Below are 72,089 nucleotides of genomic sequence, written 5' to 3'. Positions count from 1 at the left end.
TTCGGTGGGTTTTTGGCGATCAGGAACAGCGGAAAGCTGCTGAATTTGGTGGCAGTTTGGGCTGCTACGATGCAGCAGTAGCATGAGGTGGATGGGTGGCGTTTGAAGGTGGTAGTGATCGATTTTAGGGTGGTGGTAGTGTTATAAAAATGTCGAACCAAAACAAAGAGAGGAAGAGGGTTTCAAGTGTTATTTTTTTCTTTGTGCACGTTATCAATGAGAAACATGGGGCCAAGAGGTCTTTTTATAGATAAATTCTAGAGTCCTAATCCCACTAGGATTACTTGGTGATCAAGAACTTGGATTAGGATTAGGATGCAAGTAATTAGGATTAGACTAGGATTTGGTTAACTTAATGATCAAGCTTATTTTCCTATTTCTTTTCTAATCAACCATACTAGCCGATTTTTATACATTACATATTTCTATTCCCTTTTTTTTACACGACACTTATATATTTATTATGTATTTTATATATATATTTTTATTATTATTATTATTATTATTATTATTATTATTATTAATATTATTTAAGGTTACATTTATTTTAATTACATTTTATTTATTTATTAACCCTTAAGTTTTATTAATTTTAGTAGTTCCAATTAATTTATTAGTTTTTAATAGATATAAAATGACACTTTTAATTTTAGTACACTTAGTTTATATTATTTATTAAGTATTAGGGTTCTATATAATATTAAGGTTTTAATAGTAATTATGATCATTTAATGAAAGTATATATATTTTTAGTTCATTTGTCGAAATGGATAACAACCCCAATGATGATGCACAGAATAGGACATTGAAACTCTAAGGACAACTTGGTAAATTCAGAGGGGAAAAGTAAGGGTTGTTATAGTACCTCCCCGTTAATTTAAACTTCGTCTCGAAGTTTCGGTTGAGAAAAGATGGGTATGTTTCTGCTTCATTTGGTCTTCACGTTCCCAGGTATACTTGGGGCCTCTACGCAAATTCCAACGGACTTTAACAATAGGAATATTTCCCTGTACTAAGCGTTTGAATCTTATGACCCATAACTTATACAGGTTCTTCTATGAAGTGCATTTTATTATCAATGCGGAGGTAATTTAAAGGGATAACATGAGTGTCATCTGACTAGGTTTCCTTAAAAAGGGATTGTGATATTTTAGTCGTACCAGAATTTCAGTAAGTTGGACACCTGAAATGTGCAACGAACATTACTAAGTTTATTTGAAACCTTGAGCGTTTATGTCGCCATTGGGGCAGACAATCAGATAGAAGTACTTGGAGATCACAGCCATGTAGTTTGATGCATGACTTATGTTTGTTAGAGATGGTACCAACTTCAAATTTCGGAAGGTAACCATAGACATGATACCTTTGGTTTTCAAGAAATGTCTAATGTGAATAGACGAAACAAGATTCCACCTGAGAGGTCACTACAGGCTTATATGCAAAGCAAGCCATAATTACTAAAATGCCCTCAGAATGGTATGAAAGATTAACGAAAGATTATAATACATGCGAACTTATTCTTGGAAAGAGTATTTTGAAAACACATCTACAGAATGTATCTATAGCTATATGTTGAAATAGAGGTCGAAACTTGGCTAGGATAACATCTAGTTGTAACTAGTGAGGAAGAAATGTTTAGTGTAAACACATAAACACCATTATCGTTTAAGGTAACTCCTTTAGAGAGGAAAGCGAGGATCATAAATTATATTTCTGATAGAAAACTGCACGAAAGGTGTGATCTCTTAATGAGAAAGATGTTCTCGCGCATATGGCGAGTTGATCTATCATTCACTTATGAGTTTAAGTGCGAATGAAAAGAAATGTGAATCATTGGCTACAAAGAATAATTTACACCGGGTGAGGAAATATCTGAAAAATGCTTTCTTGTGCCAAAAAGATATTAAATCATAGAATTGACGTTTTACGAGGTTGCTGTGGTTTAGCCATGAGATATCAAAAGTAAAATCTTCTCAATGGTCAACGTTACAAGGGAAAAGTTACAGAGAACATAGAGTTTCGAATTATGAACTCAATGGTAAGTTTCGAAGGGCAAGAGGAATTGTGATTACTACATGGTGTAGAATAATACGAAAATTTTTATATAAACAAGCAATGAAAATTTTTATAGAAGTTCGAGTCATTTAAGGTGACAATTTAAAAAGGAAACGAAGTTCTTAGTAAATCTAGAGTTATGTACAACATGTACTATTTTAAGTAAAATATCTTTTGAATAAAAGAATTGATTTGAGAAAAGTGAGAGTAAAATTTTATGTGTACTAGTCAAAATAAATAAAGGTGAATTTTATTTACTTTATTATATAAACATATACGATTTATAAAATTTGCACGAATGGTAGTAAATAAATTTATTTTATAGAATTTCGAGAGGATCGCACAGTAAAATAGTGTATATAAAATTTTGGTAACAGAATTTTCATATTTCGGAGGTTACGAGTTAGAAACAGATCGATGAAAATCGGGTGAAGGTATTTTGAAAATTTCGAGTTATTTTTAAGCAAAAATGTAGCGTGGTAATGAAATCTATTGTATTTAAATACAGCTGTTAACTATTATTAGAACATATGTTCTCGGAATTCAAAATGTTTATGTGTGAAGCTGTTGCTGACAAGTGAGATATGAATGGTGAGTATGAGAATATGATAGTGACTGTGGTGTTTATCTTTGTTTGAATATTCAAATAAAAATCTTGCGAGTGGTTGTCGCTTATCTTCGACGGGTTTCCTAATGGGTTTATGAAGATATACACTAGGAGCGTAATTGCAGATAACAGGAGACATACTTCGAAGAAGTTTTGGGGGTGTCACTTTAGTTCACTTAAGAACATGCATCCTTCCCTCCAGCGGGGATGTGATAATTAAGCGTCAAAGATAAAGAGATAAGTTGTTTAAGAAAGAAAGAATGCAAAGCTTTACAGCTTTTATGGCATAGGAGAACTTGTTAATCTACTCATGGGTATGAGATAGTTTGATCATAACGATCTCTTCGTATATCTATAAATCAGATGATAATTACCCTTCATGTAATAACATTGAGATTTTTGAATGAATGGCTTAGAAATTTTTCTTTAATTCACTTTCTATTCCATATGTCATGATATTGGAATTTCTATATGAATTACCGTAATATAATCACGTCGGCCAAGCGTCATTATATTTCACTAATTCATACTTCCACTTCAATATCACCTCATATGGTCAGGACATGTGATCAAACTTAGATAGTTGACATTGGAATGTTGAGTCATGAGTGACATCCCTTCGCGTGAGTCAAAGAAAAATTTGAATCATAATGGCAAAGTTAGGTCATAAGGATATGTATGAATATGATAACAATCACATACTAACCGATCCTTTAGAGTCGGGATCAGGCAAGATGATAGGGTTTGGCTTGATATCCTTAGGAAAGGATACAGAATATCAATAGAGGTAAAAGCAGGTAGTAAGATGGCATAGCATTAAAAAGATTAAGGGAAAGCGCTTAAGACTAAGGCATGAAAGGTTCTCTATAACACCCTAGCTAACACATAAGGCACACATAGAATGAAATTCTGGTTCTCTATAACAAGTCTTGGCTCTCCTGAATTACATAATGAGATAGGTATGGTGGCGTTCCATTGTTGGAATACAAGTAAGTTATGGCCCTTATTCTAAGAGTCAGACGTGTAAGTATAGTTCCTATAGCAAAGTGTTTCTAAGGATTTGAATGGTATAGGAGTTCTAGGCATAACAAATATAAGTGAACTTAATGCACATAATCTAGAATGTAATGCAAATGAACAACTCGGTTATAGACTAGACTCACTAATGCATCCTAACTATTCATGTTAGTCACACTAATGTATCCTAGTTCCCTATAACCAGAGCTCTGATACCAACTTTAACACCCCGCCAAAATTGGCATTGACGCGGATGTTAACTCTGGTCCCAGTGCTCGGCTTGACTTCTAAGTAACAGCAGAGTTCTACAGCGGAAGCAAAGTATCTAAGTACCTGAGACAAAACATGCTTAAAAGTGTCAACCAAAATGGTTGAGTGAACAGCATAGGTTTAATAATCATAACAAGTTTTTAGACCACAAGATTTAATTTATAAAGTTCAATCAGTTCGGTAGTAGTGCTGAGGTGTATGATATCGAGACTAAACAAAGTTACCCCGTGATCACTGTATTCGTTCGTGTCGTTAAATCATTATTATGTAACCAAAGACCAGTGGTCAAATGGTTAGAGACGTCGCTCTCAATAGGCCTACTCACAATAACTAAGTTTGCATTTATACGTAGCAATTAATGATATCATGGCAGGGATTTAGCATGAATCAAAGCATGCAGCACAGTTTGAACTAATCAAAAGAAAGTTTTCATGTACTTGTGTCTAAGCGTAAAACAGTTTAAAAGCAAGCATGTGTCTCACCCAAAAGTTATAAAATAGTTAAGAAATAGTAAAAAGAGGGGCTATGAAGTTCACCTTAATAGCAGATAGATATTCCACGAAAGTTATATGATCGAAGGGTTGAACACGGAGATCTCAATCTAGAGATATTATGTTTGATTAGTTAATGTCTAATAGACATAAAGTTTGTTTATTAATATAGCAAACTATATTAACAGTGACCATTTTTCGAGAAAAGGTTATATTTATATTAGTGATAATATACTTAGTGTACTTAAGTGTTTCTATAATGATAAGTGTATAGGTTATACTAATAATACTATTATTCTTTAATTATTCAAGTATTAAGTAGTCTCATTAATACAAGTGTTATATATATCCATACCTACATGTTACATATACATATAATCTTTATTATTATATTATGTATATATTTATAGCCATACTATGTATGTATATCTTTTATGTATGTGTTACATATATATTAGTGTAAAGGTGATACATATATATACATATAACTACTTATCATCTTTGTAATTTCTTATAATATTTATCTAATACATATACACACTCATACATACATACACACGTACATATACATACATATATACATATACATATACACCTATGCATATATTCACATATACACACACACATATATCTACAATGTATACATGTACATATGTACGTATGCATGCATGTGTATCATTATCATTATTGTATACTAATCCTCACTCATGTACATCAAATCATAAACCATTAACATTATTTTATTAATCATCACTAACTCATTAATATCCATAATACTTTTGACTTCATGTTACATCATAACTATAACCTTTATCTATTTTTTTTATCTAGTTCCTTATTAATCATAAGCATAATCTTTAACTACATACTTAACAACTTAATCTCAATAATCAATAATCTTCCATGCGCAATATTTATGATCAACCATTATCCAACTTACTTAACTTTATTGATCACAAGAATTATCTATAATCTTTTAACCTTATCACAAGTTCATAACCCAATCACTTATTAATCATTAACCTTATTCATAATACTTTATAATCATACTTAACCATAATACTTTATCTATTATTATCTAGTTTCATAATCATACTTAATCTTAATAACTTATTCATAACCTTTTAACATTACCATTATCTTATTCCTTAATCAATATCATAATCGTAACTTATATCCATACTTAGTTATATTACTAGTTCATAACTTTTCTATTATTCTTACAACATAACCATGGTAATTAACACAATTAAAGAGTATAATTAACACTAGGATTTAGGGTTACCTTAATAGGATAGAGATCAAGAAAAAAGTGGTGATTATGAGGCGAAACTGAAACAGGAAAATCCAGCAGCAATTACGACTCAAACGAATGGGTTTTTGGGCTGTTTTAGGTCGTGCAGAAACAGCAGAAACAGACTGAAAAACGCAGCAACTTAAGTCGATATTTGGGGGCTGTTTAAGTGTCGAATCACAGCTGAAAAATAGGAGGATAAAGGGCTGTTGATGGCGTCAACTTACAGCAGAAAATAGGGCTGTAAAAGTTGGCGAATAAGCTGCACAAACACAGCAGGAGATGGCGACAGAAGGGCTGCAATAAGTCAGCAGAAAACGCAGCTGCAGTAGCTGTTTTGAGGGCCTGTTTCGGTGGGTTTTTGGCGATCAGGAACAGCGGAAAGCTGCTGAATTTGGTGGCAGTTTGGGCTGCTACGATGCAGCAGTAGCATGAGGTGATGATGGGTGGCGTTTGAAGGTGGTAGTGATCGGTTTTAGGGTGGTGGTAGTGTTATAAAACTGTCGAACCAAAACAAAGAGAGGAAGAGGGTTTTAAGTGTTATTTTTTTCTTTGTGCGCGTTATCAATGAGAAACATGGGGCCAAGAGGTCTTTTTATAGATAAATTCTAGAGTCCTAATCCCACTAGGATTACTTGGTGATCAAGAACTTGGATTAGGATTAGGATGCAAGTAATTAGGATTAGACTAGGATTTGGTTAACTTAATGATCAAGCTTATTTTCCTGTTTCTTTTCTAATCAACCATACTAGCCGATTTTTATACATTACATATTTCTATTCCCCTTTTTTTACACGGCACTTATATATTTATTATGTATTTTATATATATATATATTTTTTATTGTTATTATTATTATTAATATTATTTAAGGTTACATTTATTTTAATTACATTTTATTTATTTATTAACCCTTAAGTTTTATTAATTTTAGTAGTTCCAATTAATTTATTAGTTTTTAATAGTTATAAAATGTCACTTTTAATTTTAGTACACTTAGTTTATATTATTTATTAAGTATTAGGGTTCTATATAATATTAGGGTTTTAATAGTAATTATGATCATTTAATGAAAGTATATATATTTTTAGTTCGTTTGTCGAAATGGATAACAACCCTAATGATGATGCACAGAATAGGACATTGAAACTCTAAGGACAACTTGGTAAATTCAGAGGGGAAAAGTGAGGGTTGTTATATGTGGCGATTTTAATGAAGTACGTAATGAGTCCGAAAGGTTTAATTGTGCGTTTGTAAGTAGTAGAGCAAATAAGTTCAACGCGTTTATCAATGATTCTAACCTAATGGATATCTCAATGGGTGGAAGATTATTTACAAGGATAAGTGATGATGGCACGGAATATTGTAAGATAGATCATTTTCTTGTGACCGATAATTTCTACAACAAATGGTGTAACCTCTCGGCTACTGTCATGGATAGAACGAAATCGGATCATTGCCCAATCATGTTGAAAGATGAAGAAAAAGATTTCGGCCCCAAACCCTTTAAGATATTTGATGTTTGGCTCAAGGAAGATGGTATTGAAGATATTATTAGTGATGCTTGGAATGAAGTAAATTCTATTGGGATGAGACGTGATCGTGTATTTTTAAATAAACTAAAAAACGTTAAATCGGCTCTTAAGGTATGGAGTAAAGATGTTTATGGAAAGATTGATGTTGAAATAGAAGTTCAAAAAGCAATTACAATCAAACTCGAACTGAAAGGCGAAACGACGCCACTCGAGTACAATAATTTGGAGGAATGGAAACGAGCTAGAAATAAATGGTTTGAAAAAGAGAGAATCAAGGCGGAGATGATAAAACAAAAATCTCATGTTCATTGGGCTCTTGGAGGAGATGAAAATACCAAGTTTTTCCATTCGGTTATTAAAAGATAAATATAACAAATGCAATATTAGGGGCCTCATTGTAAATGGTGTCTGGACCGAAAGCCCAAGTGAGATTAAAAGTGTGGCCCATAACGATTTTCGTGTGCAATTTATTGAACCTGATTCTGACAGACCATCATTAGAGGTTCTGCGGTATCCTAGCATAACTGTAAACGATGCTGCTGCTTTAGAATATCGTTTCACAGAAGATGAAGTTTATGATGCTTTATGTGGTTGTGGTAGCACAAAGGCACCCGGTCCCGATGGTTTCAATTTCCACTTCTACAAAAAATTCGGGAACCTGATTAAGGAAGATCTGCTTGCGGCCTTATCTTGGTTTTGGGAACGAGGTGAGATTTCAAGGGGCTGCAACGCATCGTTTGTTACCCTTGTCCCTAAAAAATCCGACCCGTTAGGACTCACTGATTATCGCCCAATTAGTTTGATTGGGGGATATTATAAGATTATCGCAAAAATTCTTTCAAATCAACTATGGAAAGTTATCCCTTCATTAGTGGGCCCAGAATAAAGTGCATTTTTAAAAGGGCGTTATATACTTGACGGGGCACTCATCACTAATGAAACCATCGACTATTTGAAAGCATCACATAAAAAAGGTATAATTTTCAAGGTAGACTTTGAAAAAGAATTTTATAGTCTTAATTGAAAATTTTTGGTTGAAGTTATGAGATGTATGAGATTTGGTGAAAAATGGATAAAATGAATTCGGTTTGTCTAAGCTAGACTTCCATCTCTATTTTAGTAAACGGTTCTCCGACTAATGAATTCAACCTTGGAAGAGGGGTTAAACAAGGCGACCCTCTATCGCCTTTCTTGTTTATATTGGCGGCGGAAGTTTTGAATATCTTGACAAAAGCCGCTTTGGAAAAAAAATCTTTTCAAAGGAGCGGAGGTTGGTAAAGATAAGGTGTTAATTTCGTATCTTCAATATGCGGATGACACCATATTCTTCGGAGATTGGAGTAGATCGAATGCCCTAAATCTAATGAATCTTTTGAAATGTTACGAGTTAGCTTCGGGCTCGAACGTTAATTTTAAGAAAAGTTGTCTTTACGGGAATGGATTCGAGGAGTCGGAAATTAATCTTCTAGCACATTATATGGGTTGTCAAGTGGGTAAATTCCCGTTTACCTATCTCGGTTTACCTATTGGTTCAAAAATGTCAAGAGTCAAAGATTGGAATCCGGTAATCGAGAAGTTTAACAATAGGCTTCCGGGGTGGAAAATGCGAGCGTTATCTTTTGGGGGAAGACTAGTTCTAGTTAAATCGGTCCTAAATAGTCTACCATTGTACTGCTTTTCGCTATCTCGTGCTCCGTTGAGTGTGTTAAAAATACTTGAGAGTGTGAGAAGAAATTTCTTTTGGGGCGGTTCGGGTTCGGGTACAAAAATATCTTGGGTAGAATGGGAAAATACTATAAACTCCTACGGACCGGGGGGGGGGGTGTTAAACATTGGTTCATTAAGCTGTAAAAACCTTGCATTACTTGGAAAGTGGTGGTGGTGGTTTAAAACCGAAACCAACTCACTTTGGGTGAATGTAATCAAAAGCATCTATGGTTAGTGTGGCCGTTTGTTGGCAGGAAGTGATCATAATCACTCCCCATCAACAAGTATTTGGCGTAAAATTATTATTGCAGGTCATTCGTGTGAAGATTTACAAGTCCCTCTCAAGCACTCATTTGTTAAAACAATTGGTGATGGTGATTCGACACATTTTTGGACAGAGCATTGGATCGGTACAGACAAACTGTGTAACTTTTATCCTCGTTTAATTCGGTTGGAAACTTCACAGGACTCGAAGGTCAGCAACAGGATTTTAGCATCAGACACAGGAACTGTTATGTCTTGGAATTGGTGCCGTGAGCCTACGGGTAGAACATCCAGTGAACTTGTTTCATTGACTAATCTGCTCGCGGGTACAATCATTAACAACAGGTCACGAGATTCTTGGAAATGGGGTCTTGCTTCGAATTGAATATTCACTGTTAAAAAGCTCACTAATTTGCTCGAAGACCATATGCTGGAACAGTTTTTTTCACAACAACCCACAGCTCGAAATAATTTGGTTCCTAAGAAGATTGAGATTTTTATTTGGCGTGTATCGAAAGGTAGACTACCGGTACGACTCGAACTTGACAAAAGGGGTATTGACTTGCATTCCGTGTTATGTCCCTTGTGTAATGACGAGTCGGAATCGGTGGAACACTCTTTATTTTTATGCAATCAGGTTAAGGAATTATGGCGTCGTATTTTCAAATGGTGGGGTCTTGATCATTTTAATCCGGGTTCCTTAACGCACCTATTAAGTGATCAAAATTCCATCCAAATGTCCGTTCGTGGTAAAGTTTATTGGCAAGTATTGGTATGGTCCGGGCTTTATACTATATGGACCCTACGAAATAAACAAGTATTCAAGAATAAAGTGTGGCGTATACCGGTTGCATTAAGCGAAATACAAGCAAAATCGTATGGATGGATCTCCTCAAGATCCAAAGGTTTCGACATGGATTGGCTATCTTGGATCTCAAAACTGAGTTGTTTGTTAGATAGTTCTTGATCTAGTTTTAAAAGTATAAGTTTCGTGTATTCTAATGTAATTCGTGTTTGGTTGTAGGTTTGGTTGCTCACATTATCTCGTGTAGATGACACCATGATTGGGTCATCCTCTAGTTGTACTTTTCGTTTAATTAATATACATATTTGCCTTTCAAAAAAAAAAGAAAGAAATGAAATGTGAAAAACCTAAAGTGGCACGGGATGTACTTTGTCTTCACCCACACCAACGCTTTTTAGGATTCAAGAGCCTCTATACAGATGATGTTCACTCATATCGGAACATCGTAACCAAAACAAAAAAGAATTGTTAAAGGTTCGCTGGATTCACTCGTACAAATTGAAAGATGAACTTTGGGATGTCTTTAAAACATAATACAAATAAGGCATGGCGTAAACTTTGTATGGACGCAGATAATGTTGGTTACGCACTTACGCGCGTGTTGTGGTTTAGCTAAAGTCTCTGATCGTGCATTCATATTAGGATGGCGTAAACTAACATGATCGACTAAAGGGCCATTGAGCTAGCGGTATTGAGATGTCAACCTGATCTTAAGGTCATGAGTTCAAGTTATATTCCGGACATTATTATGTATATATCGAGATGTCAACCTGATCTTAATAAAAATTTATTTTTAAGTGTTCGTATATGAAACATGTGTGGTAACAACAAAGACAACCTAAGATGGATAATTTGTTTGAATTATTAGTTGATATGATATAATTCAATACCTTCAAGCTAGATGAAAAGGTAATTATTTTTGGAGGCCTGGAGCATTATTGATACACTGAAGCAGTGATCATTGCTTGAATAATCCATGGATAAAAAAAATTACTCGTATTGTTTAAATTAGGTATATATTATATTTTATTATCATTTTATTATCTCCTTTTTTTTTTTTTTTTTTTTTTTTTTTACAATTTATCAAGCTTATATAAATGAGCAAAACTTCAAACAAAACTTGATCTACAGATTGTGCATGGTCATATCAACAAATTAGTTGAAGGCATTCTTGACTTCTAAACATAAACTTCCTCACAAAATTACGTGAAAACTAAGTTTTGTTCAAATAAATCATATATTTTTTTCCTGCAAACTGAGCTAAAAATCAATTTACAACTTAGAGATGAAATCCTCTAGAATTAATGACTAAACTCAATAAATATTTTTGACAGGAAACGAAATCTAATTTAACTTGGATAAAAAGATCTAAAATATGTTACAAGTGGTATAGAAATTACCGCGTCTGTTTGAAGAGATTCAACTATCTCATTAACAATCAATTAAACTAAACTCACAACTAAACAAGTTATATTGAAATACATTGACTAAACATAGAATTCTAATCAATAGATTGATATTGATATACAAGTTATATTGAAATACATTGACTAAACCTAGAACCAGGGTCGGTCATGAGAATTTGGATGCACAGTGAGAACATCTCAAAAATATGCCCCTGCCCCCCTCAAAATATATTAATAGCACAACACAAATATTTAGGGGTTTGGTACCTAGTCAAGCTAGGCGGCTCATCCTCACGCCGATTTTTATTTAACAAATACAATTCAAATACACATATTCAGAACTACAAATCACCTAAATGATGTCTACGTGCATTTTTTGATGCAAAAACTTCAGTCAATTTATTATAATCTACATTTGATAGAAATTTTTCAATACTTATACTTGCTAATCCGTTTATCCGTTCTTGACTCATTGTAGTTCGTAAATAATTCTTCAACAATTTCAGTTTTGAAAAACTTCGTTCTGCAGATGCTACAGTGACCGGGGCGTTTAGCAAAATCTTGTATGCAAGTAAAACATTTGAAAAAATATCCATCTTCTTTGTAAACTCCATAATCTCAAGTGACGTCCACGGCAAATTGGGAGAAAACTGAATCAGATATATAAAATCATGGTGGAGTCATGGAGATTATTTATGGTATTGTATATAATAGATAAAAAGAAATTGATTATCTTGATTTGAGATTTTGGGAATCGTCGAATTGATGAGGAGACAGAGGAGTAGAGGATGTTTGGATGCCCCAATGATACGACGAATCAATTTTACTCCGTATTTAACTTTGCTCCGTACTTAATTTTACTCCAATGATAGTGGGCTCTTTTTTAGTTTTTGTAAAACAAATTATTATTTATATACGTTAAAATGTTGGGCTTAATGAACCTAGTATGTATGAAACTGGACCAATACTATGATGCCCTTTGGATTGTGTTGCCCAGGTGCGGTTGCACCTTCAGCCCCGCCCAAAGTCCGGCCCTGCCTAGAACTCTAATCAATAGATTGATATAGTATAAAATTAATCCTTTAATAAGTACTAGTTTATAGTTTATAATTTACTAGTGAAATGACCCGTAAAATCATGAGTTTGTTTAAACGAAACAATTTAATGACATGTTTTAAGTATTAAGTGAATGTAAATACTAAAGTCATTTATTTAATGACCCGTTTGAATAAGAAACTTGTCGTTGTTTTTACAAATATATAGAGACATTATTTTCGCATACATATGTAACGTAATTAATTTCGTAAAAAGAATCCATATTTGAATATTAATAATACAATAAATTATAATTATTATATTAAAAGTAAATAATAATAATAAAGTTCGCTCAAAGTTGAGTATTTATATTTTTAATAATAATTATTATTATTAGTAATAAAATGCCTTTTAAATTTTTTTAGAAAATTAAAATACAATTATTATATAAAAGTTGTACAATATGATTTAAAATTTGGGTGTTCTGTAGATGATTTTACAATTTAAGAGAGATTAGTATTTTCTTTTATAAAAGATTTCGTATTATTTTTTAATTAAATTAATATAAAATTATGGCATCATCATTATAAAAATTAAAGGGTAATTAGCTTAATGATGAAATCATCATTTTAGATCTTTATATGACTACTAGTGAAATGACTCGTGCAATCACGGGTTTGTTTAAACGAAACAATTTAATGACATGTTTTAGGCTTTAAGTGAATGTCAATGTTAAAGTCATTTATTTTAATGACTCGTTTGACTAAGAATTTGTCGTTATTTTTACAAATATATAGAAACATGTATTTTCGCATACATATGTAACGTAATTAATTTCGTAAAAAAAATCCATATTTGAATATTAATAATATAATAATTATAATTATAATTATTATATTAAAAGTAAATAATAATAATAAAGTTCGCTCAAAGTTGAGATTTATATTTTTAATAATAATAATAATTATTAGTAATAATTAAATGTCTTAAATTTTTTTAGAAAATTAAAATTACAATTTATGAGAGATTAGTATTTTCTTTTATAAAAGATTTCGTATCATTTTTTAAATAAATTAATATATAATTATGACATCATCATTATGAAAATTAAAGGGTAATTAGCTTAATAATGATATCATCATTTTAGAGCTTTATATAACTATATACTAGGTTAAGACCCGCGAATTAGCGAGGTTTTTTAAGGTACAAATTATATATCGAATCGCGAAGTAATGCGATTTTATTCACGTTTGAGGCATACGAATTCCTCAAAACAAAGGCGGATCTTAAAACTTTTTACCGGGGTTAAATAGAATAAATGTTAATAGTGTGATAGAGGATGTCGTTCTCATGTTCATAAGTAACGAACTAACGCAATTCCTATAATTGGAGCTAAAACATATGACTTGTGATATGTGCCTTTCATACCTTGCTAAAAGTAATGATATCCTATGAATTGATACAACTTCAAAAAAGATGTTCTTGACATGCAGAGGTAAATAAGTGAAAAATATCAGTATATACAAATCCACAACATTCTCGAGTTCAACGTCATACAAGACTTTTAAGCAATACGAATGTTATCTAAAGATTAGATCAATTAATTAAAAAGCTAACAATTAGCATCTATATATACTTTTTTTTTTTTACGAGGAACCCCTAGCGACGAGCCATAATGGCTCCCCTCTAGTTGGTAAACCCCGGGTAAACGGCAAGCCATGCCTCCACCGCTACCAGGTAAAGCATCCTCTAGTCAACCAGTCACTAAATGGAGCTCGCCCCAAGGTATTTTGCCTTGAAGGGAATCGAACTCGTGACCTCTTGCTTCATTGGAAGTCCTGGTGGCCAATCAGGCTATGCCTGGATGGTTGCATCTATATATACTTGTTCAACGGGTAAGGGGGCTTTGACAAATAAATCATTTTATATCTAATATTATAATCAGATAAGACACGTAACTTTTCAAATAGCCTAGTTTAACTCCACATATGATTTGAATCTTAAGATCAAAAAGACACATATCATACTTTGCAGCTAACTAAGGCCACCATCAGAGGAGAGAAGCTAATGTTTGACTTATAAAAAGACTGCCTTATTATACCATATTAGACCCACCTATTTTACCTCTTTTACAAACATGTTCCTGCTCATTTGATAAATTACTTGTCCGTTAGACCCGCCCATATTAAGAAATCAGTTACACTAATTGAGACCACCATTAGAGAAGAGAAGCTAATGTTTGACCTATAAAAATGTTAACTCATTTCATCATATTATACCCGCCCATTTTACCTATTACTCTTATTTGATAATTTACTTGTCTATTAAACCCGCCCATTGTACAATTATAGGAACAATACAAGATTTATTAAGTAACGGAATATCTAAAATCTGGGTTTTGAATTCGATTATTATTCAACCAAATTGCATATAAATCTTTAACCTTAAAAATTCATGTCCATCTTCTTCTTTCTTGTGACCAAGATTGTTTCCATATGAGCCAGTGTGTGAATTACAATCATTACATTTTGTTACAATCAATGCAACAAATTCATAAAATAGTTGTTTATCATATTTGAGAATGAGTACCTAAATGGCTTCCATCTTCTCTTTGAATAAGTTCCAGGATGCACTGCAACATCCTTCAAAGAATATATCCATGTTGCAGGAACATCGTGAATCCATTCTACTAATAGAGCAGGGTAAAACATGTTGAAGTTTACTTCCATAAGAAACACTATAAGCCAACATCAAATCAACATAGCAACAACATAAAATAAAGAAAACACTACCTGAACAGATATAAAATAATAGCAAAATCAAGTATTAATCTTTTCCACGATTCATATATAAGTATATAACGAATTTTCATAACTTGTCTTTAATGGGAAGAGAATACCAATAGTGGTAGTAATTCATTTTTTTTTTTTTTTTTACTTTGTACCTTACAAAAGTCCCCTGTCGCGTGATATGTAACATATACTTCAATTGATTTCTGGAATACAAGATTCCAAATCTGCTTCTTTTTGCATTTTATGTCTGGATTTTGCCAATTTCTTCGACAATACGTATAACTGGTAGTTAAAAACCAAAGTTTCCTCCTTACAATCTGTAATTGTCACAAACATTAAAGTCAAAAAAAAATTGTCAGGTACCACCATATATCGAGCTTGGATCCTTTAGATAAGCATAAGTGATAATAAAGGAAGAAGAAACAAAGAGATGCATATAACATTAGACAAAAATGCAGATGTATCACAATTTGCATCAATAAAAAAATTACATAAAAGCATGACCATTTGGAATACTAAATGGCGTGTTATTTTTCTACCCAATCACGGAGACAGTGCATTGCACTCGTGATCCCGCTATGCTTACAATTCTTCGATTTAGATAAGATGAATAAACATATGAGGATAAAAGGGTAGTGACACGTACCAACAGATTTAAAGAGGGAGGTGACACGTTGAGTAGAAAAAATATGAAGCGATGTGGCTCAAACCCTCATCACACCCGTTCCAATACAACACCCAATTGCCAAATAAGCTAGAAAGCATTTGAGTCACAACCGAGGTATAAATCAATAATCAATATTGAATGATGAAAAAATGGATCATAACACCCTCAATGGTGAGTTTGAAATAGTATGTAACTACACCTTAAACGACCCACCATGGGCTATAATATAAAACAGTCAAATTAAGAATTGGATATAATAAACTAAATTACAGAGCTGAGCTTGTGTTTGTACCTCTGATTTTATTCATCAATTAGAGAGATGTCATGCAAATTCACTGATCTTTTATGCTTCACGAAACGAAACAAATGCATAAAATCTAACTATATGATAGAAAAGGGAAGATCAATGAATAAGCACGTTAAGGTTAGAAACCAATATCAGCGACGATTTATAAACAATGAAAATCAACTAAAGATTAAACCACAAACATAGATTCAAGAAATCAAAGAACCTTGTGATGAAACATTAACATTGCATACTTACAATGGACTAATCGATATTTGAAGGATAAAATCGTCGCTGAAATCTGGATTGAAGGTTAATTAATTGTTGCCTTACAGCTTGTAAAGATCATACCTTTAAATTAAGTTGCATCATGATTGTATAAACTGAACCCTAATTTCACCTACGACAACAACATCCGATTAATACTCTTGTTAAATTTGGATCGAAATCAGACTTCATCTGCAGCGTTAGGTCCACGTTATCGAATTGAATTTCGAGAGTAGATGATTTCAGCTGGCTGAATGTCGTAAGTGATTGATCAGTGGCGACGATTTGGGGGGAAAGCTATGGTTTATCTGAAAGTCGTGAATGAGCGTGATGTTTTGAAACCACTAATTAGAATGAAACCCCTAATTTTGATTTTCTATCCCGTGCTTTTTTTTTTGAATTTGAGGGTTAATTTAGTATTTTTAGTTCTAATGTTGTTGATTATGAGGTCACAAAGATGAGATGACAAATTGAATGGTTATGATTTATTGATAGTTAACTAATTGATGGCTACGATTAAGTTTGAAGTTTTATGATGACTCATTTTTAGTTTTCTTTTAATATAAGTATAAGTATATATATATATATATAAAATATAAATATAATATAATATATAATATAATATATAATATAAATAATATAATAATATAATATATAAAAAGTATAAAATAAAATAAAATATAAAATAAATATAAATATAATATATATATATATATATATATATATATATATATATATATATATATATATATATATATATATATATATATATATATATATATATATATATATATATTCTTTGTCGTATGTGTCATACAAAAGCCCAAAACTTCGGTGAGTCCACATTAAACAAATCAAGGCCTAAAAAACCATCCAACAATAATACATTTAAACCTATCATCTCATTATCATTTATCATTGTCATTATCACCATCATCATATTATTATTATTATTATTATTATTATTATTATTATTATTATTATTATTATTATTATTATTATTATTATTATTATTATAATAAACTTAAAAGTTTTAAAACTTACAAAAAATTAGTGGGAAGCCTAGAGACAATCTGGGCCCCCACACCTCTAGCAATAGCAAAACCTATCCTAGTAAAAATATGAGCAGCAGCACTGGCACCAATATCTTGCGCCATCGAACTCTTCTGAACCCGCTTTAGCAAAGAAACAGCCTCCTTCTCTAATTCCCCAAGGGAAGAAAATGAGAAAGGAATGAAACCATAACCAATCGCCTGACAACTAGATTCGTACTTGACCCGCTTCCGACGAGCCGCATCAATCACAGCACGTCCAGGGACAAAGTCAGAAAGCCCAGACTGTGTCAAAGGAGAAGATCATGTCAAGTCAACACAAACATCGCGACCACAATCCCAGGAATAAAGTAACACATCTGCAGGTCTGAGGGCCATGTCGTTCCCTCCAGACAACCCAATGTCAACCTCCTTTCTCGCTGAAATCCCAGATCGATAACAAACATCAACAAGGGAATCCCGGACAATATTATGTCGATGCTTAATACCCACCATACCAGCACAAGACACCGCGTGATCCCCGAAAATATCCCCAGTAAAAACCCTTGAACAGGCAGAGCATGCCGTCGAGATAGAGAACAATGGAACACCTAACCGGTAGCACAACACACATCGGTAAGTCTTTGCGTTCATCGTCTGACCCAACCCCAAAATAGGGACTGCCCTTAGCCAAGCAGAGGTGTGATCACTCTGCTGTGATTTCCATAAAGCCGATTGTCGGGGAGATAACGAAAAAGTGGATTCTGCAGAAACGATAACCTTTGTGAAATAAACATCTGCCAATTTCTTCATGAGTATTGGGGCAGCGACCTTACTCGGATTACCTAAAATATCAAACCCAACTGTTTTATTAAACAGACCCAATGCATCTTCAAAAGCACGACCAAGACCAACAATACTCGCATGACGTAGTAGCTTGGTCTGCAATCCAGCAGACTGTAATCGAGAAGCCAGAAAAGCATAATGACGAACATCTCCCGCAGAATAAACACCAAGCCCTCCAAATGCAAATGGCAAGGTGGCAAGCCGCCACTGCCAATCACCAAACCCAGGCCCTGAAGCAGTAACAATACGCTCCAAGGAAGATCGAAGGGCTCCATCGAAAGCGCGTTGAGCCGCCTCAAATATACTAGGAGGACAAGTACACAAGGAAAAGTAGAGTTTAGAAACTCCCGTACATGCCCTAAGCAACAACAACTCACACTGAGGATCATCAAGCTTAGCAACCTTATCCATAAGCGCAATGGACTTGGTCACCCTTTGCATCACCAGTTCACTACTAAAACCAGGATCGGAACTTGCGGGGGCCCCAAGCAACTTAACACCATTTAAAGGCCGAGCAATATTAGGAGGAAAGACACCTACTTGCCTGCTGCGAGGGTCCTCCGTAGGCCAGAAAATTTCTGTTTTTTCAACGTTGAGATGCAGCCCAAAACGAGGCCCATCCTCCATAATCAAATGCAAAACCTTCCCCACCACCAAAGTGTCCCCAATAATAGTACCATCATCCAAATACCACGCCTGAAGACAAACCTCAAAATTATCTCTGATTTTAGAAACCAAGGGTTGTAGGACCAAAGCAAAAAGCAGCGGACCAAGAGGATCACCCTGTTGAACCCCCTGAGAAGACCATAATGTGTGGTTCCCATAATACAATCTGGCTGGATTAGAGTAGCAAAATTCAACCCACCGAGAAAGGCTCGGACAAAGGCGGCGAACTTCACGTAACATGACCGTACGATCAACTAGATTGAAGGCATTTTGAAAATCAACTAATAACATAGAGAGGCCAACATCAGAGCCACGATCCTCAATCAGTCAATTCACAGCATGAAGAATAGCCTCACCACCTGAAGAAACACCAACACCAAACTGAAGACCATCGAAGTAACTTCCCAAAGACTGGCCAACCATAGCAGCACCAACCTTCGAAACAAGACGTCGCCAAACAGTACCCACAGCTATAGGACGAAGACCACCGCCGGGCTTGACAAGCGGTGTGAGGGGAGCACTAACAATATACTCTCCTAATTCCATAGGGCACCTTCCAGCTAGAAAGAGATTAACGACTCCGGTAATAGAGCCAACCAACTCATCCGAGACTGCCACAGCAGCACCACTCAAGCAATCCATAAGGTGTTGTGCACGTAAACCAATATGACGAATTATTATTATTATTATTATTATTAATATTATTATTATTATTATTATTAATATTAATGTTATGTTATTGTTATTAATAATTAATATTATTATTATTACTCTTTCATCCCTATTTTATTGTCCAGTATTTTATTTTAGCATGTCTCAAATTAATCAATATGACAAATTTTATTTTATTCATTGTCCAGTATTTTATTATTGTCCCTAATTAATAATTAATGTTATTGTTATGACGAATTTTTTAGTGTAATGAATCAATATGGTGAACCCCAACCCCTCCCCATAAAAAACGTCAATGAATTGCGACTTGGAACACGATCGGCCTCGGGTCGTTGGCATATTGGTTAAATCCAATAATCACTCAGTTGTATTGAAAGTTTTATAAGCGGTACGCGGAAAAAGCAAAGGAAGTTCGAAGGCTAATCATGAATGATGATTCTTAAATTCACGTGCATAGAGGTATGCGAATGCTTCAGGAAGTTCGGGTAACGTTTTATCAATTTGGTGAGATGATACTTTCAATCTTAGAGTGGCTTCTACTAGTCTACCATACCATAGTTTGCAACAATATCAAGTTCCCTCAAGTTCCCTCAAGTTAATTTTTTAAGTGTAATGAATTATCTATATAGTATATATTAAAATACTAATTTGATGATGTCATCTTAAACAAGGGACTTGACATGTGTCACGATATTAGGGCTTATGATGATGTCATATATTACCTATCAATTTTAAATTTTTAAAGAAAATAGAGAACTAACTTCTACCTAATTTAAAAGTTTAATTATTTTCTTTTTAATCTTCCATTTAAATAAGTCAATATAATCAACATAATTTTTTAACTAATTCACGAAATTTAAACAAAAAATTGGTGCAATAACTAAATAAGGTTAAATAAACTCGAGAATTAAATTCATTCCTTAAATCTTATTTGTCATTATATATTTCATATTCATTATGTATCACATATTTTTCCATATTTTCGCAGCTCAGATATTCTGGTCATTCGATCTGCTTCGTTGGATATTCAACTTATAATAATAGTTTGTACCTTCACACGGGTTTTTTAAATCGTGACATTTCGATTGTTATATTAATATATTTTCAATTTTTTATCAAAAATTTTGTGAAGTATGGTTTATTCCTTAAGTAGATGATTCAAAAAATAAATTAATCTTTAGAACAATGTAGTATTCATACATATGTTCATATATGTTAAAAGCATTAATACATTCCATTTAATAAAGTTAAATTAAATTATTATTCGATTTTGTGTATTAAAATAAAATCAGATATAATATAAGAACAGTGAATTCATTACATCTGTAAATGTTTTATTAAATTAAAAAGAGATTTATATTCAGATTTTTAGCTTTGATCATCTATGATAATATATTTTATCTTCAATCTATCTTTTGAATTTAAATTAAAATTTTGTTAAGACTAACGGTATCAACATAATTATATCACGCATCTCTTTAACAATAATTGTAACTATGCACTTATCTTTTTAAATAAATTTCTTGAACATACCCGTGAATTTACAGGTCATTTAACTAGTCATGTTGATGTTCTTTAACTTCTTATTGTTGGAGTATAGACATATTTGTACATTTTTTAGAAAGTGTGGGTGGGTGTCTAAGTACTTTGTTTAATTTAGGGCCCAATCTAAAGATTATAAAGATTATATGGGTGCCTTGTCTTGTAATTGGGCCTTACCACCATTTTGTTGGCTGGCCTCATTCTCTCTTTTACATATTCTGTTTTTTTCTATAAAAAAAATGTCTCAAATTAATCACTTACAAAGATAGAAAAAAATAAGAAATTTAATTTTTATTATGCCTTTAGTGTATGTAAATACAACTAACAGAGAAAGAAAAAATATGATTAAAACTAGAAAGTAAATAGAAGGTAGGCTACTTTTATAACATTTTGCTTAAACAGTGTATTTTTTATCAAGAGACAATTAATATGGAATCGATAGAGTATTATTTTATATTTTATTATTATTAATAATAATAAATAATAATTATTATATTATTATTATCATTATCAACATCTACAAATCATAAATTCATAATAATCATAAGTATACATACATAACATCTTACATCATGTATATCATGTATCTATAATTTCTATTAAAATTCTATAATGATGATGTCATTATTAGGCTATTTATTTTGTTAATAAAAAATCAAAAAATAAAAAGAAAAAAATTTAAGACATCTTGATGATGTCATTAACATTAATTAAATATTTTATTATTTATTTAAAATTTTTATCGTATATACCCTTCTTAACTTTAATAATAACATATTTACCCACTTAAATATGATTATATCATATGAGCCTATTATAAACATATAAACTCATCATATTTACTCATTTATTCAATCTTAACGTGATACGTCTTTATGCCCTAATTTTTTTAGCGGCAATTATTCATGCTTGCTTTTTCTTCTTCTTCGAGCTATGTACTATGATATTAACTATCATAAAACAATACATGCTAATCATCTAATCCTCAACGGTATAAAACTATTATAAGGTGAGAATACATAATGTAATCACTATTAGTTATCTTTATATATCTTTAGCTGACTGAATTTTTTTTATTGTTGTTAATTTCTCTTAATTGATAGGCTACGGATACTATAAATCACGTTCAAAAAATTGATATGTATATCTAACTAATTACAGTTGTTTACTTTTTTTGCTCACATCACCGGTAGCACTTCTGTAGTGACCCGAACTTTTTCATGTTTATATATATATTAAATGAAATTGTTATTTACATGATTAAGTGTTTCCAACATGTTAAGCAATTAAACTTGTTAAGACTTGATTAATTGAAATAGGTTTCATATAAACAATTGACCACCCAAGTTGACCGGTGATTCACGAACGTTAAAACTTGTAAAAACTATACGATGACATATATATGGTTATATATATAGTTAACATGATTTTATTATAAGTATGTATCTCATTAGGTATTTTAACAATGAGTTATATACATAAAAATGAGACTATTAATTTAAGAAACTCGAAAACGATATATATAACGATTATCGTTATAACAACGTCTTACTAGGTACATATGAATCATATTAAGATATTGATACACTTGGTTATGTAACACCGGCCATTTTTTTTTTTTTTTTTTAAATACACAGCGGAAGACTTTATTAACAAACACAATATAAGTCACGTCATTACGTTTAAGTTTACACAACGGTGTTACGTTATCACAAAACATTATTTATACAAAAGTCCACATCAGAGTTGGGTTGTCAAACATGTCTTCTGCAATAGCACCCTTCCCGACTAGCAGTACCTAAACCTGCAAGGGGAGAATATGTGGGGGATTAGCGCACCGCTAAGTGAAAGGAATCTATCTAACAGATATAGCTTAAGTCACACACAAGCTATATACTAACAACAACACCTGCTAACTATCAACTAGCATACGATAAGACAATACGAGAATCGGCGGCTTGTACGAGCACACGACTCTCAGCTGATCGGGCCTGAGTCTACCGATAGTCCCTGCTACTCAATTCACAGTATAGTTATCCAGATGCAGGGGATGTATCATTCACACTATACTCCACAATCAGTAGCCTATGGACCCAACCTCCCCTAGGCACGGTTGACCTCATACGGACTCTAACCTCTCCTAGGCACGGTCTCGAGTCCCCAGTCTCCCTAGGCCCGACTGGTGCCATTCACACAGTGTACACATAATTCACATACAACATCAGGCAAACGATATTATTCTATCATAGCAATTCCTACACTATGCATGGTAAAAGAGTCAACCACAGTAGCATGATATGCTACTTAAACTCTATCCGTAGATAGACCCACTTACCAATTACCAGCAACTGCTCAGTTATTATTTCTGAGCTTCCTCCTTGTCCTTATCTCCTGAGAACAGCAAAAACCAAGTTAGAATAGTGTTCCCATCAAGGTTAGACACACGGACAGCGAATTATAGCAAATTAGTATAAATTTGCGTCCGCTAAAATTTTCATGTTTAACACTTATGTATTTTCAGAATTTACATCCTGAAAATCATAAAAACACACGGACAGCATAACGGCTAAAAATCAACACTTAGTAAAAATTTCACTGCCTAAGACCATCGGTCGATGGTCCCATCCATCGGCCGATCTTCAACACACCATCGGTCGATGGTCTCCCCCAATCGGTCGATCGTCAAAATTACATCAGTTGGTCAGAAGTCATACACCATCGGTCGATGGTCCTATCCATCGGTCGATGGTCAACGACCATCGGTCGATGGTCAACGACCATCGGCCGAAGGTAGTTCATCAGCTGCAACAGCAGCAAAGTGACGGGTTTCAACCCAAAATCACCAAATCTCGACTTTAGACACGTTTTTGACCTCAAAACTGAACACAACTCGTACACTAAACTTTTTGGAACATAAACCCACAACATTCAAACACAAACAACATCAATTTCTACCAATTTGACACAAAACCCCATTTTCATAAAACTTGACTAAAACACCCATTTTGACACTGATTTGATCACGAAATTAAACAAACTTTACCTTGTTAGAATCACAACAACACAAGGAACGATTTGACACTAAAATCAAGCTTCAATTCGAGATCAAATGATTTAGGGTTGAGATGAAGATGGTGAAGTTTAGGTTAGGTGAATGTGTGAGTGAGAGGAAAGTTCAGGAAACCTCAAGAAAAGAGCTGGTCACTAGCTTATATTTGTGTTAAAACACAATACCCCATCACACACGGGTATTTACCAGTTATCTGATATCTTTCGCACAAGATTAGGTAACCCAAACGAGGTCCAAATAAAATAAACAAACCTGTTCTGGGACCCTTGTCACAAACTGGTCACAACACAATTATATTAAAATACTAATAAAATAATTAAAATAAAAGCACTTAAGACTAAGCACAAACCCTAAAGGCAAAAATAGACAACTTACAACTAGCCTGGGTTTCAGTCTGTTACAAATCCACCCCCTTAAGGAGATTCCGTCCTCGGAATCTGGTCTTGGTCAAACAAATAAGGATAGCGGTTTCTCATCAATTCTTCTGTTTCCCACGTAAGATTAGAACCCAAACTGTGTTTCCACTCAATCAACACCATCGGTATCTCTTTATATCTCAACTTAGTCACCTTTCGGTCAACTACACGGACCGGCTCTTCCACCAATTTCTTATTCAAATCGACCCTTAAATCTTCTAAAGAAAGAAGTTGTGTTTCATCATCGACTTTACACTTACGAAGATAACATACGTTAAATGTATTATGAATACCAGCTAACTCTGGCGGAAGATCTAACACCACAGTCTGATCATTCAACACTTCGCTGATCGGAAATGGACCAATAAATCTCGGTGCTAACTTACCACGTTTACCGAATCTGATAACCCCTTTCCACGGCGAAACTTTCAGATACACTCGTTCACCCACATTAAAGGTTACCGGACGTCTACGCGGATCAGCATACATTTTCTGTCTATCTCTAGCGGCTTTCAACTTTTCTCGCGCAATTGCAACTTTTTCGGCTGTCATTTGAACAATTTCGGGACCTGCAAACTGTTTCTCCCCGGCTTCTAACCAACAAGTCGGAGTTCTGCAACGACGACCATACAACATTTCATAGGGCGGCATCCCTATACTCGAATGATATGAATTATTATACGCGAATTCGACCAACGGTAAATGTGTATCCCACGAACCACCGTATTCTAACACACAAGCCCTTAACATATCCTCCAAAGTCTGTATCGTTCTTTCACTCTGACCATCTGTCTGAGGATGATAAGTTGTACTTAAATTCACACGTGTACCCAAATTATGTTGAAGACTGTTCCAAAAATTCGACACAAATCTGGAATCTCTGTCTGAAACTATCGATAATGGCACGCCATGTCGACTAACTATTTCTCTAACATACAATTCGGCTAACTCACTTAACGAAGCTGTTTCACGAGTAGCAAGAAAATGAGCACTTTTAGTTAGACGATCCACTATTACCCAAATCATATCGTGTCGTTTCTGAGTTCTTGGTAGTTTGGTCACAAAATCCATCGTTATATGTTCCCATTTCCACTCTGGAATCTGTAACTGACGTAGCGAACCATAAGGTTTCTGATGTTCTGCCTTCACTTGAGCACATATATGACACTTTTCAACATATCGAGCGATATCTGTTTTCATTGTCGGCCACCAATACACCGCGGGCTGTTTTGGGTTAGTTAATTAAAAACTATGATAAACTTTGATTTAAAAGTTGCTATTCTGGGAAAATGATTTTTATTATGAACATGAAACTAAATCAAAAATTATGGTTAAACTCAAAGTGGAAGTATGTTTTCTAAAATGGTCATCTAGACGTCGTTCTTTCGACTGAAATGACTACCTTTACAAAAACGACTTGTAACTTATTTTTCCGACTATAAACCTATACTTTTTCTGTTTAGATTCATAAAATAGAGTTCAATATGAAACCATAGCAATTTGATTCACTCAAAACGGATTTAAAATGAAGAAGTTATGGGTAAAACAAGATTGTATAATTTTTCTCATTTTAGCTACGTGAAAATTGGTAACAAATCTATTCCAACCATAACTTAATCAACTTGTATTGTATATTATGTAATCTTGAGATACCATAGACACGTATACAATGTTTCGACCTATCATGTCGACACATCTATATATATTTCGGAACAACCATAGACACTCTATATGTGAATGTTGGAGTTAGCTATACAGGGTTGAGGTTTATTCCAAAATATATATAGTTTGAGTTGTGATCAATACTGAGATACGTATACACTGGGTCGTGGATTGATTCAAGATAATATTTATCGATTTATTTCTGTACATCTAACTGTGGACAACTAGTTGTAGGTTACTAACGAAGACAGCTGACTTAATAAACTTAAAACATCAAAATATATTAAAAGTGTTGTAAATATATTTTGAACATACTTTGATATATATGTATATATTGTTATAGGTTCGTGAATCAACTAGTAGCCAAGTCTTACTTCCCGACGAAGTAAAAATCTGTGAAAGTGAGTTATAGTCCCACTTTTAATATCTAATATTTTTGGGATGAGAATACATGCAGGTTTTATAAATGATTTACAAAATAGACACAAGTACGTGAAACTACATGCTATGGTTGAATTATCGAAATCGAATATGCCCCTTTTTATTAAGTCTGGTAATCTAAGAATTAGGGAACAGACACCCTAATTGACGCGAATCCTAAAGATAGATCTATTGGGCCTAACAAACCCCATCCAAAGTACCGGATGCTTTAGTACTTCGAAATTTATATCATATCCGAAGGGTGTCCCGGAATGATGGGGATATTCTTATATATGCATCATGTTAATGTCGGTTACCAGGTGTTCACCATATGAATGATTTTTATCTCTATGTATGGGATGTGTATTGAAATATGAAATCTTGTGGTCTATTGTTACGATTTGATATATATAGGTTAAACCTATAACTCACCAACATTTTTGTTGACGTTTAAAGCATGTTTATTCTCAGGTGAATACTAAGAGCTTCCGCCGTTGCATACTAAAATAAGGACAAGATTTGGAGTCCATGTTTGTATGATATTGTGTAAAAACTGCATTCAAGAAACTGATTTCGATGTAACATATTTGTATTGTAAACCATTATGTAATGGTCGTGTGTAAACAGGATATTTTAGATTATCATTATTTGATAATCTACGTAAAGTTTTTTAAACCTTTATTTATGAAATAAAGGTTATGGTTTGTTTTAAAAAAAATGAATGCAGTCTTTGAAAAATGTCTCATATAGAGGTCATGTAACGACCCGGATTTTTTCCGATCGTTTTATACTTATGAGATTAATATTTACATAAAATAAACCTTACCAACATGATAAGCAATCCAAACTGTTGAGACTTATGTTTTTGAAAAGAGTTTCACACAACGTTTGACCGTCCAATTTGACCGATGATATCACGAACTATATAACACACGATAATTATACGATTATGTATATGTACATATCTATACATATTTAACATGATTTAAGGATGGTTTAACATTTCATTGTGAACTAACAACAATGAGATATAAGTATACTTTGAGACCACTAACTTAAGTTATCAAAACGATAACTATATGTAACATTCTTTGACATATATACTTACAATATATAATGTGTTGGTGATCTATGTCACCAATATGATTTAAATGTAATGGGATTAATTTGTAACCAAAATAATCTTGATAAATATCGAACAAGTTTGGGGAAGTGTGGAGTGCACACTTGTTTGAACTTATCTTGATTATGACGGGGGTTCGGGGGCAGCGCCCCCGATAAGCGTCTTCCAAGGGGTGGCAACCCCTGGCGGGGTCCAAGGGACTTGAGGTAGTAACCTTATTCATAACCTTATTCGATTCATATTTATATAGCTATCTTATTTTGTGTTATAAAATTTTAACAACAAGAACATAGTTTGAGTGATTTCAAACTTGTTCGCAAACTAAATAGATCCTTCTAATTTGATTTTTAAAAAACACTTCAAGACCTGTAATATATCATATTATGACAAAATCGGATTAATCATATCTTGGCTAATTAACATAATATTTAATATATATTTACTTATGATTTTATTTTATATATTTCAGGACCACCCGTAAACAACACGAGAAGATTAATCATAAGACCTCATGATTGTACGCAACACGTCATTTGACAACACGGTACTTTATGTACGCAACACGTCATTTGACAACATGGTACCATGGGTCAAGATTAATTCTGATCAACACGAATATGATGGGGTCTTTATTTATTTTATTTAAGCAACTAATTGTGGACCACTAACATCGGACTGCTAACTACGGACTTAGAAAATATTAAAAGTATTAAAAGTATATATATATATATATATATATATATATATATATATATATATATATATATGTGTGTGTGTGTGTGTGTGTAACGATTACTTGAAAAGAAAATATGTTGATATATTATATATATGGTTAGGTTCGTGATATCTATCGGAGACCAAGTCGAGTTAAATACCTTCAAGACAAAAGTGAGTATATAGTCCCACTTTTAAACTCTAAATATTTCGGGATGAGAATACATGCATTTTATGATTTACGTTATGGACACAAGTGATTAAAAATATATATTCTACGTTGAGTTGTACCATTGGCATACTTCCCTGTAACTTGGTAACTACTATTTACATGAGGTATTGTAAACGCGAATCCTGTTGTTAGATCTATCGGGCCTGACAACCCCAACCGGACTGGACGACCAGTATTCAACGGTTGCACAGTACTTCGTTTCGGTGACTACACTTGGTACGGTGTAGTAAGATTTCATAATAAAGGGAATATGCGACGTTGATTAAATGTTAAGTATGGTTATCAAGTGCTCAACAACTTAGAATATTTTTATTAAAACGTTTATATATGAAATCTTGTGGTCTATATTCATAACGCTGCCGGCATTAAACCTATATCTCACCAACTTTATGTTGACGTTTTAAGCATGTTTATTCTCAGGTGATAACTAAAAGCTTCCGCTGCAACATGTTGAATTTAAGCAAGATCTTGAGTATGCATATTTGTGTCAAAAATAAAACTGCATATCGGAGGATTTGTAATGTAAATTATGTTGGAGGTCGTATTGTTATTATCACATGTAAGGTTTGTAAGTCTAAGATTATCGCTAAACGATAATCATTATTAAGTTGTTTAAACCTTGTATTTGTAATAAAAGCTATGGTTTGTATTGTAAAAACGAATGCAGTTTTTGAAAAATGTCGCATATAGAGGTCAATACCTCGCGATGAAATCATATGTTATTGTATTCGTCCTTATGGTTAAGGTCGGGTTATGACAGGTCAAAACCTCGCAACGAAATCAATTAATATGGAACGTTTTTAATCAATAAGAACGGGACATTTCAACTTCAGTTATTGTTTTGACCAACAATATGATGAGATAACAATACTGATTTACATACATATACAACGAGATTACTACAATAATGAAAATGATAATGATCCACCTTTCTATTTTGGGCTGTCCCATTTCAAGTATCTAAATGATATTTCAATCAATTAGAAGAGGTTATTCTGGAGAGAGAAGATTTTTGATTGGTGGAGAATGAAGTTAGTGTAAATTCCTAAAACTTTGTGCAAAAAGTAACTAGATATTTGTAGTCGGACTGAGGGAATATTATTATTATTATTATTATTATTATTATTATTATTATTATTATTATTATTATTATTATTATTATTATTATTATTATTATTATTATTATTATTCAAATATAGTTTTTTTTTACGGGATTAATTACATTACATATGTATGCGAAATATATGTCCCAATAAAATATTGTAATGTAAATTTTATGATAAGAAAAATAATAATTGTGATCAAAATTGAAAGTAAGTGGTGGGAGAATAAATGTAGTTCATTTATTCTGACTAAGTTAAGTATATCAATATACAACAACAACGCCAATGGGGCTTTGCCTCATTGGTCACCATGTTAACATGGTGTTCGAGGAGACCAGGGTTCGAGTCTCGGGGGGGGGGGGGGGGGATTTTCGTGAATTAACTTCGTGAGCTAACCACTAACATTGCCTTTCAAAAAAAAAAAAAAAAAAATATACAACAACAACAACAAAACTCAATAACACATGAGTGGTGTATGGGGGAGGTGATATGTAGACAATCCTTCACCTGTTCGAGAATAAAGACAAGTTAATTTTGATCAAAGTTAAGTATGTCTGACTAAGTTAAGTATATCAATATGTTTGTAAAAATAATGATAAGTTTTTTAGTCGGAATATGTGGTTTCACGGGTCAGTAAACTAAATGACTTTAGCATTTACGTTTATTTAATACATAAAACACATCGTTAAACTGTTTTATTTAAACAAACCCGTGATTTCACGGGTCATTTCACTATCACTAGTATGTGTATATATCATGTATATAAGATAGATTACATATTACGTATTACATATTACATATTACACACATACATACAAATACAAATAAGAAACAACGAAAGCTTAAAAAAAAAACACATCCGTAGACGATCGGTTCTCTCTCGTTTTCCAATTAGGCTTTCTTTTCTTTGTGGTTCTCATCTTACTCTTTCGGATCAATCTCTCCCGCTACTGTAAGTATTCGATCTTAATTTCATTAATCGATTCATCTTTTATTCTTAGATCTTAAATCTTAATCAATCAACAACAATTGATTCATCCTTCATCACATACATCTTCCTAGATCCCTAATTTATTGATTTGCACGACTGTTATTAAATTGATTAAAATACATGTCTATTTACGATCAGTTGATTTGGATGATGCAGCTTACGTCGTTTATTAGAGCTTTAATTCCGATTGATTGAAAGTTGATTTAGTTTTTAATAGGTGTTAGTTAGTGATTGTTTGGTTAATTGGTTAAGTTTAATTGAATCAGTGTTGGATTTATGACTAATTAGGGTTTTATTGAATTTAGTTGGTGTTAACTTTTGTTATTGTATTAAAATTGATGTGAATGTTGTTAGAAGTTGGCAGCTGATTATAATAATGTGTTGTTTTCATGTGTAAGCTATCTTATCGTTAATAAGCTAATCCGAAAGTTTTTTCGAAGATGCTTATATGCTTATTTTTATAACACGATTGAAACGAGCTTTCTGTTTACACTTTACATGTATGCTTGTTTTATACTGAGTTATTTTCTTTTTGATGTATATATTTATGCTAAGGTAACCATGAGCGATGAAGGGGAAAAGACTTGTCCACTTTGTGCTGAGGAGATGGATTTGACAGATCAGCAGCTGAGGCCTTGCAAATGTGGTTATGATGTATGTTTCGTTTCATTACATACAAAATTTTGCTTCATTTTTCATTAGCGTTAAAGAATAACTGCCTTGCAGATTTGTGTTTGGTGCTGGCACCACATTATGGATATGGCTGAGAAGGATGCTACAGAAGGGAGGTGCCCAGCATGTCGTACACCATATAACAAGGAAAAAATAGTTGGGACTGAATCTAAGTGTGAAAGGTTTGGTTTTGGGCACATTTTACCATTGATCATCGTTGACTTCTATTTATTCTATTGCTGACTGTGGATTTATGTATTATTCTTTCAGATTGGTGGCTGAAATGAGTGTGGAGAAGAAACATAAATCACAAAAGGGAAAGACTAAAACGTCTGAAGGTAGAAAGCAGCTTAGTAGTGTCAGAGTTGTACAACGGAACCTTGTTTACATTATGGGACTACCTCTTAATTTAGCAGATGAAGATGTAATATTCTAACTCTTATTATTTTCTTCTATTCCTTTTTTCTAACCCTTTTCATGCTTTTTAACCCAGTTAAGTTTTTATTAACCAGCTTCTGCAGCGGAAAGAATATTTTGGTCAGTATGGAAAGGTGCTAAAGGTTTCTATTTCTCGTACAGCAGCTGGTACCATCCAACATTTTGCAAATAATACCTGTAGTGTGTAAGTTATATCGCCATTTCTCACATTTATAATGGACATTGTCTAGTTCAATATTGTTGTCATTATATATCTTGTCATATATATGTTATTGATGCTTGCCAGATATATCACATACTCAAAGGAGGATGAAGCAGTTCGAAGTATACAGTCTGTACATGGGTTCGTTTTAGATGGTAGACCTTTGAGGTTAGAATGCAACTAACACGATTTTTGAAGGTTTATCCTTTGTTAATTTTTATCTAAAAAACTGGTAAAAATGTTGCAGGGCCTGTTTTGGTACCACAAAATATTGTCACGCATGGCTGAGAAGTGTGGTATAATATGAATATCTGTTGATTATGTCAATTCTTTTATTTTAATCTGAAGTTATTTACAAGTTTTCACAGGATGGTTTGATTACGTCTCATTTTGTTGTTTAGCCTTGCACCAATCCTGATTGCTTGTATTTGCACGAGTTCGGATCACAAGAGGATAGCTTCACTAAAGATGAAATAATATCAGAATATACAAGGTATCTTTTATTGTTATAACACAACACCACACATCACCTTGTATGCTGCTGTATTTATACCAGTTATTTGGCGAATACTAGTTTTCATAACACAACAAGTTGGTGGCTTGTATACTAGTTTTTGGCGAATCGCATTTCTGTGGGCACACAGTCAAAACCCCCTCTAATTAATCAGTCAATATCAATCAATTAATGAATTAAAAATGGATTTATTTGGTCAAATACGGATTTAGTCTCTCCAAATAGGTTAAAATTGGACAAGGTCAAAGTTACCCAACATTCTATGTTTATGTTCCTAGATAAGTATGTTAAGTTGTGTTTAAGTTTATGGTTTCTTCTAGATTAACACATATAATTTTGAAATTTATTATTAAAATGTATAAAAGTCCAATCCCAGATTTGGCCAATTAATCCCTGCAAGGGTCCGTCCTATGAATCCCCCATTAGCGCTTTTAACGGCCTTGGGAAATATTCCATCATCTATGAAGGAAGGCTACAACAGTGTACCCATCTCCTTTGATCGTCAATAAAGCAATCAAGTGTGTTGCTCCTTTTTACTTGTACAACCTATCTAAGTTTAAAGACACAACTTATTCTATAAAGTAATAACTACGTGTATAATCTATAAGGAGCTAAATTTAGGAAACATCCAACTATCTCAACATATTACAACATATATTTGGACATCCTTCTGCAAAGCTAATAAAAAAAATATTCTAGACAAAAACTTACAACTTAACAGAAGGCTGTTAACAAGGAACTTTTCAAATTTATAACACAAATTCTGTATCTTGTAATCAGGATTATAAGAAAATTTGTACATCCTTCAGCATAGCTCAAATTTTTTTTTAGAACATTGATACTCCTTGTAAAACAATTAACATATGATTACAAATACTATCATTTTAAAATATGCTAAATTACAATTTATTAATAAAAATACTTGTTCTGATTGTTCTTTCTTGTTCAGGTGCCCCTAAATCAATAGATAACTTTATCATAAATGTTGACCCAAATCCTAAATGCACAACTATAACCCAAATCCAAAATTTATACCTAATTTTCCCTCACACCCTACGTTTACGTCTCCTTGAAAAACTTGGTACAGGTGCGTATCGCAGCATTTCAAATGTAAGCTTCGAAATCCCATTTTTTCCCCAACTCTCCTTGTAAGATTTCTTGACCAACACATAATGTTTACGTTCGTTAGGAAACGAGGTGTTGTATCCAACAATTACTAAAGCATGCCCGACATCCTTTTCTAGTTCCTTCATATCATCCACATCGTGACGAATGGACATTTGTAAGATTCAAGCACTATTTTTTTATCTTTCAAAGCTCCTATAAAAACACCCGCAACCATAGGATATATGTTTTAATGGGAGCTTTGAAAGATAAGAAATAGCTCTTGAATCTTACAAACTTTCATTTTGTCACGATGTGACTAGAAAAGGGTACTGGACATGCTTTAGTAATTGTTGGATGCAACACCTTGTTTCCTGACGAACGTAAACATTATGTGTTGGTCAACAACTCTTACGGGGAGAGTTGGGGAAGAAACGGGATTTCGAAGATTACATTTGAAACGCTGCGATATGAAGTTTTCCAAGTAGACGTAATCGTAGGTTGTGAGGGACGATTAGGTATAAATCTTGGATTTGGGTTATAGTTGTTATGCATTTAGGATTTGGGTTAACATTTATGCTGATGTTATCTATTGATTTAGGGGCGCACCTGAACAAGAGAACAATCAAAACAGGTATTTTTATTAGTAACTTGTAATTTAGCATTTTTTTTTTTTTTAAATTATAGTATCTGTAATGTAATCATCTGTTGATTGTTTTACAAGGAGTATCAGTGTTTAAAAAAAAAAAAAAATTAGCTATGCAGAAGGATGTCCAAATTTTCTTATAATCTTTGATTACAAGATGCATAATTTGTTTTCTAGAATTTAAAAAGGTCCTTGTTAATAGCCCCTTATCTTAAGTTGTAGTTTCTGTCTAGAATTTTTTTTGAGCTATGCAGAAGGATATGTTCAAATGATGTTTTCTAAATTTAGCTCCTTATAGATTATACACGTAGTTATTACTTTATAGAATAAGTTGTGTCTTTAGACTTAGATAGCTTGTATAAGTAAAAAGGAGCAACACACTTGATTGCTTTATTGACGATTAAAGGAGATGTGTACACTGTTGTAGTCCTCCTTCATAGATGATGGAATATTTACCAAGGCTCTGATGGGGGATTCATCGGTCGGAACCTTGTAGGGATTAATTGGCCAAATCTGGGATTGGACTTATATACATATAAATTTCAAAATTTTATGTATTAATCTAGATTAAACCATAAACTTAAAACACAACTTAGCATACTTATCTAGAAACATAATCGTTTAATTGCTCAAATAATCCAAAATTATTAATTAAATATAAATTTGTATTAAAATTAGAATGTTGTGCAACTTTGACCTTGTCCATTTTTAATCGATTTTGAGAGACTAAATCCGACTTTGACCATATAAATCCAATTTTCATTCATTAACCGATATTGATTAGAGGGGGTTTTGGAAGATATGATCAGTCTTCTTTTCAAAAGGTATTAATTGGGATTTTTTCGACCATGATATTTACCCACAAATATGCTAGAAACTGAAGCCTAATTTTTTAAATAGAATCTTGTTGATATTTTTACAGTACATCAGAGTTTCCTATCGTGTTTTAAAGCATGGTTATAGACATCCACATCAATACCCGATTAAACTGTTTTATCAGCAGGCCGATTAATCTTGCCAAAACTGGTCAGCGTGTCAAAATTTGTCAAAAATCAGATATAGAAGGTCAAAGTTGATTAACAACTGATTAATCCCTGCTTTGGCCAGTTTTGGCAAAGTCAAAGTTGATCAACAACGTTTAACCTCCGATTACCGATATTTACGCCTTTGTTTCAAAGTGACATTGATGATTTTGCAAATATACGAAATTAAGACACCATAGTATTAGCTGTTGAAATTAACAACTGAATATAGATGTTGCCAATAAATAATGCTTATCTGTTCTTTACTACTAGACTTATTATCTTGGAAACATTAAACTGGGGTTTACATTCTTTAGTGTCTTGAGTGATAAGGCTATATAGTCAAACAAACTTTTCTCATGTTTACAAGAATAGTTTTTGGTCTTCATTTTTTCAAAATTTGGAATTACTAAAGCAATAATTTTTTTTTCAAATTTGTGATTTTAGACTGGTCTTTCTGGATATACTTATTATGAAAATACGTCTACTAGATACATTCTTTATAGCAGAGTTGCCATATCAATATTAGCTATTTAGCCTCAGAACATAGGGTTGGGTTTGTCTGTTGTAGATACAGACGGGTTTTTTTGTTAGTTGAAATCTTGTAATTGTTCGGCGTCCCTTAATTAACTCACTCGGTGGTTTTAAAGGGGTAGAGTTCAGCAAGTTACTGGTGCTACAAATGAAATGCAACGCCGTTCTGGGACTATGTTACCACCTGCAGCAGATGATTACTCTAATAACACCACTTCATCGGCAAAGCCTATTAGTAAAAGTACTACAAATGTAAGATATCCCGTATTGACCTTTTATGGGTGTATTACTTCTTTGTGTCATTAAATCCATCATGATGATTAATATTGAAGTGCTTGTATGTAAAACTAAAGTAGGTTACATTGATTATAATGATCTCTATGGGATGGAGTAGTATTTTGTTATAGTGAAAACTTGAAATACAAGGTTGACGAATAAGCTATTGATGTCGGCTTAAACGACACTTTTTTGTCATTTCATTTATTAGGATCAAACAAACGGTACGAAAGGTTCCCCACCAAATAGCAGTTTTGGGAGATCTGTAGTTCTTCCTGCAGCAGCCTCATGGTACGTCCTCTACCATATTCATTTCAACACACAACCATTTAAATTGGCTCTTAGCGTATTTATTATTATGAGTATACAAATCTTGTGATCATATCTAACACAGTTGTCTATCTAAGAAGAAAAGCAAAGCAAGGAAAATTATGGCTGCTGGTCAACCTATGTGTGTGTGTGTGTGTGTGTGTGTGTATATATATATATATATATATACTGAAGTTGCCAATTTTGACCTGTTACCTAATCTTTACTTGATGCTAGCTTTTGTTTTGAATGTGGAATGTTCAATGATTTACTTGTTACAGGGGAACACGTGCTTCAAATAGTCAATCTGTTGCTGCAAGTGTAGTTAGTTCCAATGGACCTTCTAAGCACAAGGTAGATGCCAGTACTAGCGTGTCATTTTCAACCAGATCGGTGAACGCGTCTTCACTTTCAAATGAAATACCGAAGAAGCATATTGAAGAAAGCCAAACCGCACATCAGGTTAAGGGCACAGACCACGGAAAAACGATTTCCGAGACACCTGTTATAGACAATAACTTGGATGCTTTTGATGGAGGAAGAATCCAACAGTTATCGTCTCACATGTCATCAGTCAGCATTAGTAAGAACCATTTATTACAACCATGTGATGATGAACAACCTATAGAGCCTATCCCCTCAAACAAACCCAATAATGATTCCGTTCCCACCATAGACGATCCTGTTATAAAAGAACAGTTTTGGAACGAAGCACAAGAAGTTACATTGAATGAGGTAGAAGCTGATTTGTTATCTTTTAATGATCAGCGACTCAAGGATCCAGAAGTCGTTACACATATAAATACACATACAGGCTATGTACATAATATGCCTCAAGCGTCATCTCATATAAATAATTCTTTAAGTTATTCTCATTCTCCACAGCAACAATATGCCTCGGGTAATGATTTTGGGAATCAAAAACTTGATAATGGGCCCCATCCAAATATGGCAGTAGCTAACGGACATTCTTCCAGTCTAAATGGTGGGTCCTTTTTTGAAGGCTCTAATGGACATTCTTACTTTTCTACTACCGAAGGGAGTAGGAAGCAAACGGGTTCATTCGATAATACGGTTACAACTGCATCAAATGGTGATCATAGAAGTACATTAGATCAACGAGAGGACAGTATCATATCTGATGTTCTGTCATGGGATTTTGACCCGTGGGATGAGTCATCGACTTCTCAGAATTTGGCAAAGTTGAAGGTTGCGGCTTCAAGGAAAACACAAAGCTGTAATCAGTCAAGGTTCTCATTTGCAAGAAAGGATGATGAATGCATAGAAAATAGATCAAATTTCACCCAGAATTTGAGTGATTTTGGGTCCGGTCACAATCATCGAAACTTCAACCATGATAATTATAGCAACTCAAATGTGTATCCCGTTCATCATAACAATGGAAATGGTTTTTCTTCGTTTATCGTCGACGAATCTGATCATACTGCTAGCAATCTTTCGTTTATGTCTCCGAATAAGATTCCAGGTAATGTAATGTCTGCTTATTTAATTTATATATATATTCCAATCTTCTATCAGTATACCTGGCTCATATCGTATATTCGTTTTATTGATATCTTAACGTACAATGATACAGTTTCAAGATCCCAGATTTCTGCCCCTCCTGGATTTATGGGCCCGAGCAGAGCACCACCTCCAGGCTTCGCGTCTAATGAGAGAACGGAACAAACATATGATAGCCTATCTGGTTTGTTATACTATTTCATATTTCTAATATGTAGTACTCACTTCGTTCCAAATAGTGTCCTCAAACATAAAATCTTCAATTTAAAACAAGAATGTGAATTTTTTGTCCTTAACTTGAAATACGTTAAAAATGAGTTATTGAGATTAATGAGGGTATGTTTGGGAGTTCAATGATATTTAATAGGCATGTGTATGTTCTTTTTGGGACAAACAAAAATAGTATGTAGACATCTGAATGGGATGCACTATGCAGAGAGTATTTTTTCTATTTTTCTTTTTGGCATTTTATTTCTTATTTTTCTTTATTCTTGTAGGGAATCATATGATTGACACATCCTCATTACTAAGAAAAGTGCATCAGGCACCAGGTCCTGTATATAACGGTGGTATTAGTGAGCTTGAATTCATGGACCCTGCAATTTTGGCTGTCGGTGGTAGACTACCTGGCGGGGTGACTAGTCCAGGTTTGGACATGAGATCAAACTTCCCTTCGCAACTTCCGTCTTTTGAAACCGATAATAATAGGCTTCGTCTTTTGTTGCAAAGATCTTTCACTCAACAAAACCACAGATTTAGCGACCTAGGAGATAATTTATCGTTTTCCCCGAGAACCGACTCGTTCGGTCTTCCTTCTAGAATCGTAGAACCGAACAACCGATCATCCCCTTATCAGCACCACCACCAGGGTAATTTGGGTAATTTTCAACAGCCGAGGATGTCGTCTAATGGGCATTGGGATGGATGGAACGAAATGCAAAGTGGAAACGAGATTGCAATGGCAGAGCTTTTAAGAAATGAGAGACTGGGGTTCAACAAATTTTATTCTGGTTATGAAGATACAAAGTTTCGGGTGCCTGGTTCGGGTGATTTGTATAACAGAACATTCGGAATTTGATTATAACTGGGTCTGACTTGTTGGCCTCGCTGACCATGTAATATGAGACTTTGCATCCCAAGATGTTATGGTACGGCATATTCTTGATTCATCTTACTTGATTTGAGAACGATTGAACCTTCTGAAACAAGGGTTCCAGAAACCAACAGGTGACTCTTTTAATAAAGTTTTTTTATTTATTATTATTTTTTTGTAGTGTACAAATCGATATCTGATGAATAGTTATGTTACTGTATTTGGTTTTTACGAGTTAAGAAAGCCCGCGTATTGCGGCGGGGGTTTCGAAAAAAAGTAAAAAAAGGTAAAAGGTTCTCTGTTCGGGCTAGCCGGAGGGCGAGTAATCCGACCCCATACTCTGTGCGGATTACCCTCTGGCTGTTTCCAACCATCCCTGGCCACCAGTAAATATTCGTCATAGACAGAATTTGAACCTGAGACCCCATGCAAGGAACTCGGTGACTCAACATGATGTCATCGTTACTGTTCATTTCTGTTTGCATTTTAGTGTGAGTGGTAATGGTAATGGTAATGGTAATGGTAAATGGTAAATGGTAATGGTAATAATTATAAATTATAATTAGGCTGCTTCATTCTTGAAGTTTGTAATGGACAATCTTTCGTTGATTGAAATTGGTAACAAGTAACGTTTGTTTGTATTAGCAGGCAAAGCAGGATACGAAGACCTTGTTCCAGAAGATGATATGTTGTACATACTCGTTATTTAATCGTGACTATTCTCCAGGAGAATGATGTTTGTGCCCTCGTTGCTTAGTGTGAAGATTGCCAAGTTAACTTGCATCAAATATCCGTAAAGTGATTTTCTTATTTACTTGTTTCGAGTTAACTCGTACTTATTCGTGTGCTTATACCAACTATAACTACATATACATGGATTGATCATAATTTTTCATTTATGAATATTTTAGTAAATTATAAGTGAATACATCTACTATGTTAAGTTTAATTTCAGTTTTTGAATGTCTAAAGATGGGGTCTGATATGAAATCTAATATGTTTACATGCGAGTGTACCATTTCCTATGGATGTTGATGGTTAGTGTTAAAGGCATAAGTTGATAGTTTGTTGAGGAAATTAGTTTATACGGATTAATTACTAAAAAAAAAATTCTCCATTTTTAGGTGGTCCAAACACATTTATTGGCGTGTAGAGTTCAAGTTGCATAAACAATTATTAATTTCTCTAAGAAATTTATACACTTCATTTTTATCATGTGTTCCTTTTGGATCCTTTTATAATTTATTTAATCTATTAACTACCCTGTATTTTCATCAAATAAATTATTTTCATCATAGTCAGCATTGTAGAAAAAAGTTAATTTTGTGGTATTTTACAAAATTAAAGTGATTCATGTGGGATAGATAGATCCCCCGGCAGCTTTCTCATCCAATTCTTCTACTTGAGTAAGTACAGCGAAGCGTGAGCGGGCACGGAGAAGGAAAGGCCAGCCGGGGGTGGATCGAATCGGAGTTTCCTTCAGTCATATCTCCTTTTCGAACAATTCAATAGTCATTGTGGTTACAGACGGGTTCTGTTTCCGATTAGACTAAGAACCTTCCGTCTCATTTTGTTTGAAAAGAGGGCAGTCCAGTGCGACTCATTTTCTCCTTTATCTTTCTGGTCCTTATTCAAACTTTCTAAGACCTATTGCTCATGCAATTTGGGATCCTAGGGGCAGGGCATTTTTGGGGAGTAATCCACTTCCCATTAAGTGGTATTACCAGCCATTCTGGAGGTAAGGAAAATATGAAGCGCCCCCATTAAAGAGAACATTCAAGGATATCCACTCCACCCCTTTGACATGTACTTTACTTGATCAGAGAATGCATCAGCTTATTATCTTCTGGCATGATGGTTTCTTACATCTATATTAATTAATACTCGTTATTTTTAGAGTATTGTTAGCGCAGTCAATAGAAAGTAATGGACTCATTGTGCTTTTAGATCATGTTTGTGAATAGAGCAAACCGACACATGCGCCCCCATTAAAGAGAACATTCAAGGATATCCACTCCACCCCTTTGACATGTACTTTACTTGATCAGAGAATGCATCAGCTTATTATCTTCTGGCATGATGGTTTCTTACATCTATATTAATTAATACTCGTTATTTTTAGAGTATTGTTAGCGCAGTCAATAGAAAGTAATGGACTCATTGTGCTTTTAGATCATGTTTGTGAATAGAGCAAACCGACACATGCCTAAACTCGCGCTTGATTTTCCAATTTTTTTAAAAAATTAATTTTACTTTTATATATTTGTTATTTAGTGTTTTTTATTTTATTAGACATACAAAAGTAGAGAAAAGTTAAAAGGGAGAGGGTATATTATGACATTATGATAATGAATAAAATAAAATAAATAAATGTGAGTAGGACCATGAGCATGGTCCATTAACGACAACGACCCACTTTAGCCATCGTCGTGGCAAAACCCTGTCCAATGAAGCACCAACTTGACCATAAATTGCATTAAACACCTTTCCAATTGTCCAATTAGCCAATTAAATTATTTCCACCAATTGGGTCAAAAGAAGCATATTATTTTTATTTCAATTTTTTTTTAAAAGCATATTACTCCCTACTTGTCTTCTTTCTTACCCTTATTCCCCAACACTTTTGTCAACATCATCACAATCCTTTTTTTACAAGGTAGTTATATTATATTTTATGTTGTTTTTAGATACTGTAATACTACGTAAACAATTTATACACTACTCAATAATTTATATTCTTTACCTCGTATTACTAACGGACGTTAAGAATAATCACGTGATGAGGGTAAAATCTTCATTAAAAGAAAACGAGATATTTTTCTAATGATCATTTTACCCTCATAGTCAAATTTTAACAGTTTTTTTTTTTTTTACCATCTGAATCCTTTTCTAGAAGGGAGTTGTGTTCAATGTTGTTTTTAGTAATAAACAATATAAATATAAACTACTAGTAGTAAATATCATTCTTTCTTACAATCAAAAACACACATGTATCATCTAGCTAGCCCTGCTTCTTAGCAGTTAGCACCATGTACTTGCTATATATGCAACAATCGGTCAACCGGTCAATATAATATAAACAACATTTGTACAGACATTAAAATTAAGGCGGAGGTGGCGGCGGCCTTATCTGATAATAGTATTGAGAAGAACTAGCGGCAGCCATAGACGGAGAATAATGGTGGCTTGCACCAGAAGTCATGATAGAAGTGGCTACCGGAGCTGAGAATCCTGATGATGCTGCTGCTACTGGGACGCGATTATGATGATTGTGACCGTTCAGTTGCCACCCCCAGCTGGGTGGTCCTTGTGACGGCCCTGCTATCGTGTTACTGTTCGTCGGACATCCCTACAAAACATCACTACTATTTAAGACCAAAATGTGTTTCATACAGATCAACAAGTACAACTGTATCAACTTGTTACTGAAATTACGACCTCGTAGTTGGGAATGAAGGTAGGGTGGTATACGCCGTTCCATGATGGAGTGTGCGTTGAAGTTAATGGTAGTCCTTTAAAAGTTGTGGTTGAAACAGAGTTTTCCAACTGCTATAACACAACACAACATAAAAAGTGTGTTAACAAACCATCTTCAAACTAGAAAGTAAACTACAATTTATTTATGAAAGGGTAATGATAAATCCATTACATTAATGCATTAACAAATTATACAGTAATCAAAGGGCCAATATCGATCTGACCCTTTCAGTCTGGAGGTTGACGGTTCGATCTCGGGTTAGGACAATTTGTATATATATTTCGTGGTTAATTTGTGTAGTGGTGTGTGTGAGTTCTCTTTATAAAAAAACAAGTTATACTGTAAATCTAGTTAATGCATAAATGTAGTGGATTTATTAAAAATTCAAGTGGAAATATCAACTCCCTTATAAAAGAGGACACGAAAGGGTACATTTCATGATTAATTATTACCTGAAACCGAGTGTCATGAACGTAGCTCGAATGTGATCGCTCTGAATTTTCTTTACTACTTGAACCAGCTCCGACCGAAGATGAAATTCCCAGACTTAAATTCAGATCATGATCATTTCCTGCATCACAGAATGTAAAAAGTTTCTAATTTTCAACAATATTTGCAACACAAAACATTTAGTGACTAGTACACAAAAATATAAATTACCATTATTAACAGTAGGAAATGTTTTTCCTTCATAAGTACTGGCCTCAAAGTTAGTCATGGCTTCTCGTCCATTACACTCGATGGCTGCCTTATCGTAAGCCCTATTTTCCACAAATTTAGAAAGAAAAAAAAAAAGAAAACGAAATTCTATTAAATGCTTTCAAGGTTGCAGATTGATATTTGATATTTTCTATTAAAAAAAAGTTTTAATTATAAAGAAGGGAATGTTTAATTCATGATCAATTAGGACCTTGCAGCATCCGCTTCACTGTCGAATAATCCAAGATATATATACCTGCAATGCAAGCATTGTAACAACAACCTCCATACGAGATTAACCTAATCTTGTAGGTAAATCGGACACAAATTCTTTGTTGTAATCAAATCAAAATTAACAATGCATTGTCTAAAACATAAATCAGAATCAGAAGAATTATAATAACAAAATTCTCACTTTTTTCCTAAGAATTGTCCCATTCTCGCTTCCCATCTGCCACATTTGTGTAGCGTCACCCCTCGGTACTTCGAGCTACCTCGTGAAAAACCCGTACTCTGTCTTCTTAGTATGTGCACAAATTCTTCTTTCGAAAAATCCTTCATCTAATTCAATTAAAAACACAAATAAGCTAAATACGAAAAGACCTATAGAAGGAGCTAGATCACATAATAAATCAATTGATCATTTTTTTAACCAAATCAAACCTGTTTCATATCCTCTTCATAATCATTTATGCTAAAATTGATATCCGCATCAACACCTCGAAATTTTATCGCAGCTCGATCATAAGCTCTGATTATCACAAATCAAATCTCTAAAAATTTCAGTAAACATAACAGAAACAAAAAAAAAAAAAAAAACACTAACAATTAAAATAATTATCAGTTTACCATACCTAGCAGCAGCATGAGCAGTATCAAATCCCCCTAAATACACAACCAAAATAATAACAAAAAATTACCAAAAATAGAAGCAAACAAAATCTGAAAAATAATACTATAACCAGTATATACTAAAAATGGCAATACATTTCCTTACCTAAATAAACTTGTTTCCCACAATCCCTGCATCAAACCACATAAGTACAAACACATAAATACATGACTTGAAAGCCAATATTATATATTCATATATAAATATAAATAAATACTACGTAATACAGTAAATAACTATAAGTAATACTCCGTAAATAAATTACTGTAATAAAATTAAAAAAATAAAAATAAAAAAAATACCAGATATGAGACTCCCATCTACCAGTCCTTCTATAAAAAGTAACACCTCTATACTGTGAGCTTCTTGACCTAGGTCCTCTTCTACTTTTTTTCCCTACCTGAGGCTGTGGTTGTACGTTATGCTTCTGTTGTTGTACCTCTACTAATTTCATCTCTTGGGATTCATTACTGTTTGGATACAAGAAGAAAGAGTTAACCACCTGCTGCTGCTGTTGAGGTTGATGCTGAGTCACTGGAAACAGATGCCGAGTCACAAACTCGGACTGAGTTGACTCGTACCGAGTCAAGTTAGTATCCCCGACTGTTAAGATGTCGAAATTGAAGCCGGAGAAACTCTCGCCGGCGACGGATGCAGAGTCATCGTCACCGGAAACATCTCCGGCATTGCTGGAGTTAACACCGTCAGCGTTCACGAGGGATGAGTTTGAAGTACCGGATTCTTCAACGTCTCGAAAAGGTGTTGTACTATCGTCTTGGTTAGCAAAGGTCAGGTTTAGATCTAGCATTTTTTAAAGATATTATTATTATTATTACAATTAATAATAATAATAATAATAATTAATAATGGTTGTTAGGTGTAAGTTAATAATAGAGATTAATAGTGTAAGAGTGATGATTTGAGGAAATGAAGTGGCCGGAGAAAATAGTAGTAGTATCTAAGGAAGAGGAGAGAGAATGGAGTGTGATTCCATTGGGAGAAATGAGAGATAGAAATGGGAGTGGGAATGGGGGGGAATAAGAATGGGGGACGATGTGTTTGTTTCTATGTAAATGTGTCAGGCCTATTTTAAGACTCAAACAAATGTTATGTACAGAAACCTCTTATTGGTTACCGGAAAAGCAGGTTGTCTCCATTTTTTTTTTTTTAATAAATATTCCATCTTTTGAGCACAAGATGTCCGTGTTCATTTTTCAATATCCATTTCAAGATCGAAAATTGACATTGAAATTGATTAAAATGTGGGTGTCATTCGTTGTTCATTTCAGTGTCCATTTCTGTAGTGACCCGAACTTTTCCATGTTTATATATATTAATTGAGATTGTTATTTTACATGATTAAGTGTTTCCAACATGTTAAGCAATCAAACTTGTTAAGACTTGATTAATTGAAATAGGTTTCATATAGACAATTGACCACCCAAGTTGACCGGTGATTCACGAACGTTAAAACTTGTAAAAACTATACGATGACATATATATGGTTATATATATAGTTAACATGATTTTATTATAAGTATGTATCTCATTAGGTATTTTAACAATGAGTTATATACATAAAAATGAAACTATTAATTTAAGAAACTCGAAAACGATATATATAACGATTATCGTTATAACAACGTCTTACTAGGTACATATGAATCATATTAAGATATTGATATACTTGGTTAATTATGTTAAATGATAAGTAAATATATTATTAAGTGTATTAACAATGAAATACATATGTAAAAATAAGACTACTAACTTAATGATTTCGAAACGAGACATATATGTAACGATTATCGTTGTAACGATATTTAACTGTATATATATCATACTAAGATATATTATATATCATAATATCATGATAATATAACAATTTAACATCTCATTTGTTATAATAAACAATGGGTTAACAACATTCAACAAGATCGTTAACCTAAAGGTTTCAAAACAACATTTACATGTAACGACTAACGATGACTTAACGACTCAGTTAAAATGTATATACATGTAGTGTTTTAATATGTATTCATACACTTTTGAAAGACTTCAAGACACTTATCAAAATACTTCTACTTAACAAAAATGCTTACAATTACATCCTCGTTCAGTTTCATCAACAATTCTACTCGTATGCACCCGTATTCGTACTCGTACAATACACAGCTTTTAGATGTATGTACTATTGGTATATACACTCCAATGATCAGCTCTTAGCAGCCCATGTGAGTCACCTAACACATGTGGGAACCATCATTTGGCAACTAGCATGAAATATCTCATAAAATTATAAAAATATGAGTAATCATTCATGACTTATTTACATGAAAACAAAATTACATATCCTTTATATCTAATCCATACACCAACGACCAAAAACACCTACAAACACTTTCATTCTTCAATTTTCTTCATCTAATTGATCTCTCTCAAGTCCTATCTTCAAGTTCTAAGTGTTCTTCATAAATTCCAAAAGTTCTAGTTTCATAAAATCAAGAATACTTCCAAGATTGCAAGTTTACTTCCAAGTTTTCTAAATCCATTCCAAGTAATCATCCAAGATCAAGAAACCTTTGTTGCTTACAGTAGGTTATCTTTCTAATACAAGGTAATAATCATATTCAAGCTTTAATTCAATTTCTATAACTATAACAATCTTATTTCGAGTGGAAATCTTACTTGAAATTGTTTTCGTGTCATGATTCTGCTTCAAGAACTTTCAAGCCATCCAAGGATCCTTTGAAGCTAGATCTATTTTTCTCATTTCCAGTAGGTTTATCCAAGGAACTTGAGGTAGTAATGATGTTCATAACATCATTCGATTCATACATATAAAGCTATCTTATTCGAAGGTTTAAACTTGTAATCACTAGAACATAGTTTAGTTAATTCTAAACTTGTTCGCAAATAAAAGTTAATCCTTCTAACTTGAATTTTAAAATCAACTAAACACATGTTCTATATCTATATGATATGCTAACTTAATGATTTAAAACCTGGAAACACGAAAAACACCGTAAAATCGGATTTACGCCGTCGTAGTAACACCACGGGCTGTTTTGGGTTAGTTAATTAAAAACTATTATAAACTTTGATTTAAAAGTTGTTATTCTGGGAAAATAATTTTTATTATGAACATGAAACTATATCCAAAAATTATGGTTAAACTCAAAGTGGAAGTATGTTTTCTAAAATGGTCATCTAGACGTCGTTCTTTCGACTGAAATGACTACCTTTACAAAAACGACTTGTAACTTATTTTCCTGACTATAAACCTATACTTTTTCTGTTTAGATTCATAAAATAGAGTTCAATATGAAACCATAGCAATTTGATTCACTCAAACGGATTTAAAATGAAGAAGTTATGGGTAAAACAAGATTGGATAATTTTTTTCATTTTAGCTACGTGAAAATTGGTAACAAATCTATTCCAACCATAACTTAATCAACTTGTATTGTATATTATGTAATCTTGAGATACCATAGACACGTATACAATGTTTCGACCTATCATGTCGACACATCTATATATATTTCGGAACAACCATAGACACTCTATATGTGAATGTTGGAGTTAGCTATACAGGGTTGAGGTTAATTCCAAAATATATATAGTTTGAGTTGTGATCAATACTGAGATACGTATACACTGGGTCGTGGATTGATTCAAGATAATATATATCGATTTATTTCTGTACATCTAACTGTGGACAACTAGTTGTAGGTTACTAACGAGGACATCTGACTTAATAAACTTAAAACATCAAAATGTATTAAAAGTGTTGTAAATATATTTTGAACATACTTTGATATATATGTACATATTTGTTATAGGTTCGTGAATCGACCAGTGGCCAAGTCTTACTTCCCGACGAAGTAAAAATCTGTGAAAGTGAGTTATAGTCCCACTTTTAAAATCTAATATTTTTGGGATGAGAATACATGCAGGTTTTATAAATGATTTACAAAATAGACACAAGTACGTGAAACTACATTCTATGGTTGAATTATCGAAATCGAATATGCCCCTTTTTATTAAGTCTGGTAATCTAAGAATTAGGGAACAGACACCCTAATTGACGCGAATCCTAAAGATAGATCTATTGGGCCTAACAAACCCCATCCAAAGTACCGGATGCTTTAGTACTTCGAAATTTATATCATATCCGAAGGGTGTCCCGGAATGATGGGGATATTATTATATATGCATCTTGTTAATGTCGGTTACCAGGTGTTCACCATAGGAATGATTTTTATCTCTATGTATGGGATGTGTATTGAAATATGAAATCTTGTGGTCTATTGTTATGATTTGATATATATAGGTTAAACCTATAACTCACCAACATTTTTGTTGACGTTTAAAGCATGTTTATTCTCAGGTGAATACTAAGAGCTTCCGCTGTTGCATACTAAAATAAGGACAAGATTTGGAGTCCATGTTTGTATGATATTGTGTAAAAACTGCATTCAAGAAACTGATTTCGATGTAACATATTTGTATTGTAAACCATTATGTAATGGTCGTGTGTAAACAGGATATTTTAGATTATCATTATTTGATAATCTACGTAAAGATTTTTAAACCTTTATTTATGAAAAAAAGGTTAATGGTTTGTTTTAAAAATGAATGCAGTCTTTGAAAAATGTCTCATATAGAGGTGAAAACCTCGCAACGAAATCAATTAATATGGAACGTTTTTAATCAATAAGAACGGGACATTTCAGTTGGTATCCAAGCGTTGGTCTTAGAGAACCAGAATTTTGCATTAGTGTGTCTTATCGAGTTTGTTAGGATGCATTAGTGAGTCTGGACTTCGACCGTGTTTACTTGAAAAATGATTGCTTAACAAATTTTGTTGGAAACTATATATTTTTAACATGTGAATATTATGTGATATATTAATCTCTTAACGCGTTTGATATTATGTGATAGATGTCTACCTCTAGAACAAGTCCCATTGACTCACCTAATAATAATGAAGAGTCAAATGTAAATTGGAATGATTCATGGACTGATTCACAAGTTCCCGAAGAGGAACCGGAAGAAGAGTCGGAACCGGAAGAAGAATCGGAACCGGAAGAAGAATCGGAACCGGATGAAGAAATAGAACCAGTGGGGGAAATAATAAAACGGTTAAGTAAAAGAAAATCCTCAACCAACCGACCAAGGTTAATTATGGTCAATGGTGTTTCCGCCAAGGAAGCAAAATATTGGGAGGATTACCAATTCTCCGATGAATTGGATTCCGACAAGAATTCCGATGATGTTATAGAAATTACCCCAACTGAATTTAAAAAGACAAAAGAAAATAATAAGGGAAAGGGCATAAAAATAGAGAAATCTAATTCCAACCCCGATGAACTTTATATGTATCGTCAACTCCCGAAGTCCTTAAGTTGTAACAATGACCCGGGAACCTCTAAACCACCAGGTTTTTCTAAACCAATGTGGAAAACGACGGCTCGTATTAGGGGAACATCATATATCCCTAGAAACTTGGCAAAACGAACCAAAACCGAAGAAGAAGAAACGAGCGAGTCGGAATAAGATAGTTGTATTCGTGTGGTGTAATATATGTAATATAGTGTGCTTATGCTTTATGATATATGTAAAAATTGCTTGTATTAATAAGTATTTTTTTTATGAATCTAACTCTTGTCTATTTTACAGTATAAAAACACAAAATGGATAGACAACCCAATATTTTAAGAGACCTACCCGGAGACATGATTGATGAAATCTTGTCTAGAGTCGGTCAGAATTCTTCGGCACAACTATTTAAGGCGAGATCAGTTTGTAAGACATTCGAAGAACGTTCCAAGAATGCCTTGGTTTATAAAAGGCTTTCGTTCGAAAGATGGGGGATATCACATTGGGAAATCCATAAGTTACGATGTGTTTACTTTGACGCATATATTGCGGGGAACCCAAATGCTATTTTACGCAATGGGTTAAGAAATTATTTTGACTCAATATATCCGAATATTGGACTTCGTGATTTAGAAAAAGCGGCTAACATGCAACATAAAGAAGCATGTTATGCTTACGGATTAGTAATGTTCGCTTCTCACCAAAGTGAGAACAAGAACATCGGGCTACAACTATTAAACAAAACGTTCCCACAAGTGACGGAGTCGGTAATTGGGGTAAGAAATGAGGTTTTTAGATTGTTACGGGACTGTTGGACATTACGTAACCCTCGTCCCTTTGATGACATTACAACACGCTGTCTTATCAACGGCCATAACGGTTATGTTCCACAAGACCAAGGATGGGAAGTAGTCCTAGTAAAACCAGAATGCATGACTTGTTTCTGAACGTATGAATTACGTGTCTTTATTGCCTTTGCTGAACGACTTGTGTACTAGCTAGAATTATCTTCACAACCATCTTGTATCAAATTTATTGTGTGCTATATTTCATGATATATGTAAAATAAGCGGTATTGTAAGTTTGTAAAATATTGTGTAAAAGTTTGAACGTGAAATATTATTATAATCAGTTTTTCATATAGAATTGTAGTAGTTGAATTGTATATTAGCTACTAAGTATGAACTTAACGGGTAGGTACTACCCGAATTTAAACTTATAAAACGCTAATATGAAGAAAAAGCTTTTATAAATGAGTTCATATTATGCTTTGAAATACTATTAACTACTCTTAATATTCTGTATGATTAACTTGTTCCATTTGACTATTTTGAAGGAAATGGCACCGACTACTCGACACACCGTGAATATGAATGAAGAGGAATTCCGTACTTTTCTAGCTTCAAACATAGCCGCAGTACAGGCTGCGCTACACACCAACAATAACCTTGGATCTAGCAATACAGGAAATCGTGTAGGATGCACCTACAAAGAATTCACTGCCTGCAAACCTTTTGAATTTGATGGAACCGAAGGACCGATCGGATTGAAACGGTGGACCGAGAAGGTCAAATCGGTGTTTGCCATAAGTAAGTGTACTGAAGAGGACAAAGTGAAGTACGCTACGCATTCCTTCACAAGTTCTGCGTTAACATGGTGGAATACCTATCTAGAGCAAGTGGGACAAGACGATGCGTACGCACTACCGTGGTCAGCATTCAAGCACTTGATGAACGAGAAGTACCGTCCCAGAACCGAGGTCAATAAGCTCAAGACAGAACTTAGAGGGTTACGAACCCAAGGATTTGATATTACCACGTACGAAAGACGATTCATAGAATTGTGCCTATTGTGTCCGGGAGCGTTCGAAGATGAGGAAGAGAAGATCGACGCGTTTGTGAAAGGATTACCGGAAAGAATCCAAGAAGATATAAGTTCACACGAGCCCGCCTCCATACAACAGGCATGTAGAATGGCTCATAAACTAGTGAACCAGATTGAAGAAAGAATTAAAGAACAGACTGCTGAAGAGGCCAATGTGAAGCAAGTCAAAAGAAAGTGGGAGGAAAACGGTGATAAGAATCACCAATACAACAACAACAGCAATTACAACAATATTCGCAACAATTATCCCAACAATCGCAACATCAATCGCAACTACAACAAACGGCCCAACAACAACAACAACAACAACAACAACTACAACAATCATCCCAACAACAATAACAACCGCAACAACAACAACAATCAGAAGCAGCTATGCCAAAGGTGTGAAAAGTATCACTCGGGGTTCTGCACCAAATTTTGCAACAAGTGTAAAAGAAATGGTCATAGCGCAGCGAAGTGTGAGGTCTACGGACCAGGGGTTAACAGAACGAAAGGAACAAATGGTGTCGGAACGAGTAATGGCGGAGCAAGTAGTGTCGGAGCAAGTTATGCCAATGTATTTTGTTATAAATATGGAAAACCGGGCCACATTATTAGAAATTGCCCGAACCAGGAGAACACGAATGGACAAGGCCGCGGAAGAGTTCAATATTAATGCGGCAGAGGCACAGGAAGACCCGGAGCTTGTTACGGGTACGTTTCTTATTGACAATAAATCTGCTTACGTTTTATTTGATTCGGGTGCGGATAGAAGCTATATGAGTAGAGATTTTTGTGCTAAATTAAGTTGTCCATTGACGCCTTTGGATAGTAAATTTTTACTCGAATTAGCAAATGGTAAATTAATCTCAGCAGATAATATATGTCGGAATCGAGAAATTAAACTGGTTAGCGAAACATTTAAGATTGATTTGATACCAGTAGAGTTAGGGAGTTTTGATGTGATAATCGGTATGGACTGGTTGAAAGAAGTGAAAGCAGAGATCGTTTGTTACAAAAATGCAATTCGCATTATACGAGAAAAAGGAAAACCCTTAATGGTGTACGGAGAAAAGGGCAACACGAAGCTACATCTTATTAGTAATTTGAAGGCACAAAAACTAATAAGAAAAGGTTGCTATGCTGTTCTAGCACACATCGAGAAAGTACAAACTGAAGAAAAGAGCATCAATGATGTTCCCGTTGCAAAAGAATTTCCCGATGTATTTCCGAAAGAATTACCGGGATTACAACCACATCGATCCGTTGAATTTCAAATAGATCTTATACCAGGAGCTGCACCAATAGCTCGTGCTCCTTACAGACTCGCACCCAGCGAGATGAAAGAACTGCAAAGCCAATTACAAGAACTTTTAGAGCGTGGTTTCATTCGACCAAGCACATCACCGTGGGGAGCTCCTGTTTTGTTTGTCAAGAAGAAAGATGGTACATTCAGGTTGTGTATCGACTACCGAGAGTTGAACAAACTTACCATTAAGAACCGCTACCCACTACCGAGAATCGACGACTTATTTGATCAACTACAAGGCTCGTCTATTTATTCAAATATTGACTTACGTTCCGGGTATCATCAAATGCGGGTGAAAGAAGATGATATTCCAAAGACTGATTTCAGAACACGTTACGCTCATTACGAGTTTATGGTCATGCCATTTGGTTTAACTAATGCACCAACTGTGTTCATGGACCTTATGAACCGAGTGTGTGGACCATACCTTGACAAGTTTGTCATTGTTTTCATTGATGACATACTTATTTACTCAAAGAATGACCAAGAACACGGTGAACATTTGAGAAAGGTGCTAGAAGTATTGAGGAAGGAAGAATTGTACGCTAAGTTTTCAAAGTGTGCATTTTGGTTGGAAGAAGTTCAATTCCTCGATCACATAGTGAACAAAGAAGGTATTAAGGTGGATCCGGCAAAGATAGAAACTGTTGAAAAGTGGGAAACCCCGAAAACTCCGAAACACATACGCCAGTTTTTAGGACTAGCTGGTTACTACAGAAGGTTCATCCAAGACTTTTCCAAAATAGCAAAACCCTTGACTGCATTAACGCACAAAGGGAAGAAATTTGAATGGAAGGATGAACAAGAAAAAGCGTTTCAATTATTGAAGAAAAAGCTAACTACGGCACCAATATTGTCATTGCCTGAAGGGAATGATGATTTTGTGATTTATTGTGACACATCAAAGCAAGGTCTCGGTTGTGTATTAATGCAACGGACGAAGGTGATTGCTTATGCATCTAGACAATTGAAGATTCACGAGCAAAATTATACGACGCATGATTTGGAATTAGGCGAGGTTGTTTTTGCATTAAAGACTTGGAGGCACTACTTATATGGGGTCAAAAGTATTATATATACCGACCACAAAAGTCTTCAACACATATTTAATCAGAAACAACTGAATATGAGGCAGCGTAGGTGGATTGAATTGTTGAATGATTACAACTTTGAGATTCGTTACCACCCGAGGAAGGCAAATGTGGTAGCCGATGCCTTAAGCAGGAAGGACAGATAACCCATTCGAGTAAAATCTATGAATATAATGATTCATAATAACCTTACTACTCAAATAAAGGAGGCGCAACAAGGAGTTTAAAAGAGGGAAATTTTAAGGATGAAATACCCAAAGGATCGGAGAAGCATCTTAATATTCGGAAAGACGGAACCCGGTATAGGGCTGAAAGGATTTGGGTACCAAAATTTGGAGATATGAGAGAAATGGTACTTAGAGAAGCTCATAAAACCAGATACTCAATACATCCTGGAACGGGGAAGATGTACAAGGATCTCAAGAAACATTTTTGGTGGCCGGGTATGAAAGCCGATGTTGCTAAATACGTAGGAGAATGTTTGACATGTTCTAAGGTCAAAGCTGAACATCAGAAACCATCAGGTCTACTACAACAACCTGAAATCCCAGAATGGAAATGGGAAAACATTACCATGGATTTCATTACTAAATTGCCAAGGACTGCAAGTGGTTATGATACTATTTGGGTAATAGTTGATCGTCTCACCAAGTCAGCACACTTCCTGCCAATAAGAGAAGATGACAAGATGGAGAAGTTAGCACGACTGTATTTGAAGGAAGTCGTCTCCAGACATGGAATACCAATCTCTATTATCTCTGATAGGGATGGCAGATTTATTTCAAGATTCTGGCAGACATTACAGCAAGCATTGGGAACTCGTCTAGACATGAGTACTGCCTATCATCCACAAACTGATGGGCAGAGCGAAAGGACGATACAAACGCTTGAAGACATGCTACGAGCTTGTGTTATTGATTTCGGAAACAGTTGGGATCGACATCTACCATTAGCAGAATTTTCCTACAACAACAGCTACCATTCAAGCATTGAGATGGCACCGTTTGAAGCACTTTATGGTAGAAAGTGCAGGTCTCCGATTTGTTGAAGTGAAGTGGGGGATAGACAGATTACGGTTTCGGAGATAATACAAGAAACTACCGAGAAAATCATCCAAATTCAACAAAGATTGAAAACCGCCCAGAGTTGACAAAAGAGCTACGCGGACAGTAAAAGAAAAGATATAGAGTTTGAAATTGGAGAAATGGTCATGCTTAAGGTTTCACCTTGGAAAGGCATTGTTCGATTTGGTAAACGGGGGAAACTAAATCCAAGGTACATTGGACCATTCAAGATTATAGATCGTGTCGGACCAGTAGCTTACCAACTGGAGCTACCTCAACAACTCGCGGCTGTACATAACACTTTCCACGTCTCAAATTTGAAGAAATGTTTTGCTAAAGAAGATCTCACTATTCCGTTGGACGAAATCCAAATCAATGAAAAACTTAAATTCATTGAAGAACCCGTCGAAATAATGGATCGTGAGGTTAAGAGACTTAAGCAAAACAAGATACCGATTGTTAAGGTTCGATGGAATGCTCGTAGAGGACCCGAGTTCACCTGGGAGCGTGAAGATCAGATGAAGAAGAAATACCCGCATCTATTTCCAGAAGATTCGTCAACACCTTCAACAGCTTAAAATTTAAGAACGAAATTTATTTAACGGGTAGGTACTGTAGTGACCCGAACTTTTCCATGTTTATATATATTAATTGAGATTGTTATTTTACATGATTAAGTGTTTCCAACATGTTAAGCAATCCAACTTGTTAAGACTTGATTAATTGAAATATGTTTCATATAGACAATTGATCACCCAAGTTGACCGGTGATTCACGAACGTTAAAACTTGTAAAAACTATACGATGACATATATATGGTTATATATATAGTTAACATGATTTTATTATAAGTATGTATCTCATTAGGTATTTTAACAATGAGTTATATACATAAAAATGAGACTATTAATTTAAGAAACTCGAAAACGATATATATAACGATTATCGTTATAACAACGTCTTACTAGGTACATATGAATCATATTAAGATATTGATACACTTGGTTAATTATGTTAAATGATAATTAAATATATAATTAAGTGTATTAACAATGAAATACATATGTAAAAATAAGACTACTAACTTAATGATTTCGAAACGAGACATATATGTAACGATTATCGTTGTAACGATATTTAACTGTATATATATCATACTAAGATATATTATATATCATAATATCATGATAATATAACAATTTAACATCTCATTTGTTATAATAAACAATGGGTTAACAACATTCAACAAGATCGTTAACCTAAAGGTTTCAAAACAACATTTACATGTAACGACTAACGATGACTTAACGACTCAGTTAAAATGTATATACATGTAGTGTTTTAATATGTATTAATACACTTTTGAAAGACTTCAAGACACTTATCAAAATACTTCTACTTAACAAAAATGCTTACAATTACATCCTCGTTCAGTTTCATCAACAATTCTACTCGTATGCACCCGTATTCGTACTCGTACAATACACAGCTTTTAGATGTATGTACTATTGGTATATACACTCCAATGATCAGCTCTTAGCAGCCCATGTGAGTCACCTAACACATGTGGGAACCATCATTTGGCAACTAGCATGAAATATCTCATAAAATTACAAAAATATGAGTAATCATTCATGACTTATTTACATGAAAACAAAATTACATATCCTTTATATCTAATCCATACACCAAGGACCAAAAACACCTACAAACACTTTAATTCTTCAATTTTATTCATCTAATTGATCTCTCTCAAGTCCTATCTTCAAGTTCTAAGTGTTCTTCATAAATTTCAAAAGTTCTAGTTTCATAAAATCAAGAATACTTCCAAGATTGCAAGTTTACTTCCAAGTTTTCTAAATCCATTCCAAGTAATCATCCAAGATCAAGAAACCTTTGTTACTTACAGTAGGTTATCTTTCTAATACAAGGTAATAATCATATTCAAGCTTTAATTCAATTTCTATAACTATAACAATCTTATTTCGAGTGGAAATCTTACTTGAAATTGTTTTCGTGTCATGATTCTGCTTCAAGAACTTTCAAGCCATCCAAGGATCCTTTGAAGCTAGATCTATTTTTCTCATTTCCAGTAGGTTTATCCAAGGAACTTGAGGTAGTAATTATGTTCATAACATCATTCGATTCATACATATAAAGCTATCTTATTCGAAGGTTTAAACTTGTAATCACTAGAACATAGTTTAGTTAATTCTAAACTTGTTCGCAAATAAAAGTTAATCCTTCTAACTTGACTTTTAAAATCAACTAAACACATGTTCTATATCTATATGATATGCTAACTTAATGATTTAAAACCTGGAAACACGAAAAATACCGTAAAATCGGATTTACGCCGTCGTAGTAACACCGCGGGCTGTTTTGGGTTAGTTAATTAAAAACTATGATAAACTTTGATTTAAAAGTTGTTATTCTGGAAAAATGATTTTTATTATGAACATGAAACTATATCCAAAAATTATGGTTAAACTCAAAGTGGAAGTATGTTTTCTAAAATGGTCATCTAGACGTCGTTCTTTCGACTGAAATGACTACCTTTACAAAAACGACTTGTAACTTATTTTTCTGACTATAAACCTATACTTTTTCTGTTTAGATTCATAAAATAGAGTTCAATATGAAATCATAGCAATTTGATTCACTCAAACGGATTTAAAATGAAGAAGTTATGGGTAAAACAAGATTGGATAATTTTTCTCATTTTAGCTACGTGAAAATTGGTAACAAATCTATTCCAACCATAACTTAATCAACTTGTATTGTATATTATGTAATCTTGAGATACCATAGACACGTATACAATGTTTCGACCTATCATGTCGACACATCTATATATATTTCGGAACAACCATAGACACTCTATATGTGAATGTTGGAGTTAGCTATACAGGGTTGAGGTTAATTCCAAAATATATATAGTTTGAGTTGTGATCAATACTGAGATACGTATACACTGGGTCGTGGATTGATTCAAGATAATATATATCGATTTATTTCTGTACATCTAACTGTGGACAACTAGTTGTAGGTTACTAACGAGGACATCTGACTTAATAAACTTAAAACATCAAAATGTATTAAAAGTGTTGTAAATATATTTTGAACATACTTTGATATATATGTACATATTTGTTATAGGTTCGTGAATCGACCAGTGGCCAAGTCTTACTTCCCGACGAAGTAAAAATCTGTGAAAGTGAGTTATAGTCCCACTTTTAAAATCTAATATTTTTGGGATGAGAATACATGCAGGTTTTATAAATGATTTACAAAATACACACAAGTACGTGAAACTACATTCTATGGTTGAATTATCGAAATCGAATATGTCCCTTTTTATTAAGTCTGGTAATCTAAGAATTAGGGAACAGACACCCTAATTGACGCGAATCCTAAAGATAGATCTATTGGGCCTAACAAACCCCATCCAAAGTACCGGATGCTTTAGTACTTCGAAATTTATATCATATCCGAAGGTTGTCCCGGAATGATGGGGATATTCTTATATATGCATCTTGTTAATGTCGGTTACCAGGTGTTCACCATAGGAATGATTTTTATCTCTATGTATGGGATGTGTATTGAAATATGAAATCTTGTGGTCTATTGTTACGATTTGATATATATAGGTTAAACCTATAACTCACCAACATTTTTGTTGACGTTTAAAACATGTTTATTCTCAGGTGAATACTAAGAGCTTCCGCTGTTGCATACTAAAATAAGGACAAGATTTGGAGTCTATGTTTGTATGATATTGTGTAAAAACTGCATTCAAGAAACTGATTTCGATGTAACATATTTGTATTGTAAACCATTATGTAATGGTCGTGTGTAAACAGGATATTTTAGATTATCATTATTTGATAATCTACGTAAAGCTTTTTAAACCTTTATTTATGAAATAAAGGTTATGGTTTGTTTTAAAAATGAATGCAGTCTTTGAAAAACGTCTCATATAGAGGTCAAAACCTCGCAACGAAATCAATTAATATGGAACGTTTTTAATCAATAAGAACGGGACATTTTAATTTCAGTGATGTGGACCAATAATAAATAATAAAATAGAATAATTTAAAAAGAGAAAAAAAAACTCACAAACCCACCGTCGATGGATGGACGGTGGGAAGCAAATGGTGAAATGGACACCGGGGGGGGGGGGGGGGGTCGTGTACCCTCAATCAATTTTTAAAGGACGGTGAGAAAATACTTGGACACCGTATGCTCTTATAGTTGGATATTACATTTCAAAATATATTTTATATTATATTAGTCGGACAAAATTTTGTAGTTGATCCCTCAACTTTGTACTAAATAGTGTAGTTGACCTTAAATATTTTTTTAACTACGTTGACTTCGAACTATATATTATTTCATAAATGACCCTAACATTAGCGAACTCAACACATGTGCAAAGCAGTTGGGAGTGTTTTTATCTTTTCAATTTTTCTCTACTTTATACACATCTTTTTTCGCTCTTCTCCATTTCATCTTCAGTTTTAATCCCTAACAAAAACCAAAACAAATCCAATCTTTGCTTCATAACATGTCATACACATCATATTATTTAGGATATACTCGTAACTACAATACATACATCTACCACAATATAATACATGCACAAAACGTTACAAAATTATGTTTATCAACATCCGTAAGGTAACTTACCTTGCTTACCCATTATGTATAACATGTGGTGTATCTCCACGTACCTGTATTGATCCTCGTGACTTGTTTGCCTTATCGATACTTCTCCATTTAGTCATTTAAGGACTCATAATCCGGCCTTTCACCCGAGCTCCATTCTTAGCTTAGTCCTTTTAAAACTTCCTTAACATCTTAAAATCATATTAGTAATTTAACATACAATTGTCATAATGTCAAATATCAAATCCATCACTCACATAATTAGACTCATACTATAGCTATCATGTCAACACCATAAAGGCATTCACAATCATATTTCCATATTTACTAAGACAACCAAAATTTTAAACGTATTACTCATTGATGAATGCGTTTTTGGGTAGGGAAAAAATGGTCAAAAGACATATAGTTGAAGGGTAAAATGTGTAAATGTTTAGGGGTAAAACAGGAGTATAAATGGTAACTTAGGGGGACTAATTTGTAACTTTTCAATTAATATAATAATTATTAAATAATACTAACCCAATTTTTTGAGAGGATTTATCTTTTTTTTTTTCCCGCTGTGAGTTGGGTTTCTCCGTCATCACCATTTAACTCGAAATAATTTTACAAACAAAATGCAACCAATTATATTCGAAACAGAGTTTTTTTAAAAGGAAAATTTTTGGATAAATTATACAAACCCAACTAACTATATGAAGTAGATGGCTAAAGCAAGTGGTAAGTCTAAGAGTTTGTAAGGGAAAAGACCCGATTTCGAGTCCTTCTGCCCTTTTTTTTGTTCGCAAATTTTTTCTCACTTCTCGCTCAACGTTAGTTTCGTAAAAGACGTTAAAATGTTCCATCGACTGCAACGCGCGTGCCATTAGATACATTACATACCAAGCAACGTATATCTAAATGCAACCGCCGCAACGTGCATCCGAATTCTTTATAGTTATCAACAATTTAATTATCAATCTTGTACCGAATATTCTCTTACCAGCTCACAAATAATTTGTTTGTACATTATAAAATTACCCAATTTTAAAAAATAATACCATCCGTCGCAAATACTTTATGCATACATATAATTTTTAGCGACATTCATATGAGTTATATGCAGAGGCGAAGTCATAATTTACGAATAACGATGACAATTCACGAAAATTAAGTATTAATATAAAATTTTCATATATACGTCCTAACTATTTAAATATAAAATCATACGAGGGAGACTAATATTCATAATTATGAGATGTTTGGCAATTAATTCACAATTTCTAATACACTATAATTGATATATTGTAGGAGTTGGGAGTGATAAAGCATCTACATATATTTTTTTATTTTTGTCTCTAGATACGTGGGTCGTCATTAAAAATAGAAGAAAATATATATAAGTTTGTGATTTTCTAAGGACATGATGGCTATTATTAAAGCTGTTGACGGTTATATTTATGTACAATATTTCAGTACAGTACGATAGCTTTTTAGTGATTAGTAATTATAAAATAAAATAATACAGTAAGTTTTCAAGACATGAAGTTTGCTTGATTTGAACAAAAATGAAATGTTTTTGTTGGTGCATTATAGTCCCAAGGTTCATTACGATCAAGTTGGAACGCTTATACGTTTAATCTTCGCTGCTGGAATGCAACCGTACGGTTGCAGGTATGCAACCGTACAGATACGGATACACAGTGCAACCGCACGGTTGCAGGGGTGCAACCGCACGGTTGCACACGCTGCGTAATATATAAAGAGAACTTCGGGTTATTTGTTAGGTTAACGATCCTAGCCGCACTAAAATGAAAGGACCCGTTCATATACATTATAAACGATTCACAATAGTTGATTACATCGCGAGGTATTTGACCTCTATATGATACATTTTACAAACATTGCATTCGTTTTCAAAAGACAAACTTTCTTTACATCGAAAGTTGACGGCATGCATACTATTTCATAATACATCCAACTATAATTGACTTAATAATAATCTTGATGAACTCAACGACTCGAATGCAACGTCTTTCGAAATATGCCATGAATGACTCCAAGTAATATCCTTAAAATGAGCTAATGCACAACGGAAGAATTTCTTAATACCTGAGAATAAACATGCTTTAAAGTGTCAATCAAAAGGTTGGTGAGATCATTAGTTTATCATAATCAATCATTTCCCATTTATATAATAGACCACAAGATTCTCATTTTTCCATAAATCTCATTACACTCGCAAGTGCATAAAAATCATTCATATGATGGACGCCTGATAACCGACATTAACATAATGCATATAGAATATCCCCCGCATACTCGCAAGTATGCCATAAATATTGGCAATCGCAATCACCATTTAAATCGAAGTACTAAAGCATTCCAAATTCCAGAATGGGGTTTTTTAGGCCCATAGATCTATCTTTAGGATTCGCGTCAATTAGGGGCTATTTTCCTAATTCTTAGGTTACCAGACTTGAAGGGGCGATATTCAGTTTCGATAATCCAACCATATAATGTAGTTTCGATTACTTGTGTCTATTTCGTAAAATATTTATAAAAGCAGCGCATGTATTCTCAGTCCCAAAAATATATATTGCAAAAGCATTTAAAAAGGGAGCAAATGAAACTCACAATATTGTATTTCGTAGCAATTAAGCATATGATGGCATTGAACAAGTGCAAGGTTGGACTTGGATTCACGAATCTATATTAATTATATATATTTATATGACAATTTAGGTCAAGTCATAGTGTATCACAATCCTAATGCTCGAGACTAAATATGCAAAAGTCAAGAAAAGTCATATTGACCAAAATGTCTTCCAAAATTTATACATGATTATTATATAGTTTAAATATAGTCGTTTTATATATTTAAATATTTTTAACAGATTTTATTAAAGTAAATAATATTATTCTTTTATTAATAAATAAAATTTTATATTAAAATTTATATAATAAAAATATACTTTTATATATCTTAAGTAATAAAATTTATAAAGTTCATTTAATATCATAAAAATAATATGATAGGTATTATTAATGTAATTATATTATACGTAGTAAAATATCTTTGTATCACATATTTATTTGATAAAATAATATTGATAATAATAATAATAATAATAAGTAAAAGTTGTATTATTTTATAATAATTATTATTATTCTACTAATAAAAATAACAATAATTATATTTTCTAAAAATGATAAAATGATAATTTTTATTAATAATAGTACTAAAATGATAATAATAATGAAGTTTCATATTAACAATGATATTTTATCAAAATTAATAATTTTAGTAAAAATGAAAGTTTTAATATTAATAATTCTTTTAATAATAATAATAGTAAAATAATGAAAACGATATTTTTTCCTTTAAATCAATATCTTACAGTATCTTAATTTCATCATGATACTCATACTCATTATTTTCTAATCGCTTCGTTTAATAGCTTTTAGTCGTCTTTTATATCGCGTTCATATTAATAATAATAATAATAGTAATCATAATAATTAGATGTTACTAATATTAGTTTTAATTATAATAATACTAATGATAATAATATTAATGATAATACTAATAACTATTTGAATGATAATAATAATAATAATAATAATAATAATAATAATAATAATAATACTAATTATAACCTTAACGATAATAACGATAATAATAATAATAAAAATAACAATAATATCTTTTATTAATAACGACAATGATAATAATAATAATAATAATAATAATAATAATAATAATAATAATAATAATAATAATAATAATAATAATAATAATAATAATAATAATAATAATTAGATTATAACGACGATAATAACGACGATAATAATAATCACTTTTACAAAAATTCAATTGACTATAACTTCTAAACCGTTCATCGAAACCATTCGATATCTAAATGAAAAGTTCTCAATTTTTCGCTAGCTTTCCAACGACATGCATATCATATACCTTATCTTAATAGCATATGTATTTAATTCAAGATTCGACATAACCTATCTAATGACAATAACGAATGTATAAGCATGCATAATCCTATATACTCGAGCACTAGTCAGGGATACACTAATAATATATAAAAGTTAAGTTATGAGTGCTCACCTATCATTATTAAGATTCAAGATTGCAGGAAAAGTATGTAGACGCAACGAGGATGATAAACACTAGTTTGACTCACGAGCAATACTCCCGAACCATACCCATAACCTCCATAGCTATAACCCATAATTTCCTTAGCTCTATCCCGCTCGAAAAACAATTTCGAAATCACTCGGACAGCACTTCGTCGTAATATTTTATGTATACTAATAATATCTTGAAATAATACGAAGTAAATATATATATGTAAATCGATTGAGAGAGTTTAGAGAAAAATATTTTTAAGTTTCTATGAAATAATGAAACCTATTGGATTCTATTTATAATAGATTTTTGAATTATTAAAGTGAATTATTAAAGTGAATTATTAAAGTATGAATTATTAAAGTGAATTATTAAAGTATGAATTATTAAAGTGAATTATTAAAGTTAAAGTAAAGTAAAAATAAAGTAAAGATAAAGTTTAAGTATAGTAAAAGCATAAAACTATGTAGGTATAATACGCATATAAATATATATAATATTAATTTAAATCGTTATATATATTTAATAAAATAAAATATAAATATCTCTATCTTTATCATACTGGTTAAGTAATGAGTTGTCAAAAGTGGTTCTAGATATTTATAATAGTTATATACGTTTTAATAATAAAGTTCTTTTTTAAACTGAAAACATTTTTGTACGTTTGAAACTAAATCAAATAAATATGATAATTTTATTTTCCAAAACTAAATATATTTAAGAATCATTTTGTTTAAAGGTTAAAATAATAAAAATCGTTATATCATAAAACGTTTTAGAAAAGTAGAATCATATATATTCATAATAGGTTTCAAGTTTTTAAATTACAGTCTGTTGGTAAAGCATGGGGTAAAGTCCAAAGGTTAAATAAATGTATGAAATCATCTTAATGAAAAATGTCGAGTTACTTAACTTGTCGATATCCAACATCTAAGTTATTTACACTCCACGTTCTTACTTATAAATCACTTTACCATTTTTCGAATTTTGTCAAAAAGAATAGATTTTTTAAATCACAGTGGACCTCATAACATGGACCCGTAATCATATCACAATGTATATGATAAATCAATCATTTGATATTATCTTTTAATTTTATCGATAAACATATTGAAACAAATATGTTCATGTAAAGTATTATACGTTTAATACATTATTAATATTCTCAAGTTATATATATATATATATATATATATATATATATATATATATATATATATATACATATCTATTTATATATAACGGTTCGTGAATAGTCAAAAATTTGGTCGAGGTTATAATGAATGTATGAACACAGTTTAAAATTCTTGAGATTTAACTTAATAAACTTTACTTATCGTGTCGGAATAATATAAAGATAAAGTTTAAATATGGTTGGAATTTTCCGGGTTGTCACAGTACCTACCCGTTAAAGAAATTTCATCCCGAAATTTTAATGGGATGGTCATGGCTGACAATAAGTATGTTTTCATGACGTATACGAGTTGAAAATTAGAGTTTTATTATCATCAAGTAATATAGATAAAGCAATTTGATTTTTGTGAAGAGTACGAGTGAAGTTATCACAAAAGAATGAAATGAATAAATGCACGTTCTTTTTAACCAATGACATAGTCACGGTTGATTTCCGAAATTCAAGGAATTTAGAGAAAATCTTCGTAATAAGATTTGGTTCTTCGGTAATTAAGGAAGTTAGGATCCGCTTTGATTAAATGCGATAATCTGTTTTGATTGCTCTGTCGGATATTTTACTATAAATCCACCCCTTTCATTTCCTTGTAATTTACACCTTCTATTCTTTCTCCCTCAACTCATATTTTAAAGTATTCGTCAATATGCTCCATCCAGTACTGATTCTTGATATACTCCTCACTTTCATATCTGTCATTCTTCTCTTTTATCTACCACCGGAGGATTTTATTTATTTCTACTATTACCTTGGGGTTATAGTAATTTTAATACTCCCGTGCCTCTACGTGGCAATACGTATTGATATGCACGGTTTGTAATTTATGTGTTGTTGTCGAGCTTTATATTTTCTTGTATATTCAAGAGTTCCATACTTTTGTCTCCCCTTCCCGACTTCAAGTCAAGCGAATAATGGTCCAGAATTTATAGGTATGGATTTTGGAATGAACATAATTAATGTTTTAAGAAAGGAATTGTAATGACAAAATCTTGAATTGTCAAATTACTAGAATACCTCGGACAAGACCGAATCATCAAGAAAAAATTTTTCTTGATATTCTTAGGGGTTAAATAGAATACCAGAATCGTGTAACATGGCACATGATGATGTTACGATCTGTGAATCATCACGTTCCATTTAGAAACTCAGCAGGACTTACTGTAATATAATCACGTTGATCAAGTGTCATTATATTATACTAACCCATGCTTCAGTTTCCAACACTACTTCAAAACATTCTTATTTTAAACTTGAAGGTTTCAGAATTTAGAAACAAAAATAGTTTCTTTTATGATGTAATACAGATAGTGCGAAGAGGTAAATGATTTCGGATAAGAATAATTATGGAAATATCTTCAGAAATATGGAGGATATTTATAATGAAAGATACGATGATATCTTAAAATTTCTAATATCAGAGGATGATGAAGAATATTGTCCGCAAGGGTTTAGAGTCAGGAGCAAAGTATTCGTTAATGACTTCGGCAGATACTGAATCATTTGGATTCTTTGAAGGCGGTTTAGTCTTTGTGATTTGTCCACAGCCTCCTTCATAACTGGCTCAATCCGTTTTCCAGTTCCAAACCTTCTCTTTTTCTGAGCTTTGCCAACACACTATTCTTTATCATCAAACTTTTTACTGTTAAGGTCGTTTACAGTTTTTGCTGCTTCATCGGCATTTTTTCAAAATTTCGAGAACTAGTTCGCAGTTTAGGGTATTTTTCAGAAACTTCACATTCGAAGTATGTAAGTCCAGGAGATAGATGTTATATGTACACATATAACTGTTGGTGTAGACATGCTGCAAGATTTCAAAATACTGATTGCTAATTCCCGATGATTCGTATGGGAATTCCTGTTACAAGATGCAGATGAGTAAATGATGGGGTTTTGATGATTTTTCGGAAAATCCTAGATCATTACGGTTGCTGATAAGTTTACTTCTAATGTGGTGGAATATAAATGGTTCCCCGGTAACGATGGCGAAATGGCAACGTATATATCAAGGTTATAATAAGGTTAGTCCGACTGAAAAGTTAAAGTCGACTTGCTGGAGTTGTGACAAAATTGGCTACTTTGAAAAGAGATTGAAAAGTTATTTTAGCTAATAAATGCCAAAGGGTCTGGCACGGATACGTGTTAAACTATTACTTTGGTTTCAAGAGTTTTTCAGATACATAACTGTGGGTAACATGTGGTTGAATCATCATCTCGATTGTTCATTATTTGAAGTGTCTTTAGGAATTTCGGAGGGTTTGAACACAGATTGTAATCATTAATATACATATGATGTTCTAGCACAGTTTTGAAGTCAAAGTATAACTTGGAAAGATATAGGAATCTAAGAGTGATGATACTGATTATATTTCGAATTGAATTCTGCGATTTCAAGATCAGCATATGTAATTGAATTTGAACGAGTATGGTTGTTTTGATTTTTATAAAAGAATGTATATTGTTGAGAAAATAGTGTGTATAGTTGTTGATTGCTGAATCAGATTCGAAGAATGTACCATATTAATTGTGAATTTATATATCTCTCGGGTATTACCTACCCGTTAAATTTTTTTCACAATTAATATTTTGTACAAAATAATTTATCACAGTCTTTACGAAAATATATATGTGTATATTTTCTTTAGATGTAACATAGATTTAATGAGTTAATATTAAATTAAACTCATCTGATTTATGGTTGAAACTAGAATTGAGTAATCCCTAAAACTTTAGAAATTACATAAGTATTTCTTCAATAATATTGTGAATCAATACTTCGTTATTTGTTGATACATGATGCTGGTTTTTGTGAAATTCTTGTGAACTTCGCCAGGTACGAATGATGTTATTTGGAAAGTTTCGAGTACATCGATGATGAAAGTGTAAAATCAAACATATATTTAAATAATACACTTGGTTTATTATGAAAACACGGTCGAAGTCCAGACTCACTAATGCATCCTAACAAACTCGATAAGATACACTAATGCAAATTTTCTGGTTCTCTAAGACCAACGCTCGGATACCAACTGAAATGTCCCGTTCATATTGATTATAAACGTTCCATATTAATTGATTTCGTTGCGAGGTTTTGACCTCTATATGAGACGTTTTTCAAAGACTGCATTCATTTTTAAAACAACCATAACCTTTATTTTATCAATAAAGGTTTCAAAAGCATTACGTAGATTATCAAATAATGATAATCTAAAATATACTGTTTGCACACGACCATTACATAATGGTTTACAATAGAAATACATTACATCGACATATGTTTCTTGAATGCAGTTTTTACATAATATCATACAAACATGGACTCCAAATCTTGTCCTTATTTTAGTATGCAACAGCGGAAGCTCTTAATATTCACCTGAGAATAAACATGCTTTAAACGTCAACAAAAATGTTGGTGAGTTATAGGTTTAACCTATATATATCAAATCGTAACAATAGACCACAAGATTTCATATTTCAATATACATCTCATACATAGAGATAAAAATCATTCATATGGTGAACACCTGGTAACCGACATTAACAAGATGCATATATAAGAATATCCCCATCATTCCGGGACACCCTTCGGATATGATATAAATTTCGAAGTTCTAAAGCATCCGGTACTTTGGATGGGGTTTGTTAGGCCCAATAGATCAATCTTTAGGATTCGCGTCAATTAGGGTGTCTGTTCCCTAATTCTTAGATTACCAGACTTAATAAAAAGGGGCATATTCGATTTCGATAATTCAATCATAGAATGTAGTTTTACGCACTTGTGTCTATTTTGTAAATCATTTATAAAACCTGCATGTATTCTCATCCCAAAAATATTAGATTTTAAAAGTGGGACTATAACTCACTTTCACAGATTTTTACTTCGTCGGGAAGTAAGACTTGCCCACTGGTCGATTCACGAACCTATAAAAAATATGTACATATATATCAAAGTATATTAAAAATATATTTACAACACTTTTAATACATTTTGATGTTTTAAGTTTATTAAGTTAGCTGTCCTCGTTAGTAACCTACAACTAGTTGTCCAACGTTAGATGTACAGAAAAAAATTTATATATATTATCTTGAATCAATCCACGACCCAGTGTATACACGTCTCAGGCTAGATCACAACTCAAAGTATATATATTTTTGGAATCAACCTCAACCCTGTATAGCTAACTCCCACATTACTGCATATAGAGTGTCTATGGTTGTTCCAAATAATATATACACATGGGTCGATATGATATGTCAAAACATTTGCATACGTGTCTATGGTAACCCAAGATTACATAATATATTAGAAAACATGTATAATACAATATAAGTTAGCTAGGATATGATTAATATAGATTTGTTACCAATTTTCACGTTGCTACAAGAAGAAAAATTATCCAATCTTGTTTTACCCATAACTTCTTCATTTTAAATCCATTTTGAGTGAATCAAATTGCTATGGTTTCATATTGAACTCTATTTTATGAATCTAAATAGTAAAAGTATAGGTTTATAGTCAGAAATATAAGTTACAAGTCATTTTTGTAAAGGTAGTCATTTCAGTCGAAAGAACGACGTCTAGATGACCATTTTAGAAAACATACTTCCACTTTGAGTTTAACCATGATTTTTGGATATAGTTTCATGTTCATAAGAAAAATCATTTTCCCAGAAGAACAACTTTTAAATCAAAGGTTATCATAGTTTTTAATTAACTAACCCAAAACAGCCCGCGGTGTTACTATGACGGCGTATGTCCGGTTTTACAGTGTTCTTCGTGTTTCCAGGTTTTAAATCATTAAGTTAGCATATCATATAGATATAGAACATGTGTTTTGTTGATTTTAAAAGTCAAGTTAGAAGGATTAACTTTTGTTTGCGAACAAGTTTAGAATTAACTAAACTATTTTCTAGTCATTACAAGTTTAAACCTTCGAATAAGATAGCTTTATATGTATGAATCGAATGATGTTATGAACATCATTACTACCTCAAGTTTTCTGGATATAGCTACTGAAAATGAGAAAAATGGATCTAGCTTCAAAAGATCCTTGGATGGTTTAAAAGTTCTTGAAGCAGAATCATGACACGAAAACAAGTTCAAGTAAGATTTCCACTCGAAATAAGATTGTTATAGTTATAGAAATTGAATCAAAGTTTGAATATGAGTATTAAATTGTATTAGAAAGATATATTACTGTAAATAATAAAGATTTCTTGAGGTTGGATGATCACTCTACAAGATTGGAAGTAAGCTAACAAACTTGGAAGTATTCTTGATTTTATGAAACTAGAACTTGTAGAATTTATGAAGAACACTTAGAACTTGAAGATAGAACTTGAGAGAGATTAATTAGATGAAGAAAATTGAAGAATGAAAGTGTTTGTAGGTGTTTTTGATCGTTGGTATATGGATTATATATAAAGGATGTGTAATTTTGTTTACATGTAAATAAGTCATGAATGATTACTCATATTTTTGTAATTTTATGAGATATTTCATGCTAGTTGCCAAATGATGGTTCCCACATATGTTAGGTGACTCACATGGGCTGCTAAGAGCTGATCATTGGAGTGTATATACCAATAGTACATACATCTAAAAGCTGTGTATTGTACGAGTACGAATACGGGTGCATACGAGTAGAATTGTTGATGAAACTGAACGAGGATGTAATTGTAAGCATTTTTGTTAAGTAGAACTATTTTGATAAGTGTCTTGAAGTATTTCAAAAGTGTATGAATACATATTAAAACACTACATGTATATACATTTTAACTGAGTCGTTAAGTCATCGTTAGTCGTTACATGTAAGTGTTGTTTTGAAACCTTTAGGTTAACGATCTTGTTAAATGTTGTTAACCCATTGTTTATTAAATCAAATGAGATGTTAAATTATTACATTATCATGTTATCATGATGTATTAATATATCTTAATATTATATATATACATTAAATGTCGTTACAACGATAATCGTTACATATATGTCTCGTTTCAAAATCATTAAGTTAGTAGTCTTGTTTTTACATATGTAGTTCATTGTTAATATACTTAATGATATGTTTACTTATCATAATATCATGTTAACTATATATATATATATATATATATATATATATATATATATATATATATATATATATATATCCATATATATGTCATCATATAGTTTTTACAAGTTTTAATGTTCGTGAATCGCCGATCAACTTGGGTGGTCAATTGTCTATATGAAACCTATTTCAATTAATCAAGTCTTAACAAGTTTGATTTCTTAACATGTTGGAAACATTTAATCATGTAAATATCAATTTCATTTAATATATAAGAACATGGAAAAGTTTGGGTCACTACAGTACCTACCCGTTAAATAAATTTCGTCCCAAAATTTTAAGCTATTGAAAGTGTTGACGAATCTTCTGGAAATAGATGCGGGTATTTGTTCTTCATCTTATCTTCATGCTCCCAGGTGAACTCGGGTCCTCTACGAGCATTCCATCGAACCTTAACAATCGTTATCTTGTTTTGTTTAAGTCTCTTAACCTCACGATCCATTATTTCGACGGGTTCTTCAATGAATTGAAGTTTTTCATTGATTTGGATTTCATCCAATGGAATAGTGAGATCTTCTTTAGCAAAACATTTCTTCAAATTCGAGACGTGGAAAGTGTTATGTACATTCGCAAGTTGTTGAGGTAACTCAAGTCGGTAAGCTACTGGTCCGACACGATCAATAATCTTGAATGGTCCAATATACCCTGGATTTAATTTCCCCCGTTTACCAAATCGAACAACACCTTTCCAAGGTGCAACCTTAAGCATGACCATTTCTCCAATTTCAAATTCTATGTCTTTTCTTTTAATGTCGGCGTAGCTCTTTTGTCGACTTTGGGCGGTTTTCAACCGTTGTTGAATTTGGATGATCTTCTCGGTAGTTTCTTATATTATCTCCGGACCCGTAATCTGTCTATCCCCCACTTCACTCCAACAAATCAGAGACCTGCA

The 72,089-nt window shown here is 33.0% G+C and overlaps 2 protein-coding genes across 5 annotated transcripts; one reads left to right on the top strand and one right to left on the bottom strand.

The window, feature by feature from the left end:
- Nucleotides 1–30,817: 30,817 nt before the first annotated feature.
- On the top strand, nucleotides 30,818–40,254 carry LOC139902960 (uncharacterized). 2 transcript variants are annotated; one of them, XM_071885684.1, is made up of 14 exons: nucleotides 30,818–30,947; nucleotides 31,542–31,640; nucleotides 31,713–31,840; nucleotides 31,929–32,082; nucleotides 32,171–32,280; nucleotides 32,383–32,466; nucleotides 32,546–32,594; nucleotides 32,700–32,791; nucleotides 36,235–36,370; nucleotides 36,606–36,685; nucleotides 36,985–38,189; nucleotides 38,301–38,411; nucleotides 38,725–39,454; nucleotides 39,969–40,254. In XM_071885684.1, the coding sequence occupies exons 2-13, from the start codon at nucleotides 31,548–31,550 to the stop codon at nucleotides 39,303–39,305; spliced, it is 2,823 nt and encodes a 940-aa protein (XP_071741785.1). In that variant the 5' UTR covers nucleotides 30,818–30,947; nucleotides 31,542–31,547; the 3' UTR covers nucleotides 39,306–39,454; nucleotides 39,969–40,254. The 2 variants fall into 2 exon arrangements, with proteins under 2 accessions (XP_071741785.1, XP_071741786.1); XM_071885685.1 differs by having other exon boundaries at nucleotides 39,966–40,254.
- A 2,034-nt stretch (nucleotides 40,255–42,288) lies between these two features.
- LOC139898992 (APETALA2-like protein 1) lies at nucleotides 42,289–45,441 on the bottom strand. 3 transcript variants are annotated; one of them, XM_071881803.1, is made up of 10 exons: nucleotides 44,692–45,441; nucleotides 44,495–44,520; nucleotides 44,352–44,382; nucleotides 44,161–44,248; nucleotides 43,913–44,058; nucleotides 43,709–43,753; nucleotides 43,459–43,559; nucleotides 43,251–43,369; nucleotides 42,759–42,869; nucleotides 42,289–42,669 (listed from the first exon to the last, which is right to left on the bottom strand). In XM_071881803.1, exons 1-10 carry the CDS (start codon nucleotides 45,195–45,197, stop codon nucleotides 42,424–42,426), a joined length of 1,419 nt encoding a protein of 472 aa, XP_071737904.1. In that variant the 5' UTR covers nucleotides 45,198–45,441; the 3' UTR covers nucleotides 42,289–42,423. The 3 variants fall into 3 exon arrangements, with proteins under 3 accessions (XP_071737904.1, XP_071737905.1, XP_071737906.1); XM_071881804.1 differs by having other exon boundaries at nucleotides 42,759–42,866; XM_071881805.1 differs by lacking the exon at nucleotides 43,709–43,753.
- Nucleotides 45,442–72,089: the final 26,648 nt, after the last annotated feature.

This window comes from Rutidosis leptorrhynchoides, chromosome 3, assembly GCF_046630445.1.
Source record: "Rutidosis leptorrhynchoides isolate AG116_Rl617_1_P2 chromosome 3, CSIRO_AGI_Rlap_v1, whole genome shotgun sequence".
Classification (NCBI taxonomy): domain Eukaryota; kingdom Viridiplantae; phylum Streptophyta; class Magnoliopsida; order Asterales; family Asteraceae; genus Rutidosis; species Rutidosis leptorrhynchoides.
This window is presented reverse-complemented; position numbering and strand designations above follow the sequence as displayed.

Excerpts from the sequence above, each read along its gene's own strand:
- LOC139902960 (XM_071885684.1), top strand. The coding sequence starts at position 31,548 with ATGAGCGATGAAGGGGAAAAGACTTGTCCACTTTGTGCTGAGGAGATG. Across the intron at positions 32,792-36,234 it reads ATAATATCAGAATATACAAG|GGGTAGAGTTCAGCAAGTTA; the intron begins GTATCTTTTATT and ends GTGGTTTTAAAG. Across the intron at positions 36,371-36,605 it reads TTAGTAAAAGTACTACAAAT|GATCAAACAAACGGTACGAA; the intron begins GTAAGATATCCC and ends TTCATTTATTAG.
- LOC139898992 (XM_071881803.1), bottom strand. The coding sequence starts at position 45,197 with ATGCTAGATCTAAACCTGACCTTTGCTAACCAAGACGATAGTACAACA. Across the intron at positions 44,383-44,494 it reads TGGGAAACAAGTTTATTTAG|GGGGATTTGATACTGCTCAT; the intron begins GTAAGGAAATGT and ends TTGTGTATTTAG. Across the intron at positions 43,754-43,912 it reads GGACAATTCTTAGGAAAAAA|GTATATATATCTTGGATTAT; the intron begins GTGAGAATTTTG and ends CTTGCATTGCAG.